The sequence below is a fragment of the Copadichromis virginalis genome, linkage group LG23 (assembly GCF_057382275.1).
Source record: "Copadichromis virginalis isolate Kocher_CV1m ecotype Utaka linkage group LG23, C_Virginalis_male_GT1.1, whole genome shotgun sequence".
Taxonomy (NCBI): domain Eukaryota; kingdom Metazoa; phylum Chordata; class Actinopteri; order Cichliformes; family Cichlidae; genus Copadichromis; species Copadichromis virginalis.
Genome location: NC_140639.1, coordinates 18,165,013 through 18,237,101, shown reverse-complemented (window position 1 = coordinate 18,237,101; position 72,089 = coordinate 18,165,013). Strand labels below are relative to the sequence as shown.

The 72,089-nt window shown below is 40.5% G+C and overlaps 1 protein-coding gene and 1 long non-coding RNA gene across 2 annotated transcripts; one reads left to right on the top strand and one right to left on the bottom strand.

The window, feature by feature from the left end:
- Positions 1-2,712: 2,712 nt before the first annotated feature.
- On the bottom strand, positions 2,713-10,934 carry LOC146680586 (uncharacterized). The gene is made up of 2 exons (XR_014917807.1): positions 9,488-10,934; positions 2,713-4,005 (listed from the first exon to the last, which is right to left on the bottom strand). It is a non-coding gene; the product is annotated as an uncharacterized LOC146680586 (long non-coding RNA).
- A 25,876-nt stretch (positions 10,935-36,810) lies between these two features.
- On the top strand, positions 36,811-63,028 carry LOC146680585 (NLR family CARD domain-containing protein 3-like). The gene is made up of 10 exons (XM_085447195.1): positions 36,811-36,953; positions 37,038-37,136; positions 48,625-48,700; positions 50,045-50,273; positions 50,438-52,232; positions 54,359-54,532; positions 54,777-54,950; positions 58,318-58,491; positions 61,631-61,677; positions 61,853-63,028. Exons 1-10 carry the CDS (start codon positions 36,865-36,867, stop codon positions 62,377-62,379), a joined length of 3,384 nt encoding a protein of 1,127 aa, XP_085303321.1. The 5' UTR covers positions 36,811-36,864; the 3' UTR covers positions 62,380-63,028.
- Positions 63,029-72,089: the final 9,061 nt, after the last annotated feature.

Below are 72,089 nucleotides of genomic sequence, written 5' to 3'. Positions count from 1 at the left end.
GCTAAACCTGGCGATAGACTGGATGAACTGACAGCTCTGGTGAAATCATTGATGCAGTCTCAAGCAACAAGAGACCAGAGAATGGACAGAGAATCAGCCCGACAAGAACAAAGATGGAAAGGTATGCAACACCAGTTTCAGCAAATGCAAGTTCAAGTAAAAGAAATGACAGAACAGCAGCAGGAACAAGAGGGCCACCAAATCGAGGAGGGAGGTGAACCTGATGAGGGGCCTAGTCTGACTGGTCAGCAGATGTGGTCTCTGCCAAGACAGGAACCATTTCACCAGAGAGATCCCAAGTTGTTGCCACTCACTCCAGATGATGATATTGAGCATTTTCTCACTACTTTTGAGAGAATGGCTCAAGTTTGCCGTTGGCCGAGAGAAGAATGGGCTGTTCGACTCGTACCTCTGCTCACTGGAAAAGCACGTAGTGCATATGGACATTGCTGATTCAGAAGTCTATGATAAAGTAAAAGATGCCATTCTTGCTAAATACGAAATAACTGCTGACACATACAGAAGAAGGTTTCGAGCCCTGGATATGCACCCAGGTGAAACTCCAAGAGAACTTTATGTGCGATTAAAAGGTATGTTTTACAAATGGGCGAAACCTGAAAACTCTACAGTGAAAGACATTTCTGAACTGATGATCTTGGAGCAGTTTCTGAGGATGGTCCACCCAGATCTGGAGGTGTGGATCAGGGAACGTGCCCCCAAATCTGCAGAGGAGGCTTCACAGCTAGCGGAAATCTTCATCTCTGCCAGAACAGGAACGAGAGGAACCACCTTTGGCCGGGACAGCTTCATGACTGGACAAAGTAAGTCTGATGGGGGTATAAGGAGTGGTGGTATAGGCCAGAGTAGAAGTTATCCTGGAAGCAGACATTTTGTTTCTGGTAAAAGTAACAACACTAAAAAGTCACATTCAGGTTCAAAATCAGATGTTAGATGTTATCACTGAAGGAAACTGTTTCCAGGGCCTACTCCGTGGATCGGCTTCCTCCGAGGCGTGGACGTCTATCAGCAGAGAATGTACCTTCACCTATCAGCAGAGAATGTCCCTTAGTCTGTAACACAGTCAAATATATTCTCAAGTAATATTCAAGCATGCCATTCAGCGTGTTAGTACGAGCAGCTCGGGAGCAGCTTGGGAGAACAAGAAAACAGAGACTGCTTTAGATTGTCTTCCCAAAGTGACTCAACTTTATTCACAAGTACAACAGTTTATATAGAGGGTAAAATTCATGAGACAGCAGATTTATCAGTTTAAACCAGTACAGACCAAGATAAGGGAGCGTCTTCCTGCCCTTGGGTGAAGAAGCATCCTTTGTGTAGTTTATTAGTTCAGCTACAATTGTGATTATCTCAGCGACATATTTTCAAGGCACAAAACGAAGAGTTCTTACATTAGTGAAATCTGAAACAAACCATTTGGCCTTCAACAGGCGTCTAAAAGATTAAGAAACTAATGTAGCTGAGGGAGTGATCTCTGTGGTATTTCAACCTTGTACCAGCCTGTGATTCTCACACATCAATTCTTGGGTCAAAGAGAAAAATAACTAAAACAAAGGGGCCTTATTGAATGACAGAGTTTTCCTGCATAATGTCACTATAAAACAATATCCAGTAAATGCTCCCATGGTACTAAAATACCTAACAGTTCCACTCTTTTTTATTATTATTTTTAAAAAAAAATAATAACTCAAATAGAAAGGAAAAATCACAAATGTAATAACATAATATAAAAAGCAAATCATAAAATGTAATAGTTCACAACCTAATGTTCAATATACACATCAGGAACATCATTGGTAACATCTGGCACATCCTCAGGATCAATTTGTGCTAATTGCAAATACATTGAAGTAGCTGTACTAGTAGCTATACGGGTTATCATTGAGCGTACACAGGGTATCACACAACAGGCAATAATCATCAAAAACAAAATAATACATGCTACAACTGTTACAAAGGCTACAATGAGTTCCTTCCATTTTCCAAACGTGTCCTGCATCCACTTGTCTAGCCACTGACCGTGACCTGTATTGGCTCTTAGTTCTATCTGCAATGCTTCAAGTTTATTCATAGCTTGTGTAAATGAACCGTTAGGGGCGGTATTATTGGGAATAAAAGTACAACAAACATCTTCAAACATAGCACAAACACCTCCTTTCTCAGCTAACAGCATATCTAAGGCCATTCTATTTTGCATGGTCATTAAGGAGGCAGCAGACATCTGTTCTCCTAGGGCTTTAAGGGCCGTATTGGTCAGATTGGTAAGTCTTTGCTGATTGTAATAAACATAATTGATCCAGCCTACATTTTTGTTTACCTGTATCCACGGTAGTATTGAGACAAACCCTGCTGATATTTCTCCTTGTGCCTTTAATTCATTTGGTATCCCGCGTGGAACTCCTATAGCATCTATGTAAACGTTATGTGAATAAGCGGAGCGTTCCGTCCGTCTGCTGGATACAGGCAGATCCGAGGTTTGTTGTATCAGTAGTTCTTGAGCTAAAGTTACTAGACCGCAGGTACCGGTCCAATTAACAGGTAAGGCTAATCTAAGAGTATTATTGCACATCCAGTAAGCATGTGGGATTGGTCTGGTCAGGCGCGAAGCTGTAAAGCCTTTTAATATGCCTCCCCAGTACGAGTCGTTTAGTGTGTTGGGCGAATGCAGGATTGAGTTATCTGAATGCGTACTTATATATGCATATATATAAGAAAACATATGTTTATATTGTGTCCTGTCAACACTCGCTGCTAGCCATGTTTCGTTACAGCGTGCTCCTGGAGTGTCAGAAAAGAACGTATAGTTTTGTGTCATAATTTATGTTTTCAAGTTTTGGTCGGTGTATGCATGTCATCAAGATATTTGGGTGATGGCGCACCTGTGTTGGGGGCGAAAGAGGTTCAGTGCGGTCTTCGGGGCGCTTCATTTGGTTGCAGGGGTGGGTAGAATCATTAATCATGCTAACATCCTTACTAGAGACTTGTCCTGTGTATATGAATAAACAATCTAAAGGACTTAGTTCTACTCGCACCGCTTCAATCAGGGTTACTGTTAAGGGCCCCTTTTTATCATTTTTGAATAGCATCTTTGTTAAGGGAAAACCTGAAATTGGATATCCCACTATGACCTGTTCTGGATTACCCTTTGAACAGACATAACAGTTACTGTTTCCTAAGTCACGAGCGGCTATTCTGGCATTGTCATACCAGGCGTTAGTTCCTGTTCTAGGGGGTGCATAAGATGGTTTATTAGTGGTGTCTGTGTTGCTTTCTACTGATTTTAGAGAACGTGACGAGTGTACTAGGTGGGTGTCTTGCCAAGTGGAGCATGAGGTATTGTCAGCAAAATGTGGCTTGCAGAAATGTGAACAGGGTTGCACTTTACAATACGAAATAGTAAATAAAAATCCTAAGATTAATGCAGTAGATATGATTAATAACCTAAATATATAAAAAAGACAGTTCTTTAGTCGTCTCCTGGCCTGGTCCCAGGTTCGAGAGACACCGTATAAGCGTCGTGTGATGACAATGGGCATTTCATTTTCTCCATTATCAGGATGAAACGAATCTCTTTATCAGGTTAGACATTGTGTGGTACTCTAGGCTTTCTGTTCCTGCTGGATGTTCGAGTACCTTGTTGTTGTTCAGGCGGGGGATCAAAGGGCTTTCTGAGTCTTGGCTCTTTCAGGCGTTGTGTGTTAATCAGTGATTGTGTGTGTGTGTAGGTGGATTGGATCCGGGCGCTGGCTCGCCGGAGACGTCATCTACTTGATCCGACGCCTTAGGTGGTTTGGTGGGGCTGGTCTTAACCCTGCTGGCATGAATCCACTGAGGTTGTCCGTCTGTTAGGATGCTGGTTCTCGTCACTGCAAGTACAGTCTGGGGGCTGGAACACGCGGCCTCCCCGAGTGCCCTTGGTTTTAGCAACTTTACCAATACCGCATCTCCTGGTTTCCACGGATGGGTTGGATCTATGGAAGGGAGAGGCTGAGAGAGACAAACTTTCTGATAGTTATTATTCAGTGTTTCTACCAGGTTATGAACATAGTCAGACAATGCAGTGTCTATGTCCCCTTCCAATAGCGGTGCCCCTCTGGAGGCTGACCATGGTGTTGGAAACGGTCTTCCCATGATTATTTCAAATGGAGATAATTTGGTTGCTGCGGATGGAGTCATTCTAATCTCGCAGAGGATTTGAGGAAGTAGTTTGATCCAGGTCATTCCTGTTTCTATCATTGCTTTAGTCAGGCGATTTTTTTTTTTTTTTTTTTTTTTTTTTTTTTTTTTTTTTTTTTTTTTTTTTATGGTCCTATTCATTCTTTCTACAACTCCTGAACTCTGAGGATGGTATGGCACATGATATTTCCAGTCTATTGCTAGAGTTTTAGCACACTTTTGAATTACTTCTGATGTGAATGAAGGTCCTCTATCACTGTTAATTTGGTGAGGTATCCCGAATCTGGGTATTATTTCATTGCACAACTTTTGACAGACTACTTCTGCAGTTTCTTTTGATGTTGGGTAAGCTTCTACCCATTTACTAAATTGGTCCACTATTACCAGTAAGTACTTGATGCTTCCTTGTGCTGGCATGTGTGTAAAATCAATTTGTAATGTATGAAATGGGAAATCTGGTTGTGGTAAATGCTGATGTTTTGCTTTTGGTTTTCCTACATTAGTTCGTGCACATGTTAGACAGGTTGCTAATATGCGTTTTACTGCGTGTGATGTTTTCTCGATTACAAATCTTGATTTTATTGCTCCTATTACCCCTCTTTGTCCGACATGACTCACACCGTGAAAATGGCAGACAAGGATTGGCAGTAGTGAAGATGGGAGGGCAATCAAACCCTCAAGGTTTTTGTATAAGCCGTCTCTGTTATCTAAGGTACAATCATTACTTTCCCAGTAAGTGTAATCTAAGGCAGAGGCTTGCTCTTGTATGAATTTTAGGTCAACATTTGTTTCTAAATAGTCTGGGAGCGTGACAAGTGGCAGCTGTAAAGGCAAAGATAATACTTCCCTTCTGGGTGGTTGCTGTGAGGCAGCAGCTGCTTTCGCGGTTACGTCTGCAAGAGCATTTCCCACTGCTTCGTCTGTGTCAGCCGTGCTGTGCCCCTTCGTTTTAACAACTGCAATTGCCGATGGCAGCTGTATAGCCTGCAAAAGTCTTTGAACAAGGTCAGAATTAGCGATCGATTTTCCATCAGCAGATCTAAATCCTCTTTGTCTCCACAATGTGCCAAAGTCATGCACCACACCGAATGCATAACGGCTATCAGTGTAAATTGTTACCCGCTTATCCACATGTAACTCACAGGCGCGTATTAAAGCCATGAGCTCTGCTTTTTGTGCTGAGTGAAATGGTAATGAGTGAGCCTCTAGTATGATGTCAGGCAATGTCACCACCGAATAGCCACAAAGAAATAAGTTGTCATTTGGTTTTGAACAGGACCCGTCCACATAAACAATGACTGAGTCTGGGATTGGTGTCTGCTCTAAGTCTGGGCGTGGTGCTGTGGATTCCTGTATACGTGTCATACAATCATGATTGTCAGGGTCGTCTGAACCATCCTGTCGGTCAGAGGAACACAGCATACGAATGAGTAAGTGTGCTGGCGAATTGGGTGTGCTGCTTGCTTTTATAGTGAGATTTGCTGTTGAAGTCAGTGTAGCTTCATAACCTGAGCGACGTTGTGCGGTCATGTGTTGTGTAGTTATGTTTGCTAGAATGGTCGTGACCTGGTGATTGGTGTGTAGAATAGTGTCATGTGAGAGTGTGAGCTTCTCGCAGTCCCTTATCATGATAGAGCAAGCTGCTACTGCTCTCAGGCAGGCCGGCATCCCCTGAACTACTGCTGGCAGCACCTTTGAGTAGAAGGCTACTGGACGGTAGCCACAGCCATGCTCTTGGGCCAATACACCTGCACAGGTTGTGCCGTTCTCTGTGACGTACAGGTGGAACGGTAAGTGGTAGTCAGGCAGACCCAAACAAGGGGCGGAGGTCAGCGCTCCCTGTAATGCATTGAAAGAGGCAGTCATTTCTGTGGACCACAGTATTCGAGGAGGCTTGTCTTTTTTGCAGCATTCACGCAGAATGTGGTCATGAAAAGAACAGTCTGGTATCCACTGTCTGCAATAGTTCACCATGCCTAGGAAAGACAGCATTTCCTTCTGTGTAGTGGGCTTAGGGACAGAGGTCACAGCTTTGACCCTGTCTGCAGTCATGGAACGTTTTCCGTGAGACAGTGTAAATCCCAAATATTGAACAGAAGTCTGACAGTACTGCATTTTCTTTGCTGATGCTTTGTGGCCAGTCTGTTGGAGGTGCTGGAGTAGCATGTGTGTGGCAGTTTGACATAGTTTTTCACTTTCAGCACAGAGGAGGAGATCATCTACATACTGGATCAGAGTACAGCCTTCTGGAGGAGTGAAGCCGTCCAGGGTAGCACGTACCACCATTGAGAAAGCCGCAGGGCTGTCTACCATGCCTTGGGGTAAGCGAGTCCATGTGTACTGCTTATCTCTATGTGTAAAAGCAAATATCGGCTGTGTGTCCTCATGCACAGGTACTGAGAAAAAGGCGGAGCACAAATCCACCACAGTAAAATGTGTAGCTGTTGCTGGAATACCTGTCAGTATGCTGGGAACATCTGGGACAAGAGGAGGTAGAGGCATAATGACTGCATTAATTTGCCTTAAGTCTTGTGTGAAACGCCATACGCCAGGTTTGTTAGGCTTTGGCACAGGATTGACAGGAGTGTTATATGGAGATACTGTGGGCTTTATTACTCCAACTGTCAATAAATCTCCTATGATGATGTCTAAGGCTGCGGCTTTTTCAGCGGAAATGGGATATTGCTTGACATATACCGGCTTGTTGTTTTTCAGCTGAGCATGATAAGGTGTACAGTCAATAAATCCTACATCATTCTCACCTCTTGACCATAATGTCATGTTTTGATATTCAGCTGGCAATGTGACAGCAGAGATAGTACAGTGTATGGGGTAGGTTAGATCTATGTGTCGACATGGTGCAGTAATGTCATAGCCTATGTCTGAGTTATGTGACAAAACCACTGTTCGGCCTTCTCTGGTGTGTGCAGTTATCATGTTGTTGAACAGTGTGAGAGAAACAAATATGTGGCTTCCAGGCATGGGGCTACCTGGTAACGGTGTTTGCACATGTTTTTGACACAGAGTGTGACGTGGGATACCAGTCAGATGGATATTGAGTTCATTCTCTGCTGAGGCGTCCAGCTGACACAGAGGCTGTTCCTTCTCCATGGTGTCGGTGCATAGGGCAGAGAAAACATAGCTGTTATCAGTATCTGCAAACATTTCACCCTTTGTGTTAAATGAAATACACAAGTTCATTTTTGCCATTAAATCTCTGCCTAATAGATTCACAGGCGAGTTTGGAATAATTATGAATGGATGATATGTAATTTCATCTGGTTTTGGGCCCCAGCGTGTTTTTAGAGAATGAGTTTTGGGGCATTGCACTAGAGTTCCGTTTATTCCCATGGTGTTGATGCACACAGAGGAAACAGGCCCACTATAGAATTTTCCAGACAGTGAACTTTTAGTGGCTCCACTGTCAACTAAAAAGGAATAAGTCTTTTCACCTATCTCTATATCTAACATGGGCAAGCTTTCTGTGTTACGGGACAATTGCAAATGCAGCATCGTGTGTAGTGCTTCACACTGTCCCTCATCTTCACCTGGGCCTCCCTATTGTCGGTCCAGTCTTTCGTTATCATATGGGTGGGGATTAAAATGTGGATTATAAGGTTGCTGCCTAAGTGCAAAGGGGCCATTATTTTGATGTGATTCCTGTCTGCGTTGCCAGTTACCTTGTCTGTAAGAGCTCTGCTGACGCCTAGTGGCAGGAGCTGGTCCTGTGTTTTGTGGTTGAGACCTATGTGCTGCTGATTTGCATTCCCTCCTCCAGTGTCCTATTTTTCCACAATAAAAACATACGTCTCCACTCCTATCTTTCCTTCTGAAATCTCCCTGCTGCGCTTGTTGAGGGGACAGGGCCCCTGCATACATCATTTTTTCACTTTCCTCTGAGCCTTCAACATCAAAGTTCAACAACATCTTAACAGTTTTAGCCTTCGTGCTGTTGGGGAAAAGATCTGCACCAGCTTTTGTTTTGACAAGTGTGATAAAGTTCTTTATTTTCATGTCATAGAGATTATCAGTGGCAGTCAGCTTCAATAGTTGTGAACATTCTGGATGAATATTGTTTAAGAATGTTGTTATGAAAATCTGATCATTTCCTCCTTCAGGCATGCATGCCTCATTAGTCCAGCAGTGTGTGAAACGTTTCATAAACACTAGAATGGATTCATCTGGCTTTTGCTTACACATGGTTACTGCATTTAAATCAATTTTATCTCTAGACATTGTGAGCAGAAATTTCTTTAGATTTTGAAAAAAGGCTGTGATTTTGTCATCATTTATCCACAAAAACGAGGTGGTGTTGGCTGCTTGGTCATTTTTAGGGTCTAGTTCCTCTACTTCTTCAATAAGCTGAGATTCAGTCACACCTGGGATTCGTTGACATAATATATATCTATAGTCAGGCCCACCCAAGTGGTGGTATCTGGTACTTCTCTGTAATGCAGAAACAAAGGCTGTAGGATTTTGTAGAGGATCGGGAAGTTCTTTAATGGTTGCTGCTAACTCTGAAATTTTAGGGGGTTGAATGCAACACATGTCCCCTATTATCATGAACGGGAGGGAGGTGCTGACGTCATTAAATTGTGATCCCTGCTTTTCTTTATAACGGGTGTTTTTGTGGGGGCCCTCTTGAGTTTTTTCCTCTTTTTTCTGCTTTAAGTAGTTCCTTATTAAATTTCTGGTGTTAGTTATTGCTTTTGGCACAGTCAAACCATTCGCTACTCTAGTGTGGCGCTGAACATGATTATCTATGACGGAAACGGCTTGCTGCAGTTCAGCTTCCGTACATTCAGTTAAAGGATCTTTCATGATTTCCTCACACTCTGTCATTAACTGTTTTGTTTGCTTTTTATGTTCCTGTAACTCTCTTTCTCGTTCAGTGTATTCTCGTTCCTGTCTTTGATCTAGGTTAAACCAGTCATCTTCTGATTTAGGTGTCATTTCAGTGCCTTCCTCACTCCTTTGGGATTCTGCTGTTATATCAGGATATACGCGCTGATGACGTGCAGCCGCCGCAGCAGCTATTAATTCTGTTTTTTCATCATAAGGCGGCGGAGCCGTAGGTTGAACGGATGGGCATATAAGGCTAGTTTTTTCTGCAGTGGATTTACTAGAGCCTACACTGACTTGATTTAAAGCATTTACGTCTGGCTGGGGTCCTTTTTTCCATAGTGGTAGCATGCGATTGGTCACATCACGACATTCTATCATATATTTTTTACAGGACTTTTTAATCAGCCTACTTTCCTTATCACAAATAGTATTTAACATTTCTACTGACCTGTTTTCTGGCGATAATCGTTCGGTATAGGGCTCCGGAAATACATTAGGATGCATTAAAGTTATAGTTCTTAAGTTCGAGACGAAATCAGTCACGTAAGCACTTCTGCATGTTCTGGATACGTAATCATGGAAGTCTTCATTGATTCGCGAGCGTGGGTTAAACGTAACCGGAAGTGGGAGTCGTACTGAGCCGCTATTTGTGATTTTATATTTTATTTTTTTCGGTTTTACAGTTAATTTTGATTTTTTATCGGACCCGTCTAAGGTCTTTGAATTATTCTGACCCATGGTCAGTGATTTCCAGAGGGGTTTAGACGCTTTGAAGGATTTAAGTTAGTTTTTATTTTTGCTGTGGCACACCTGAGGTTACTTGATTTTTTTGCTAGCAATTTTATCTTTTTAGTGAGCAACTTCTCACTTTTTAACGAGCAACTTCTCGTTTTATGACCCCAGGCAACTTCCTGTGTCCTTTCTGCTGGTGAGCAACTTCTTAGTTTATGACAGCAGGCAACTTCCTGTGTCCTTTCTGCTTTTATTTACAAAACAACAGGCAACTTCCTGTGTTTCTATGTGGGCCACTAAAGAAGGCTCCTCAGTGTATCCCACTTGTTACTATGTGGGCCACTGAAGAAGGCCTCGTCAGCGTATCCCGTTTCTATGTGGATCACTGAGAAAGGCATAACACAGTCTTATAAAATAAAAGACGAGTGCCTACCTTCGTCAGGATCCCACTTCTGACACCAAAATTGAAGGAAACTGTTTCCAGGGCCTACTCCGTGGATCGGCTTCCTCCGAGGCGTGGACGTCTATCAGCAGAGAATGTACCTTCACCTATCAGCAGAGAATGTCCCTTAGTCTGTAACACAGTCAAATATATTCTCAAGTAATATTCAAGCATGCCATTCAGCGTGTTAGTACGAGCAGCTCGGGAGCAGCTTGGGAGAACAAGAAAACAGACTGCTTTAGATTGTCTTCCCAAAGTGACTCAACTTTATTCACAAGTACAACAGTTTATATAGAGGGTAAAATTCATGAGACAGCAGATTTATCAGTTTAAACCAGTACAGACCAAGATAAGGGAGCGTCTTCCTGCCCTTGGGTGAAGAAGCATCCTTTGTGTAGTTTATTAGTTCAGCTACAATTGTGATTATCTCAGCGACATATTTTCAAGGCACAAAACGAAGAGTTCTTACATTAGTGAAATCTGAAACAAACCATTTGGCCTTCAACAGGCGTCTAAAAGATTAAGAAACTAATGTAGCTGAGGGAGTGATCTCTGTGGTATTTCAACCTTGTACCAGCCTGTGATTCTCACACATCAATTCTTGGGTCAAAGAGAAAAATAACTAAAACAAAGGGGCCTTATTGAATGACAGAGTTTTCCTGCATAATGTCACTATAAAACAATATCCAGTAAATGCTCCCATGGTACTAAAATACCTAACAATCACTGTAACCAGATAGGCCACACTCAGTATACCTGCCCAGCAACAACACAAAGTAGGCCATCCCTTTTGTGCTCAGCCCCCCAGACCCACATTGCCAGGTCCTGATCATGAAGCAGTAAGAACAACACCTGTACTTGTTAATGGTCAGCGTGAAGAAGCACTCTTAGATACAGGGAGCTTTCAGTCAGTGGTTTTGGCTAGTTTAGTACCAAGAGAGCTATGGAGTGACACAAGGACTAAAATAAGCTGTGTACATGGTGATGAGAAGGATTATCCCATGGCTGAGGTGTATTTGACTGTAGGTGGCCAGACATTTCTCCTGCCAGTGGCTTTAGCACCCAGACTACCATATGCAGTGATATTGGGCTTAGATATACCTACACTGCTAGATTTGGTGTCTAATGAAGTTCTGGGACATTTGCATACAGTTCATGTAAATCAAGACCACAACGTACAGAAGCAAGACATTATTCTGCAGGCACAGCCAGAAAGTGCAATCCCCAGTTTGATCACCACAAGAGCTCAGAGTGCAAATGACCCATTAAAAGAGCTACCTTTCTATGATGAAGAATTAGAAGTAAGCCCAGCAAAACCAGCTAAATCTCGAGCGCAAAGACGAAGAGAAAAATTTAGGGGTTCATCCAGGTTAGAGGGTGTAGACCAGAGCCCCAACCTCCCTCTGGAACTTGATATCCCACCAGATATCTCTTCACTTCAATGGGCAGATCCATCATTAAAATCCTGGTTTGATAAGGTGTCGGAGGTTGATGGACAGGTGCGAGGGACAGTAGATGTGTTGGCAGATGCAACCTGTGTTGAGAAATGGTGTCCTTTATGAGTGTAAAGGCAAGACTGAAGCCATAGCATTACCACAGGCACTAAGAAACAAAGTCATGGAACTTGGTCATTCTGTACCTTGGGCAGGCCATCTTGGTTTTCAGAAATCTCTACATAGGATTGCAAGCCATTTTGTCTGGCCTGGCATGTACACTCAACTACAGCAGTTTTGTAAGTCATGTCAGATATGTCAGCTCACCCTAAATAAAGGAGTGGCCTGTGCCCATCTTCAGCCATTGCCTGTCATAGATACACCTTTTGAAAGAATAGGAATGGATGTAGTGGGGCCCCTTGAAAGAAGCTCATCAGGTAATAGTTACATCTTGGTCATTTGTGATTATGCCACTCGTTATCCTGAGGCTTTCCCCCTAAGATCAGTGAAAGCGAGACAGGTTTCCAATTGTCTCCTGCAGTTGTTTTCTAGAGTGGGTATAGCTAAAGAGGTCCTGACAGACTGTGGGACAAATTTCCAGTCTAAATTTCTACAGCAGGTATATAGATTACTTGGTATAAAAGGTATTAAAACCACCCCTTACCACCCCCAGTCAGATGGACTAGTAGAGCGTTTTAACCAGACAATAAAGAACATGCTGCGCAAATTTGTAACAGAGACTGGCTCAGACTGGGATCAGTGGCTGCCTTACTTGTTTGCCTATCGCGAAATGCCACAGGCCTCTACAGGATTTTCACCATTTGAACTGCTTTATGGCCGTCAAGTGAGAGGTCCACTCGACCTGCTGAAAGAACAATGGGAGAATCCAGAGCCTGATGGAGATAATGTAATAGCTTATGTGCTGAAAATGAGAGAGAGAGAGACTAGAACAAATGACAATACTGGCACAGCAAAACATGAAAGTGGCTCAAAACAAGCAGAAAACCTGGTATGATAAGAAGGCCAGGGAAAGGACATTTCAACCAGGACAGCATGTGTTGCTGTTGCTTCCTACGACAGATAGCAAACTGCTAGCCAGGTGGCAAGGCCCCTACAAAATTACAAAACGTCTTGGCAATGTTAACTATGAGCTGTACATGCCTGACAGGAGGAAGAAACATCAGGTCTTCCATATTAACCTGTTAAAAGAATTCACGCAGCAGCAGCAACCCATCACGCAGCAGCAGCAACTGCCAATGCAGTCCACGCAGCAGGTAAAACAGCATTGTCTTGTTCAGGTAGTCAAGGACGAAGAGGAGGGAGAATAGTTTTTTCCCACAGGCAAATCAGGGCCAAGTTTAGTGTCACTGACCCATCTTAAGCCCTCCCAGCAGGGAGATTTAAGGGCTCTTCTGGATCCAAATTTGTTCCTGGAAAAGCCTGGTTTTACAAAACTGGTACAACACAGAGTCCACTTGAGGGATAATGCTCCACCCCGTAGAAAATTCTATAGGATTCCTGAACGCCTGGTTTCACAGCTGAAGAAAGAAATCGACCTAATGTGGTCACTTGGGATAATTGAAACATCAGCAAGTGAATGGTGCAGCCCAATTGTTCTGGTCCCAAAAACGGATGGAACATTGAGGTTTTGCATTGACTTGAGATATCTCAACTCTGTCTCAAAGTTTGACCCCTATCCAATGCCTCGTATTGATGAGCTCTTGGAAAGGGTGGGGAGAAGTAAGTTCATTACCACTCTTGACCTAAGCAAGGGCTACTGGCAGGTGGCCCTAGCTCCAGAGGCAAAGGAACTGACGGCCTTCAAAACCCTGTTTGGGCTGTTTCAGTTCAAGGTGATGCCGTTTGGTCTCCAAGGGGCACCAGCAACGTTTCAGCGGCTGATGGACCAGGTCTTGAGGGATGTGTCAGACTTTGTTGCAGCATACCTAGATGATGTTGTGATATTTAGTCAGACCTGGGAGCAGCATGTGGCTCACCTGCGACGCGTTCTACACAGCAAATTCAAAAGTGTTAAATGTTTTGGTGTTAATAGTCTTCCTGCAAAAGTAGAGTTAATTTTACTCTAAGCAGAGTCACATTCTTTTAATGTAACTCTGAGGTGTAAAATGATAGTTAAAATTGAGTGTTAAAAATGAGTTTCTCTGTCAAATCTGGAGGTGTTACAATGGAAACATTAACTCTTGACCTCTTAACTCTGAACTCCTAGAGGGGCTATGACACCAATAGAGTAAATTCACAGACTCCGCCCCCAGCACGGCTCCAATCGAAGCTGAAGTAAACCCGTTTCAGAACATTTTGCTCTACATATTTGAGTTGTTTGCCATGCTTGGTAAGTCATTTTTTCAAAGATTGTTTCAATTATTATTATGAGCTTTTACTTCTGTGGCTCTTTGGAGTTGAGACAAAGCTGTGTGAAAGGCGTTAGCCATGTTGCTCGCTGATAGCATAATATTCTGTTTTAGCTAGCTGAAAGGTATTGTTTGCGGGCAAATACCACAGCCTTGAAAAAAGCTTGCATGTGAATATTCAGTCAAACTTTTGGTCAAATACACCTAAAACAATGTCTAGAATGTGAAATGTTGGTATAATGGTGCTACTTGAAGCCTGAAAACGATCGCCCATAAAAAAATAAATAAAAAAAAAAACCGAGCAAACAGCAGTAGCTGACGTCCTGACTGGATTCTACGTTAGCATAGATACCTCCAGAGTTTTGTGCACACGGTTTAGGTAAAAATGAAAAAGGTTGAGGTTTTACATTTAGTTCAGTATTACCTGTTGCCCGTGTCCTTGTCTTTTGGGAAAATACTTTACACAAGTAATGGCTCAAAGAGGATTCCTTTTTTTTTCTGTGCTGCAATTGTTTACTGGATTATTTGTGCCATTAATTAGTGTCAACTAATTTTTATTCGATCTCCGCACAGGATATGCTTGTGAAGATGGAATATGGGGGAGAGCAGAAGTGTGAAGTTCCACAAAGGGATGAATGAAGGACATGCATATTGTATTGAAGAAATAAGTGATGAGGATGCTGTTATTTGCATTTACCATGTCAGACCTTTTGATAAACAAAATTCTAATGAAAGTGAGAACATGTACACTGTTACATCTTTCAGAAAATGTTTTGAAATTGTGCTGCACAGTTCAGAATAAATGTTTTTCAAAAACATTGCATCTTTTTAGTAAATGTTTATTTCCAAAAGAAATTTCTAGAAGTTCAGAACAGTAAAATTCCCACTTTTTAGAATGAATTAGAAGATAACTCTTACGTAGTTAAACTAAAATACTCTTTGAGAGTTACTATATAAACTCTTAACACCAAGTGTTAAATTATCAACTCCAGACAGATTTGGTGTTTAACACTAAATCAGAGTTAACGTACCAACTCTCCAACAAGAGTTAAATTAACACTCTCTGGTGTGGACCCACCAGAGAGTGTTAATAGTGTTGAAATCAAATCCGACAGTGTTAATTTGGACATGCTGGATTTGCTATGTACAGTTTATCAAATCTGCTGGTCTTACTATCAATCCTCACAAGTGTAAGATCACACAGGGGCAGGTGGAGTACCTTGGATATGTGGTTGGACATGGACAGGTGAAGCCTCAGGTGGGGAAAATGGAGGCAATCCATGCATATCCAGTTCCTACAACCAAGAAGGTGCGGGCATTTATAGGCTTAGTGGGCTGGTACAGTAAATTCATCCCCCACTTTGCAGAGAGGGCAGCACCTCTCACGGATTTGACAAAAGCGTCGGCGCCGAATAAGGTCAAGTGGACAAAAGACTGTGACAGAGCTTTCATTGACCTTAAGTCAGCCATCACAAGTGATTCTGTTCTACACAGCCCGGATTTTGCTCAGCCTTTCACACTGCAGACAGATGCTTCTGGAGTAGGCTTGGGAGCCGTGCTGCTGCAGGAGGTGGAGGGAGTGAGGTGCCCGGTTGTTTTCCTCAGCAGAAAGATTCAGGACAGAGTCTAGATACTCCACCGTGGAAAAGGAGTGTCTTGCTATGAAGTGAGCGGTGGAGTCACTGAGGTACTATCTTCTAGGCAGACATTTCACCCTGGAGACAGACCACCGTGCCCTTCAGTGGCTGCACAAGATGAAGGAGACCAACATGCGTGTTGCGAGATGGTATTTGTCATTGCAACCCTATGATTTCACAGTGCGGTATCGTCCAGGCAAATCTAACTGTGTTGCAGGGGTTCCATTACCTGGTTGGTATTGTTAATAATAAATTGTTGGATTGGGAATTTAAAATAGGGTAATAAAGAAAACACATTAGTTCTTATGGAGTCTTTTATTAGGTTATTTGACATACGATTAAATTGACAGCTTGTAACAGAAAACAGACAGTGGGACTGGCCATCCTACCTGTGTCGGAGAAGAGCCAAAGTTAGAGCTGCTTGCAGTTAATCATTTATCAATAACCTAAACATATGTGAAATGAGAACTTGTAAAGGTACTCACCTGTCCTGGTTGCTTCTTGCAGGATGTGGAGCAAAAGAGTGAAAGCGGCTCAATCACCTGTTTAAGAGCTCTTGGAGCAGACCAGTGTGCCGGGTTAGGGAGTATGGTTAAAGAAGGTTTTAATTTAGATAGAAATGGGTGAAGCTTATGTTATTGGTTTGTTTATAGTATGTGTTGGAAATATGTATATGTTTGCGATGTGCTTTAATGTTATTGTATGTTTGTTTGTGTGGAGGGTTATGTGTTCATTTTGATTAGTTAACCCCCATACTTGGGCTATTCCAGATGCTCACCTGAAAAGGTAGAGTATAAAAGGAAGCCATTTTGTTTAGTTGTAGTTAGTGTTTGTGCTGTTATCATGCTCCTTCTTTAATAAAGTGCCAATCCATGGATGTCTTTTACTCCAGTCTCGCGTCATATTATTGGACAGAACCTATGACCGCCGGCCAAAACTGACAATCAACCTCTACAAGAATGATGGCAAGGAAAACGTGTGGAGAAAGTGTGGAACAGCTATGATCTGAAGCATAATCTGTCATCTGTAAAACACGGCGGAGGCAGTGTAATGGCTTGGCCGTGCATGGCTGCCAGTGGCCCTGGGAAACTAGTGTTTATTGACGATGTGACACAGAATAGAAGCAGCCGAGTCATAGACCTTGTTGTAGTTAATCCAGGCAGTGCACAGGTTGGCCAGCCTAGTCTTGCAGTCTTAGGTGACTGCTTGGTTTACCAGAAGGTGGTGTTTTGGGCCTCTGGTATTCTTGCCAGTTCCTTTATGTGCCATGCTCATGTACTGAGCCATGTGCCTGTTCATTTTGCCCACTATGATGCTGGACAGGATCTTCCATGTGGTACTGAGGCAGGTTATTGGCCAGTAGTTGGATTGGGGGGGGGGGGGGATCAGGACCGCCTGGCCCTCAGTTAGCCATTCTGGATGTATCTTGTTGACTAGCACCTGGTTCGTTTGTACTGCTAGACACTTGTGGACTGCAGTCAGCTGAACAGACCGTGTGAACCATGTCAGGGCCTGGTTCAATTCAATTCAATTTTATTTATATAGCGCCAAATCACAACAAAAGTCGCCTCAAGGCGCTTCATAGATACAGAGAAAAACCCAACAGTCATATGACCCCCTATGAGCAAGCACTTTGGCAACAGTGGGAAGGAAAAACTCCCTTTTAACAGGAAGAAACCTCCGGCAGAACCAGGCTCAGGGAGGGGCGGCCATCTGCTGCGACCGGTTGGAGTGAGAGAAGGAAGACAGGATAAAAGACATGCTGTGGAAGAGAGACAGAGGTTAATAACAGATATGATTCAATGCAGAGAGGTCTGTTAATACATAGTGAGTGAGAAAGGTGACTGGAAAGGAAAAACTCAATGCATCATGGGAATCCCCCGGCAGCCTATGCAGCATAACTAAGGGAGGATTCAGGATCACCTGGTCCAGCCCTAACTATATGCTTTAGCAAAAAGGAAAGTTTTAAGCCTAATCTTGAAAGTAGAGATAGTGTCTGTCTCCCGAATCCAAACTGGAAGCTGGTTCCACAGAAGAGGGGCCTGAAAACTGAAGGCTCTGCCTCCCATTCTACTTTTAAATACTCTAGGAACAACAAGTAGGCCTGCAGAGCGAGAGCGAAGTGCTCTAATAGGGTGATATGGTACTACAAGGTCATTAAGATAAGATGGGGCCTGATTATTTAAGACCTTGTATGTGAGGAGCAGGATTTTGAATTCAATTCTGGATTTAACAGGAAGCCAATGAAGGGAAGCCAAAACAGGAGAAATATGCTCTCTCTTTCTAGTCCCTGTCAGTACTCTTGCTGCAGCATTTTGGATTAGCTGAAGGCTTTTCAGTGAGTTTTTTGGACATCCTGATAATAATGAATTACAGTAGTCCAGCCTGGAAGTAATAAATGCATGAACTAGTTTTTCAGCGTCACTCTGAGACAGGATATTTCTAATTTTAGAGATGTTGCGCAAATGGAAGAAAGCAGTCTTACATATTTGTTTGATATGTGCTTTGAAGGACATGTCCTGGTCAAAAATGACTCCAAGGTTCCTCACAGTGTTACTGGAGGCCAAGGTAATGCCATCCAGAGTAAGAATCTGGTTAGATACCATATTTCTAAGATTTTCAGGGCCGAGTACAATAACCTCAGTTTTACCTGGTGCTGTCCAACTCTTCATACTGGAGAACTTTTCTTCGATATCTGCCACTGCGATGGTTACTGGACCCTGTTCAGGGAGGTTTCTGTTTTTAGAGTAGACCACTGAGCATTAAAGTTATGGGTTGCATCCTTCTCCCATATGCTCTTCCAGTAGTGCTCAGTCTCCAGTCTTTGTCATGGTCCGGGTGGGTACAGGGTTTTTCCACTCCGCTGGGCTCCACCTTCAGGCAGAGACTCCAATCAGCTTCCACACCTGGTTCCAATCAAGTCACCAGCATATAGGGCTTTGGAGTTGATGTCACGCCGCAGTGCATTGTGGGATCGCGGCACCATGTCAGTAGGCTAGAAAGCAAAACAAGTGCACAGTGTTGGAATCGGGACTGCCAGAACCATGCTCAAAATCAGCGCAAAAGCCAAAGGGCTGTATCGCGACCGATTGCGCCCAGACGCCAAGAGACGGTACTTTGAAAAAATTCCGTGCATCGGCTGCGAGTACGTTGTTGATAAGACATAGGTAAGTCGGTTTGAACTTGATAACTTTATAAACAACTTCCTTGTTACAGTTTTTGATTTACAGCCAACCCATCTATATTAGCCTTGGTTCATTACAGACCTTTTATCAAAAGTGTTTATGTGTTTCAGGTACTGCACTCACAACGACTGAATGAAACTGCATTACAGCCATGGGTCGTGAGCACCAATGGGAGGGTTGAGGCTGCTCACTGCACATGTATGGCTGCAGAGACCTGCACCTATGTCGCTGCTCTTTTGTTTAAAGTCGAGGCTACAGTGCGTTTCAGAGGCACCAGAACTGTAACAGATGAGCCAGCATATTGGGTATTGCCCGGAAATATGACAAAGATACAGCCCAAGGTTGCACATAACATTGACTTCTCCTCAGCAGCTGCCCAAAAACGTGGTCTTGATTAAAATATAAACACACCCTCCTTTTGCCTTTGAGAGGCAAAAGGAAGCGATCGCAAAAAAGGCAGATTCCTATTGCAAAGCTGGAGGATTTGTCACCATTACTGGATACACTACTGTCAGGTACAAATACAAATCTTTGTTACCAGCGCCAACCACTGTGACCTTGTTGTGTGGACAGAGAGACCTTGCTGTGATACGCATCTTCCCTGATGTGGATTTCTGGGAACCACGTTTAAAGCCAGCACAAGATTTCTTTCTTTAAGTGTCTTCCTGAACTTGTTGGGAAATACTTCTCCAAACAACGTGCTGCTCTAAATAGCCTGTAATGTTTAATTTTGTGGTTCAAGATTGATGCCAGCTGTGTGTTGCCATGTAAATAGTTTGCATTTCATTTTTATGTACTTGCTAAGTACATGTGAACAGATCAAGAATAAAAAACAAACAAATATACTTTTCTTTTCTGTTTTATTGAAACTACTTCACAAAGTACAATTATTTACAATGAACTACACATGCAACACAACAGCTTTATGAATACTCAACAAGAGAAAGTTTCATTTGGCGCTGGTTTGACAACCACACTGGGGCACATATTCACCAAAACACAACAAACCTTAACAATCTTATCAAGCAGTGTTGTTTATTTCTGCTCTGCCCTGTTCATTGCACACAATACTTCGTCTGCCCTTTAGCTTCCGTGATGCTGTCTGTCCGATCGCCACTGTCCACATTTGCAGCTGGTACCTCATATCTTCCACTTGTCCAACACAACTGCTGTCCACTGCCTCCATGACATGGTGATTTTGTTGTTGGTCTTCTGTCAGATCTTCATCGATCACTTCTGCACGGGGCACACCTTCAGACTCTGCAGCTGCATAACAAAAGCCTGTAAGATAAAATTAGTGACAGGTGTGCAATTCAACTGGAAGTTATGTGCGGATTAGTGTACAATGAGAGCAATTTGGTATGTTTTTAGAGGCCCATGTGCAGTGTTGGTGCTGTTGTAATCTCCCAATTCTTTGAATCTTTGGGCTGAAGGAAGGACAATACTCGGTGTATAAATGCTCAATCAACAATCATTTATTTCCATACAATTCAACACAAAGAGCATTTAGAATCATCATGATGGGGAGACATGCCTGAAGAGGCTCGCAGCAGTCTCGAAATGGTGATGTGTTACTCAGCTTCTTATAGCCGCTAGTGGCCCCCACCTAGTCGTAAAAGCCTAAACATTCACATTCTTTCTCTGTTACGGCGCCCAAGTTACGACCTCGGCTCCCTGTCTTTCTCTGCTCTCTGTAAAGGTGGGGGTATGGAATGTGGTCTATCTCCCCTGTCTTAGACACAGAGTCTCCTGCTTACAACCTTCTTTTTATGATTCAACAATAGAGCATGTCAAGAAAACAGTGTAACACATTCCCAGCAGATCAAGGATACAGAGTGATGCACATTTATCTAATGAACTAATATGTGAATATGTTCTGTTAACTCAAAAGTATAATGAGAACTAAACTACATACAGATCACACGCTCTATATTAAAGGGTATAATATGATCTACAGCAGTATTCTAATTCAACTACTTTGATTACATATATAAGGTAACATATAATAACAGAATAATCTAATAGTGCCCAGTCTGGATTTGTTACATCCATGCTGCTTTGCCTGCAATAATGCTAAATCATAAGCTACTCAGTCGACATGACATGGTTCTGCAGCATCAGACATTAGCATGTTTTATCTCATTATCTATGACCTCAGCACATTGAAAATAACACTAAAAGCCTTTTAAGAGTGATATGAATTAATTTAGAACTCACCGGAAAGAAAATGCGGAGAGCAAACCAACAAAAAGCTGGGGACTGCACAGAACTCGATCCGCTCGTCTCACCGCTGCAATGCAAGCCTGACGTCTTTGTTTAGTAATATTGGATACATGGGATCCCTCACGTTGCCTCCAGGATGGAAAACGATGAAAAGAGAGCCCGTTATCCAGTTTCTTGCCTTCACGATCGTGAGATCTCAACACAACACATACGAACCACAGCTGAAGCTGTATCCTGTGTCTGGCCTACTGTCATGGCGAAAGGGAGGGTGGCCCACCTCCCGTGACATCACGCTCCAAAGCCCTATAAGACCAGCATTCACAACAGACCTCTGCCAGATCTTCTGCTAACTCATGTTAGTGCTAGGCCGCCAAGCCCTTGTGAGAGCCCTTAACTACTGCTTTTCTCCTCACCGTGTTTTCTTTGTCATAGGACCCACCTGGCAGTCGCTCTTCCCAAGCTAAACTACTCACATCTCTGCCTGGACGCTGGTTCTGTCATCTGGTTGCTTCCTTTCCATCATTGGACTACATTTGCCTGCCTCCCAGCCAAGTACCTCACTCCAAGTATATTCTGGATCCTCTCTGGACACTCCTCACCCAGAACCCCTTGGACACCCCCTCCTCGCATGACACTTTAACCTGCAACACGTAAGCCCTAACCACCATAGTCTAATCCTTCAGCTGTGATTCACTAGACTGCCACTAACTACTTGTCTCCTCTCATTATAGTGACTGCGTACCTCCATCCAAGCCGCTGCCCCTTTTTCCATTCCCAGGATCTATCCATGAAATCTAGCACCTAGTCATAGCACTCAGAGTTTCATGTTCATAGTTTGGCCCATAGTTCTCAGTTCATAGCTTCCACAGTTCATAGCATTCTCCATTCATAGCATTCATAGTTTCCTGCTTTGTAAGTTAACTAGGCACTGTAAATAAAGCACTGTGTTCACGCCCGTTTTGCCTCCCTCTGTGTCTGCATTTGAGTCCACACCCACAGCCTGGCCCTCTCGGCCGTAACAGTCTTGGTGGTTCTGTTCTCATGTTGTTCGCCTGCCACTTAGAGTACACCTAGTACACCATGGCTGGTTCTGTGGAGAACAGCTGGTTTATTCCCCCCTTCTAGCTTTCTGGTGTGTCTGTTCAAAGGGCTGGTCAAGGCTGTGAGTCTTTGCTTGCAATTTCCAAAGCCTCAGGTATGGAGAGCTTGCTGTACTTCTTCATCACACCATTCTGCAGCTCTAATAGTTTGCTAAACCTCTGTGCTATCTTGATCAAGCCCTCTGGTCTCCTTCTCCATACTGGTACTGCTTCTTGTGGCTCTTCATCTTCTGAGGGTATTTCATGTAGTTTTGGTAACTGACAACGGATGATCCAGGTTTCAAGCTTCTCCATGATCCTTTCTCTCAGGTCAGTCATCTCGCACTCAACGATTCTTCTTCCATCATGCTTGCCCTGTTAACACCTGTTAAATCTTGTTAATCTGGGCGATGTCCGAGCCGGTATGGCTTCATCTTTATGTCTGTGTCTGTGTCTGTGTGTGTGTGTCTGTGTGTGTGTGTGTGTGTGTGTTAAAGAAATCAAAAAGCTTTCACCACCAGAGGGTGACAAATGACTTTCAACACACTGTAAAAAAAAATTGTTGCGAAAACTTAAAAACTCAAGGCAACCTACTGCATTTACATTTTTAGGTTCTAATGGATAACTTTCAAGTTTAGGAGAAAAGTTGCTTCAACTAATGTTTTTGTGTTTACAAGATTAATAACTGTGCTTTTTCTTAATTCATATTTTATTGTTTCAGCAATTATTATTGTTTTAACAACACACACTGGCACACAAATTATTTGTGCCAGTCAAAAAAAATTGCTTGTGTTCAATATAAGACAGAAGAGAACAGCACAATCCTAAACCCTGCAGGTCTGACAACAGGAGGTGTATCAGTCCTGTTTGCATGTGGGAACAGCGTTTACACTGGAATCTGCCTTTGATGGCTTTTTTAGAGCATATGTGACATTCAGCAGTATAACTGACACACAATACAAAACAATAACTACACAAGCACAGCACACTAACTCTTGCCTCCAAACACACTAAACGTCACTAATGTCTTACATATGAAAACTCACGCTCTCTTTCTTTTGCTCGCCCGCTTTCCATCGCGGGTGTCACTCCTAAAATGTCCCCTTCTCCCTAAACAACCAAGTGCCACATGTTGCCATATCATTTTTGATAGGCTGACATGGGAAACTTTAACACCAATAGGGAAGGGGTGTTTTTTGTTTTTCTTTTTCTTTTTTCCTCGCAAGTGGAGAGTGTTTGCTAGCGTGGTCCGCTAGCAAAACTACGGAGCCCCGCAAGGGACATGGGAGAAAAAAAAAATTAAGATGAACTTTTGCGAGATCTTGCAAAACTAATTAAAAACCGATAATTACTAGTAGAGCTAGGATCTAGATTCTGTTTTTTTGAGAGTGGAGTTACCTCAGAATGTTTAAAATAAGATGGAACACAACCTTGCCTCAGTGAACTGTTGATGATGGATAACAATGTGGGACCAATGATGATGAGTGTAACAGACAGTACATGATGCTATATATCTAAAGAACACGATGAGAATTTCATTTTACCTATTACTGTAATTAAGTCATACAGTGTGATTGGAGAAAAAGAAGTAAATGACCCATGCCCAAAGATTTCTTACTTTTTTTGACAATATTTGCTGTTTGTGTGACACACTACTAAAAATATGAAAAGCATACAGTACTTGGTTGAGACATAATATTTTAACAACAAAAGTATAGATATCCCCCCCCCCCCCCTCCCCCCAAAAAATGGCTTGTTCCAGCTCCCCCTCTGGCTCTAGCGCTCTTTCTGGCAGAACGATGGTGGCTGAGACGCAGCGGAGCGGAGGTGTGCGTTTCTGGCAGAGGTGGGACCAAGTCATTGTTTTGCAAGTCTCAAGTAAGTCTCAAGTCTTTATCCTCAAGTCTCAAGTCAAGTCTCAAGTAATGTCAGGCAAGTCAGAGTCGAGTCTCAAGTCACTGGTGTAAAAGTCCGAGTAAAGTCACAAGTCTGAAATTTTGAATTTCAAGTCCTTTCGAGTCTTTAAAAAAAAAACGAAAAAAGAATGTTGCAGTTATATGCTAAATGTAAATATTAGACCATGTAATTTTTAAATCTGTGTTTTTCTCAACACATACAAAATAGTGAACTTAGAAAATATACACAAATTGTGAAATTGCACCTCTTTAAAATGCAGCTCAATTAAACCTAGCTCCAAGAATAATTTTCACCGACAGTTCTGAGATAAGCTGCATGTTATTCTTAGATGCGGTTGTAGGACCGGCTTTAAAATCGCATGACAAAAATATCATACATATTAAAAAAAACTGCATCACCAACGTAGCCTGGAAAACATTTGCTAGTTAGATGAAGTCAGCTATCTCATTGTAGCATATTTATATGTATATTTATAATCATATGGTTCTTGGAGTGAGTGCATACACTCATGAAGTTTAGTAACTTCAGGTCACTGCAACAAGCCCAGGTACAGTTTACTGACGGATGGGTGCACGACCTTGAAATGCACCGTGTAGAACGAAAGACCATCGTACGTATCATAAGTTTACCAGTCTCACAAATTGTCTTCATAAATACACATTCGTTAACCGTTTATTAATAGGACCTTTGAGCTCAACGGTAATTAATTAGTAGTGGAAATAATTTCTGGTACGCGTTACAGAAATGTAGCAGTGACAATAATACTGTATGCTGTAATCGTACTGGGCAATTAGTGATACAAAACAACTGTTTTATCCTGTGAATAAAAGTATATGTTTTTGTCAATGTACCATAATAACAGAGGCGAAACGCAATATTGTGTCAGGACAATTCACTATTTATGCACAATAAATAAAGGAGCATAGCGCGACAATTTCTGTTCAGCGCCAGACTTGCTTGTAACCTATATCACCAATTATGTTATGAAAATGACGTATTAACTACTAAAAAACACTGACCTTTGTGTAAATGCTTGAGCAGACTAACCTGTGAGCTGGAGGGTTCTGGGACGTTATATTTGGTCTTTGAATGGCTGCAATCCAGGCCATCCGTCGCGTCTTTGTTACTTCGGAAACATGACTTGAACAATTTCTCTTCAACGACGTAATCCGATAACAACCGATCTCTTTACCCGTCGGCTTCCCGTGGCTGTCATGCGACCAGCTATTGCAGTTAATAATACAACGGCTTCTTGACATTTTTGTGTTTCTTTTTATCGCTGTGTGACTGATTTCAATTGAAAGCCTGCGTGCGCTAGTACCTCTTGCCACGAGTTCCCAGAATCCTTTGCGGTTTTACCCCTGAATGACGTCACATTTTCAATCTCTATATAATATGCATGTTAAATTTTATATTTGGGGTGAAATATCAAGTCTTTTCAAGTAAACCGGTTCAAGTCCAATTCAAGTCCCAGGTCATTGGTGTAAAAGTCCAAGTCAAGTCACAAGTCTTAGAACATTTTTTCAAGTCAAGTCTAAAGTCATAAAATTAATGACTCGAGTCTGACTCGAGTCCAAGTCATGTGACTCGAGTCCACACCTCTGGTTTCTGGCTTAAAACAGGACATGTTAGCTGCATTTAACCTTCAGTTACTCTTTATATAGTTAGGTAGGAGTCAGACCATGTTTCTTTTTAGCTGAAAAACATTACACCCAGGTAACCTGCAGCGTTGAAAATGTGTTTTCCGACGATGTTTGCTACCCAACAATCCATCCTACTCTGTAGTAAAATCAACAGCCATTGAGTAAAAGCAGCAACATCTGACTGTCCTGTTGCTCCCGTTTAAATTTTTATAGCCTATTTAAAATCTAAAACTTAAAATTGTCCATAGCCTACTGTTGTTACCACTGTCCTGTTTGAAATGGAATGAGAGAAGTTGCTTATTTTGTCATATATACATGTGCCGATATTAAACCCAAGGTACTAACTAGCTAACTGACTGGATGCCCAGGTTCATAATGGATTTAAGGAGGTTTTTTCAAAAAAAGGAGCCACATTCAGGTAAAAGTGTAAGATCAAATGATCCATCAGTCAAGAATAATGTTGGATCAGTGTTTCAATATTTATATATTTTATTAGATGTACATGTGGTTTGGTTATTTGCCTTTTGGTTGAAAGTACACTGAGAGAGGACTTTTTCATTAGTGATCTTAATAGTATTTTTTTTCATATTAATGTAATTTTTTCATCTAATTGAATACAATTTATTTGTGTATGATTGTCAGTCCAAAGAGGGAGAGAGGAAAGAGGGGAACGTGAGTAGAAAGTACAAGGTCAGGAAGAATCAGGTAAGAAAACAGACAGGGAACAGTGACAGCCAAAAAAGAAACTGTTAAACTGCTTGAGAGAGTTGACCACCAAAAAGTGATAGACAGATTTGCCAACCTCAAGGTGAGGCGACATAAGTTAAAATAAAATAAAAAATCTGCAGAGCCATAGTAGTATCTGCAGTAAAGATCTTGTCATATATAGTATAAATTGTACCATAGGCAAATTTGCCTCCATTTGAATTGTTTTTTAATTAATACATTATACATTTGTACTTTTCAAGGGCTCTTCTATTTTTAGAGTGTATTTTTTATGTATCTGTATTATATTATACATACACATTAAAAATTAATCTCTGTCCAAAAAATACACTGTTTACTTTTTACTCACTATGAGCATAATTTAGTAATTTCCCCTATTAATTAAGGTTAAGATAGGTATTTTTTTTATTCCAATCCATTCTTCTTTTTCAGTAGTAGTCTTTTGCGGCATTTAAATAACCTTTATCAGATTTGATGGTTTTGTTACAGACTTAAAAAAAGTGTTTTGCTTTTCTTTCACAAATGTGGGGATTAAATTGTGTTAAAATGTACAAAACAGTGATGTCATGTTTTGGGACGAGGACCCAGGCACAGATAGACTTGATGAATTTAAGAATCTTATGATTTAATGAAGAAATTTGCAGACTTGCACAGAGATGGTAAAGTTATGATGACTGATAATGGAAACGAAGACAACAGACGACGAGGACAGCCAGGAACAGGGATTTAAATGCACCAAGGAGACAGAGAGAATGGAAATGGAGACATTTAGGGATGCAAGGACTCACAGAGACAAGGAAGAAGTCCAATCGTGACGAGTAAAGTTTATCTTGCCTGGCTGGGAAGCTCTCTGGGTGCTCAGCACCCCCAAAGCTCTGATGCTAGAATCACCTCTGGACACATGACACTGAGGGGAGGCACTTGAAGAGATTTTGGATCTCAGGTACATCACCTTATTTACAACGTGATTGAGGAGAGTATTACAGTCTTCATCAGAAAGCAACACAGCATGCTGTGTTGGGGGTGAAACAATACTGTTAATGGTATCAAATGGAATTCTTGGGTTATTTTTATGACAGTTTATAAGATTATTGAAAAAAGAGGATTTAGCCTCTTTCACTGACTCATTGTATAAGTGAAGTAGTTCTTTGAAGTGTTCAAAATGGACAACCAGACCAGTGGACTTCCAGAGACGCTCTGCTTTTTGACAAGAGCATCGGAGGCTACACGTATGATTGTTTAACCAGGGTATGCAGGAACTAACAGAGCAATGCCTAGTTTTGAAAGGAGCAACCTGTTTAAGAATGGCAAGACAGTGTTCATTGAAAGAATTAGTAAGGAGGTCAACATTGTCAGAGGTTGTGGGGATTAATCCAGTAATGACAAGTCTCAGGCATATCCTACCGGCAGCATCCCAGGAATAAAGCCCCCAAAGATCCACTTCTCTCCAAAGCCAGCGAAGCCACTCAAGAAAGCCTGCTCTCTTGCCCGCTTCCTCCGATGAGGCCTCTGAAGCAAAAGTGAACTGATAGGCAAGAAAGAAGGTAAACCAGGGGCAGCGAAAAGACCGCAGGGGGGTTCAAAACGATCCACTGTTCTTGCCGGCTCTAGTGATCCTCGACCTCGCTGTCTGCTATGGAGCTGGCGGGTCACAGATGTCTCCGAAAACATCAAAGCACGTTTGGAAATATATGATATCTTGATAAATTGAGCAGATATTTGAAGCTTACACAGCTACATTCTCCCTTGAAAATAACTTAAGTTTCTTTTGTGACCCAGAAAGAGTAATATTTAAAAGTTTTTAGCCGCGCTTGTCCACCATTGCCGCGTTTGAGTTTTGGACGAAATGTATTCTGGGATATTTAGCTGTACCAAGTCAACACAAGTCATCGCCGCTGCATGCTCGATAAAACAGGTGGAGCAAGAACACATCCAGGAATTTTTTGTGTTTTTTTTTTTTATTTTACCTATGAGAAAACAGTATGTTCCATTACTGCTGTTGTTGTAGGAGGGGGTCAAAGTGAATGTGGTTCGATGGAGTTTTGAATTTTGGTGGTTCTGGTATTAAAGTCCTATACACCATGAGGGCAGCTACACAAACACTCCTGTACACAACTTTCTGCACAGAGCCTCATCACTAAATCCAGTAGGTTTATAACATTTAAAGGTGACTTTGTGCTGCTGCAGACATTAGTATATCTGACCTTAAATGTTTTCTTTTCTTTAAAATTCAAACTTCATGTTCACAGGCTGTTCTCATTTAAATTGCCTGCATAAAACAACAGGTTTAAAACATGCTGTGGTAAATTAAAATATGCATTCTGCACTCCATTTTCTGCACATTATACTTTCAAAATGGCAGAAATCTGGCGTCACATCGCTAAGGAGAGACGAGTGTGAGGTTGTTCAGATTCTCAGAGCTCAGATGTTTTCCCAAGTCCTTACCAACTCTCCTACCCACCTCTCCTTGACATTGGTGATGTAAGAAAATAGTTTAGGAAAAGGAGATAGGAGGGACTTTTGAACCCATGTCAAAGCAGAAGAGCCGCTGCAAATGTCACATGATTTCTTTTGGATGATGGGACTGGCTGCTGCTGCTCTGAGTGGATTTAGTAGACTGTAATCAAAGAAACAGACTGAGGAACATTTGCTGCAGGTTAATTATTGATATAAAGTCATATGAGGATGCAGCAGCTTACCTTTGATCCATGTGCTGCAGATTAAGTCTCGTTTATGGTCTGAATTGTTTAATGTTTATAGTGTTTAAGATTACAGACACACCCGTAGTGACACTATTGTTGAAAATTATTTGCGTGTTGCTATCTACAGTGTGGATTTTATATGAGTCTGTTAGCTGATCTTTGACCCGCGAGCCACATCTTAAGACTCTTTTATGGTGTGGAGTGCTTAATGTGAGAGCAGCCTGCAGATACAGAGGAGTGACGACGGAGAAGAAGCAGAGGATTTTCTGTTTCTACACAGACCTGGTGCAGACAGCAGAGCTACAGAGTGAAGAAGTTCATGGAAAGAAGCTGAGTAAGTGAAACTTTAATTCATTCCAGTCTCTGAGGTTACCTCCTCATCACAAAGCAGCTGCTCTTTGTTAGAGTGTTTCTGCGGAGAAGACTCGTTTCATCTCTGATGTCTGGTGCTGGATAAAGACTCCAAAGCAACAACAAAGTCTCCAACATCCAGCTTAGAGCCTTTCAATCAGAGTGTGCCGGTAGAGATTTGTTTTCCTCACATCACATCAGACTTACAGTCTGTGTGGGCATCTTCATGAGGAACGTTGTTGGATCAAACATATCTGCCACTGTTTGATCCTCTTTAACAGGGGAAGTGTGACTGTGCTGTGATGTTTAGTCACACTCAGTGTTCATGTGGACTCTGAACAGGCTCACAGTCAAACTATCAAACTGGAGTCCTGATATGAGAACCTGCTTCAGATGCTGGACTCCAGCTTGACTATGATGTTCAAGTTTTTTTGTTTTTGTTTAACGAAGGATCAGAGTTCACGTTTATCTGTTAAATATGCTCCAGAATTCATGGAGAATATTTAAAAGCACTAAGTGAGTGCCCCCTGCTGGTTCCTTCTGAGTGCTGCTGTTATTCTCCAATGATCCTGTAGGACAGATTTATGGATGCTTTGAGGGATTCGCTGCAGTCCTGCTGTAGTTACCCCGCCCCCACAGCTACACCTAAATGAAAATGGAAGCCATCAACAGTAATGACATCACAGCAATAAAATTATTTAAAACTCACAAACCTCTGAAAATCTGTATCTGCTGTTGAAGTGTTGCTGACTGTGTGTAGAGTGAATAGAGGACTCAAATACAGACCAAAGATGAAATGTGAACATAACTTGAATAATAAATTTCTTTTTAAAAAAAAACAAGAAAAAAGCGACACTTTTGACACCCTTTTAAGAAGCTCTCTTCTTCTGTTATCTGATCATGAACATCCTGTACAAAAAAAACTGTTGCTCTGCAAGTGCAAAGTTTCCAAGCAAACTGTGTCTTAACTTCCTGTTATCTGTCTCTGCAAGCATTTTTTTTTACATTGACCTTTTACTACCCTCTGTCACCTTTCACAACAGATCATCTCTTCATGTAAGAAAATCATTTTAAAAGATCAAAGAGAAAACAAATATTTTCAATCAATTACGTTTAAGCATAAAAGCAATTACTTATGAGTAAGTTTTATCATAGCTAAATTATCAAACACCCAGAAAGTCATAAAATGATCCTAAAGCCCCTTATTTCAAATTAAACCCAAAATCACCCCTTCTTGACACATTCTATGTGTCAAATAAGCTAAAGACCCGCTACTGAAACTGAAAATGCTTCACCACCTCTTAAGAAACTTAACCCTTGTATGGTGTTCGGGTCTGTGAGACCCGTGTTCAGTTTTTTTCAAAAGAAAAATTAAACAATTAATTATTTTTTCACGTGTAAATGTGTTGTCTTTCCACTCACTCCACTTGATTATAACTGATTTATTTATAACATTTTATATAAAAGAAAAACAAGAAGCACATTAATTCATAAATGTGATCTAACAAAGGTAAAGGGAAAAAATTAACCATGTTTGCTGTTCATATGTCTTGTAATTGGGATGAAGTAAACATCTGTTGAGTAATTTAACATAAAATTGTTTGATAGTGTTAATTTGGAAAGCCAAAACTCTAGCGGGTCCACCAGACCCATGAACACTGGCTGAGTAACAAAAATACGAACACCACACAAGGGTTAAAAGAAAAAGTCTTGATGCATTCTCAATCATCCAGGAAAATAAATCTCCAAATGTTGATTCTGTTCATCTGGATGTAGCGTTTTCTGGGAGAAACGTTTCGTCACTCATCCAAGTGACTTCTTCAGTCTCAGCTGACTGCAGGTTTCCCCAATCTTATAAACAGTACACTTGCATAATGACTTGCCCATATGGAAAAGAAATAGTAAAAACTTATATGACTTAACTCATGAAAGTGGCCACTTTCTCATTACTTTCATATATTGTTTTAGTAAGTATCCAAAACATACAAGTTTCATTATATAATTTTTCAAGGGATCTTATATCTGTTTTCACTCTTGTATGCTTTTCATACAAGTTTCACACAAGACAGATACAAACTTTATAAGATTTATATATATATATCTTTTCCATATGGGTGAAACCAGTCCACTGAAGTAACTGACCTCACAGCCCATTGTTCCTTCAGTGGGCTGGTTTCAGTCATTATGCAAATGTATAACTGCATTTTATATGAAAAGTCTAGCGATCCCCTATGTGACTCATAAATATTGCTTCTCCCCCTTTAGCATTTGGCATTTTCCCCACTATATAATTTACTACCATAATCTAAACCCAGTCAATAAAACAAAATTTTCTTAAAGCAAACATCAGCAATCCAAAAAAGTCTGCAACTCCAAACTTATGTAAACCTCCAGTCTCCCTCTCTCTCCCTTACGTGATTAATTGTTTGTCAACCTTCATTCCTCCTGACCTTGGTCCAGTCTTTGTTTCAGTGTCAAGTCAGTCAAACCTTTAGTCCATATCGTCAGTCCAGTCACACACATTCACTTACTCACACGCATTCACTCAAAAGAAAAAACTATTGTTCATCATTTTTGGTCTGGATTGACACATGGCAATCCTTTTAGACAGGAACCGGGTTCCCACAGATGGCTTCTCCCCAGCCCATTGTAATCTGGAAAAGCTCACCTTATATTTGCTCTCCCGAAATTTTTTTCTTTACAGCGCTGTTAATTCAATCGTGCAGGCCTGCTTAGAACAAAAATGAGAAAAAGAGAGCTGATTAGTAGCTCATCAAAACACAAAACATAATCACCTGACAGGATTTCTCTAAGTGCACTGTTACAATTTTAAAGGGCCAAGTTCTAACCATGTCCATGATTAGTAAAACTCCCTCTATTAAAATAAGAAAACAACCCTAACCTAACCGACAGAATCGACCCATCACTAAAACAACAACCCCAAAAATCTTAATCACAGAAAAGTTTTGCTTACTCATCTAACAACATGTTGGCCTCAGGTTCTTCAGCATCCTGACAATCTGAGGTCAACTGACATAATTTCACCTGCTAAATACAAAGAAAATCGTGTTAAAAGCAGCACCATTTGCACAACAGTAATATTCCCCATTAAGCACTCTAAACACGTTATAACAATGTGTCCTCACTAAATTATACATTTCCTGTCCAAATCTGCACTTCTGGACAGACCTGACCACCTTATTTAATTATTTTACCATTATATATTATACCAAGTAATTCTTCTCAGTCACTGCTATGTTTCCTTCATTGAAAGCCTCAGACACATAGCCAGACAGGAAGCTTCTTTGACACCACTAATTTCAGCTAATTTCCATATTGAGTCACATCTTAAGAAGTTGCCTTGACAACAGAAATGCATATTTAAACATTACCACATGAAATTATTTTTATTTTTACCGTAGTCACTTCTTTTGCTCAATCGGCACAAGAGCACTACCAATTCACTATTTTTAAAACTACTGTAAGCTTTTAGTCACTGGTTTATCCTTTTTCCTTTTCACAAAAATCACTTTATTGTCATGGGACTTTCGTGAGTTATTCCTCCAGCTCTAGCTTTAAGTATGTTAAATCTAGCATTTATGTCATGTAGTCACATTCATTCACATTCACATTCTCCAAAAATAATTTCACATGTAACAATTTGCACGTGTCTTTTCTATTCATTCAGGTACTTGTTAGTTTATTTCTCTCTTTAGCTCTCTCTCTTTTTTCTTTTTTCTTTTTTTACCTTTCTGTTATGATCCTCTGGACATTTCTAAACCTCCATGAGTTCAGTCTCAATCTTCAATCCAATTTTCCCATATGCTTTCACTGTATCACATCTAGGTTCACCTCTCACTACTGATCCTCGTCCCTGTTCTAACAGTTTCCTGTGTGGGCTCGCAGATCAACACAGGCCCAAATCAGTGGTTTCTTCTCTCCATTGCTTCTCTCTTGATCTTTTCAGTGTTTTCTTGGAGGTTCACTCCCAGCATGGCAAATCTGAAACTCAGTGTCCAGTGCTGTCCAGTGCTTTCACACAGTCAACCCACTGTTCAACTTCCCACCTTGTAATTCAGAGTGCATGTTCCATCAAGTGTTTTCTTACATGCTGCTGCTGGAGTCTTCAGTGCTATAGTTCAGTTGCACTGTCTTTTTGCCTGCTGTTAATTCTTCAAGTACACGGTGTTCTGTCTGTCTTCTGTCTTCATCAGGAGATTTACTGTCTTTTAAGCTTCTTCTCAGGATAAGGACAGAATGAGAGGTGAAGCTGTCAAATTTTAAGCCAAAGCCTGGCCTGTTTTCATCCCAATTCTGTTAATCTATCATTTTGCTGCTGTACTCATGTTTTCAATATGAGAAGAGTCCACCTGTATTGACACACTAAAACATTTAATTAATATAATTTCCATTGCTATGTCTTAATACATTCAGTCTCTAATTCCTCTGTTTTCACATATCACACCGTCACAAGCTCAGTTTTCTGCTTCACTTCCTGCCAGACACACACTCCCACAGCCACACAAACTCATGTTTTCATCTGTTTCTACAGCCTAATTGAACTCTTATTTTATATTTACAGTCTATAAACCCTCTGTAACTCTACTAAATGTTGATATAAAAGAATGCTCTCAGTACACACACACTTAAATATACTAAGCTCTTTGCATTTGCAAGCATTCACATCAAAATCTTCAGCGTGCTTAGCAGAGCTCTTTCAGACCTCAGGACAATTAATAGTTTTGGGTTTTTTTGGTTTTTTTTCCCCACACATATCACCATTCTTTAGCTCAGCTTTGTAGCCTCATTCACACAATACTTTCATCAGCATTTTACACACTTCCCTGGACTTCGTTGTCTCTCACACACACACACACACTTTTCTCTCAAAACAATGTGCACCTTTAATCATTCATCCAAATAACAATTTCACACATTTATATATATAACAAAAACTGCCACTGACTGCCAATAAATTATTTCCATTACCATGTCACATCTTCACTTCATCTTCCAAACCTTAGTACTGGTACACCTAACTTTACGACTAATTTAAAAGCCTCTAAGCCCAGCTTCGCCCACCTTGCTGGTCAATTGTAGCTGTTATCTGTCCAGGATAGCGGCCCGATTTCTAAGCCCTATGATAATTTATAAGCGCTTCCCGCAGCTCGACAGAAGGTAGTGTGCGTTAAAATGATTTAGGAACCAACAGCTGAGGTTTGGCCAGCTTATAAAATAAATGAAAAACAAAAAGCAAAACAAAAAAGTTCTTCCTGCTCTGGTAATTAGACTGTAGCCAGTAGACCGAGAAAGGCTCTTAAAAGTCAAAGCTTATAAATAGCAGTTTTTCCAGGAGCCCTCCACAGAGTGGATTCTTCAATTAATGGTGAATAACTCTAACCTGGAGATGATTTATCAAACGGCCTCTTGATACACTGTCTTCAACTGCTGGACTTGAATTGAGCTCTCAGCAAACTGCTAAGCGTGGAGAGAGAGAGGGGTTAACATGTTCCATCCATCCATCCATTCGCTTCCGCTTATCCTTTTCAGGGTCGCGGGGGGCGCTGGAGCCTATCCCAGCTGTCATAGGGCGAGAGGCGGGGTACACCCTGGACAGGTCGCCAATCTGTCGCAGGGCCAACACACAGGGACAAACAACCATTCGCACTCACATTCACTCACACATTCACACCTAGTGACAATTTGGATTATCCAATTAACCTATCCCCTCAAGCTGCATGTCTTTGGACGGTGGGAGGAAGCCGGAGTACCCGGAGGGAACCCACGCAAACACGGGGAGAACATGCAAACTCCACACAGAAAGACCCCGGCCTGATGTTGGAATTGAACTCAGGACCTTCTTGCTGTGCGGCAACAGTGCTAACCACCGTGCCACCGTGCTGCCGTTAACATGTTCCATGCAGTGTAAACGCACACATTCATATTTTAAACAGTCAAAAAAAAAAAAAAGACAGGTTCGGGCCACAAGAAAATGTGAAGATGGTGGTAGGATGGCAGTCAAAACTTATCAAAAAAGATCAAAGCTTATTACAAATCATTTTGAAAGATTAAAGCCAACCTCATTCAATAAAATAATTAGGTCACAAAGGTCACAAATAATCACATTTTGATACTTAATCCCACTTTGCAGACAGGTTTGGCCCAATTTCTGGTGTCAAGCCAGCACTGCTGGCTGACTTCTGGCATGGTAAGTGGTATGTCATCCAGATATGGGCCAGGCCTGGAGTTGATGGCACTGTTTATATGATGGCATGCCACATCTGACCCGATTGTGGTTTGGTTTATGTGGCCCAGGCTCATAGAAAAGAGGCCCAGATCCGGCATCAAGCTGGCACTTCTAACTGACTGGTGTCATGGCAGAGTGTATGTCAACCAGATGTGGGCCAGGTCTAGCAATTATAGTACTATTTATGTTCGTATTTTCCTATTTTAGTTAGAAGACCCAAATGCCTTGTTGCAATACTATACTGCTGTGGTAGCCAACGTTTCAAATGCAGGTTTGACAGGTTTGTCAGTGTACACTTTATCTAAAACCTAGTGAGGGTTTGCACATCTTTTCTGCTGGGTAGCTGTAGCTCAGGAGGTAGAGCAGGTCACTTACTGACCGGAAGGCTAGTGGTTCGATCCCTGGCTCTTCCAGTCTGTATGTCAAGAGAATTAATGTAGTTAGGAAGCAGCTTAGACAAATTGGGTAAATGTGGTATGTTGTATAGAGCACTGTGAGTAATCCAGTGCTATATATCAGTCCATTCATTGTCTGAACAGAGTTTTGTCATGTTACTTTTGTACTATTATGTTCCAGCACATGTTGTTATTGCGTGGCTTGATTAATGTATATATTAGGCTGAAAACTGGGGCCAGAGTTGAAACTGTTCTGGGCCACCACAGGGCCCGCAGTGTGTCTGCAACTGGCCCGTGGCTGCATAGAACTTACACATGGCCCACATATCGCAAAGAATGATGGCCTTTTGGTGGCCCAGACCAGGTTTGCCAGAGGTAATCCACACATGGGCCAGCACAGGATATCTAGTGTGTCTGCAACTGGGCTTGTTCTGGCCCATGTGTGGGACACCTCGGGCAAACCAGATCTGGGCCACCAGAGGGCCGTCATTCTTTGCGGTATATGGACCATGTTTAAGCACACTGTGTGGGCCAGATCCAGGCCATGCCAATTTTGCTATCTGGGATGTGTCTCTTATTTTCTCTTCTGACACTGAGATGAAGCAGAAAAGAACAGCTGATATTTGGACAGCACACATGATGGAAAGGAGGATTTGAGTTGATGTGCACATGAATGATTTGTGTTTCCTCTGCAGGTGAAGGTAGAAAGTGTGTGTGAGCTGATGTGGATGTGAATTCAGCAGCATGGATCAGTGTGAGGACAGAGAGGAGGGAGTCCCTCCCTCTAAAACCACTCTGTGTGGGGAACATGAGAGCCAGACCAAAGCTCAGAGGTGAGATGACCATCTCTAACTGTCCATGACTCTTTAACATGTCGCAGCTCAGCTCTCACATCACTGCTCCATTATTATTCACAGGAACCAACCTGAACCTCAACCCAGCTGTGTGTCCTTAAAGAGTGACCAGTCTAAAAAACGCTTGATTGAATTTAAGGAACAACCCTCTGCTGCAGAGAGGTGAGCTGATGGGAACATTAACTTTTTGATTGCTGATAATTTGTGTCTGATTTAAATGAACTACTTGATGGTGTTTAATGGTTGCCAAAGTGCTTCCTCATAGGGGGCCATATGATATGTTGGGGTTTCTTTGTGTTATTTGACACTATATAAATAAAACTGAATGGTCTCCTCTTCAGCAGATACAAGTTCATAAAGTATTTCTGGTCTGTATATGAAGTATAATTAATTTGATGTTGCTGTAATTGCATAATGAGACGGGGGGTAATTGGGGGTTGTTTCCTATTTTCTTTTTCCTCCTTTAGCTGATGATACAGTGGGGCAAAAAAGTATTTAGTCAGCCACCGATTGTGCAAGTTCCCCCACTTAAAATGATGACAGAGGTCAGTAATTTGCACCAGAGGTACACTTCAACTGTGAGAGACAGAATGTGAAAAAAAAATCCATGAATTCACATGGTAGGATTTGTAAAGAATTTATTCGTAAATTAGGGTGGAAAATAAGTATTTGGTCACCTCAAACATGGAAAATCTCTGGCTCTCACAGACCTGTAACGTCTTCTGTAAGAAGCTTTTCTGTCCCCCACTCGTTACCTGTATGAATGGCACCTGTTTGAACTCATCATCTGTATAAAAGACACCTGTCCACAGCCTCAAACAGTCAGACTCCAAACTCCGCCATGGCCAAGACCAAAGAGCTTTCGAGGGACACCAGGAAAAGTATTGTAGACCTGCACCAGATTGGGAAGCGTGAATCTACAATAGGCAAGGAGCTTGGTGTGAAAAAATCAACTGTGGGAGCAATCATCAGAAAATGGAAGACATACAAGACCACTGATAATCTCCCACGATCTAGGGCTCCACGCAAGATCTCATCCCGTGGGGTCAAAATGATCATGAGAACGGTGAGCAAAGATCCCAGAACCACACGGGGGGACCTGGTGAATGACCTGCAGAGAGCTGGGACCAAAGTAACAAAGGTCACCATCAGTAACACACTACAACGGCAGGGAATCAAATCCCGCAGTGCCAGACGTGTTCCGCTGCTGAAGCCAGTGCATGTCCAGGCCCGTCTGAAGTTTGCCAGAGAGCACATGGATGATACAGCAGAGGATTGGGAGAATGTCATGTGGTCAGATGAAACCAAAGTAGAACTTTTTGGTATAAACTCAACTCGTCGTGTTTGGAGGAAGAAGAATACTGAGTTGCATCCCAAGAACACCATACCTACTGTGAAGCATGGGGGTGGAAACATCATGCTATGGGGCTGTTTTTCTGCCAAGGGGACAGGACGACTGATCCGTGTTAAGGACAGAATGAATGGGGCCATGTATCGTGAGATTTTGAGCCAAAACCTCCTTCCATCAGTGAGAACTTTGAAGATGAAACGAGGCTGGGTCTTCCAACATGACAATGATCCAAAACACACCGCCCGGGCAACAAAGGAGTGGCTCCGTAAGAAGCATTTGAAAGTCCTGGAGTGGCCTAGCCAGTCTCCAGACCTCAACCCCATAGAAAATCTGTGGCGGGAGTTGAAAGTCCGTGTTGCTCGGCTACAGCCCCAAAACATCACTGCTCTCGAGAAGATCTACATGGAGGAATGGGCCAAAATACCAGCTACTGTGTGTGCAAACCTGGTAAAGACCTATAGTAAACGTTTGACCTCTGTTATTGCCAACAAAGGTTATGTTACAAAGTATTGAGTTGTATTTTTGTTATTGACCAAATACTTATTTTCCACCCTGATTTATGAATAAATTCTTTACAAATCCTACCATGTGGATTCATGGATTTTTTTTTTTCACATTCTGTCTCTCACAGTTGAAGTGTACCTCTGGTGCAAATTACTGACCTCTGTCATCATTTTAGGTGAGGGAACTTGCACAATCGGTGGCTGACTAAATACTTTTTTGCCCCACTGTAAGTTCCCTAGTTTTTTTTTTTTTTTTTTTAAATTTGCTGGAAATACTTGCATTGATTTATTTAAACATGTAAAAATAATGTAAATACAGTATGCAAGGCAAAACAGAGTTTGTACACAGCAAAATCTCCAGTGTTAAATTTACACTGGAGAGTGTCTATATGGGTCAACACTTCTGAGTGTTAAATACAACACTGAGTGTTAAATTAACACTTTTGACAGTGTTATGTTTAAAAGTAACCTAGTCAGTTTTGAAGATTAACAATGGCTAACACTGAGCAGTGCTGATTTTCTAACACTGGAATATTTCTAACATTTTGAGTTATTTTCCAATGTTAGAAAATCAGCACTGCTCAGTGTTAGCCATTGTTAATCTTCAAAACTGACTAGGTTACTTTTAAACATATAACACTGTCAAAAGTGTTAATTTAACACTCAGTGTTGTATTTAACACTCAGAAGTGTTGACCCATATAGACACTCTCCAGTGTTAATTTAACACTGGAGATTTTGCTGTGTAGAATTGTTCTGACCATTTCCATGATGTGCTCACACAACTCTTGGTGGCGCTGTCACTTGGTGTTCACTCGCTCTGCGGTAGAGTATCACTTCCTGTTCCTGCTCAAACACAGTGGTGTTTCTGAGTAGCTTATTTGCTTAGCAATTTAATTAACAACTTTTAAATACATTCTTCTTTCATAGTATAATCTTCACGTGCTTCATCCGAAGCACACTTTCTCTGTACTCACTACCTAATTTATAGCCAAAGTATTCACTCACTGTCTCTGTACTGTTTCGCTAGCTTAGCTCGTAGCCGACTCATTAGCACCATGGCTACTTCACCTGTCCCTCCAGCACTTTCTTGCTCATTGTGTCAGATGTTTAGTTACTCCTCGGCCTCCTTTAGCAGTAATGATATCTGTAACAAATGTAGCATATTTGCAGCTCTGGAGGCCAGGATTACTGAATTGGAGACTCGGCTTCGCACCCTTCATTCACCCATAGCTAGCCAGGCCCCTGTAGCTGGTGCAGCCGAAGACAGCGTAGGCCCCGCTAGCTGTTCCCCGGCAGATCCCAAGCAGCTGGGGAAAGAGGGCGGCTGGGTGACGGTGAGGAGGAAGCATAGTCCTAAACAGAAGCCCCAGGTACACCACCAACCCGTTCATGTGTCTAACCGTTTTTCCCCACTCGGCGACACACCCGCCGGGGGTCAAACTCTGTTAATTGGTGATTCTGTTCTCAGACATGTGAAGCTAGAGACACCGGCAACCATAGTCAATTGTCTTCCAGGGGCCAGAGCAGGCGACATTGAAGGAATGACAGACTTTTAATTCATTTGAAAGCCTGATGCTTGAAGGATTGAAGGACATTTAAAACTGCTGGCTAAGGGTAAACGTAAATTCAGTAAGATCATAATTCATGTCGGCAGTAATGACACCCGGTTACGCCAATTGGAGGTCACTAAAATCAATATTGAATCGGTGTGCAACTTTGCCAAAACAATGTCGGACTCTGTAGTTTTCTCTGGTCCCCTCCCCAATCAGACCAGGAGTGACATGTTTAGCCGCATGTTCTCCTTAAATTGCTGGCTGTCTGAGTGGTGTCCCAGAAACGATGTGGGCTTCATAGATAATTGGCAAACCTTCTGGAGGAAACCTGGTCTTGTTAAGAGAGATGGCATCCATCCCACTTTGGATGGAGAAGCTGTCATTTCTAGAAATATGGACAAATTTAGTAAACCCCCCAAAATATGACTATCCAGAGTTGGGACCAGGAAGCAGAGTTGCAGTCTTACACGCCTCTCTGCAGCTTCTCTCCTTCTGCTACCCCCCCAAAAACCCATCTCCATAGAGACTGTGTCAGCTCCCAAAAAGACAAAAAACAAACTAAAAACCAGCAACAAACAACTTAAACATAAACAATTACAAAGAAAGAACAATACAGTATCCATATCTGAACCAAAGAGTAAAACAGTGAAATGTGGATTATTAAATATTAGGTCTCTCTCCTCCAAGTCTCTGTTAGTACATGACTTAATAATTGATCAACAAATTGATTTACTCTGCCTTACAGAAACCTGGTTGCAGCAGGATGATTATGTTAGTTTAAATGAATCAACACCCCCGAGTCATTCTAACTACCAGAAATCTCGAAGCACAGGCCGGGGGGGGGGGGGCGCGGTGTGGCAGCAATTTTTCACACCAGCCTATTAATTAATGAAAGACCAAGACAGACTTTTAATTCATTTGAAAGCCTGATGCTTAGCCTCGTCCACCCCAGCTGTAAAACTCAGAAACCAGTCTTACTTGTTATCATCTATCGTCCACCTGGGCCTTACACAGAGTTTCTGTCTGATTTCTCAGACTTTTTATCTGATTTAGTTCTCAGCTCAGATAAAATAATTATTGTGGGTGATTTTAACATCCATGTAGATGCTAAAAATGACAGCCTCAACATGGCATTTAATCTGTTATTAGACTCAATTGGTTTCTCTCAAAATGTAAAAGAACCCACCCACCACTTTAATCACACTCTAGATCTTGTTTTAACATATGGCATAGAAACTGAACATTTAACAGTGTTTCCTGAAAACCCTCTCCTGTCTGATCATTTCCTGATAACATTTACATTTACAATAATTGATTACACAGCGGTGGAGAGTAGACTTTATCACAGTAGATGTCTTTCTGAAAGCGCTGTAACTAAGTTTAAGAATATAATCCACCCACTGTTATCATCTTCAATGCCCTGTACCAACATAGAGCAGAGCAGCTATCTGAACGCTACCCCAACAGAAGTCGATTATCTTGTTAATAATTTCACCTCGTCACTACGTACGACTCTGGATACTGTAGCTCCTGTGAAAACTAAGGTCTCTAATCAGAAGTACCTGACTCCGTGGTATAATTCTCAAACACGTACCCTAAAGCAGATGACTCGTAATCTGGAGAGGAAATGGCGTGTCACAAATTTAGAGGATCATCATTTAGCCTGGAGAAATAGTTTGCTGCTTTATAAGAAAGCCCTCCGCAAAGCCAGAACATCTTACTATTCATCACTGATTGAAGTAAATAAGAACAACCCCAGGTTTCTCTTCAGCACTGTAGCCAGGCTGAAAAAAAGTCAGAGCTCTTTTGAGCCAACAATCCCTTTAACGTTAACTAGTAATGACTTCATGAACTTCTTCACAAATAAAATTTTTATCATTAGAGAAAAAATTACCAGTAATCATCCCACAGATGTAATATTATCTACAGCTACTCTTGGTACCATTGATGTTAAGTTAGACTCTTTTTCTCTAATTGATCTTTCTGAGTTAACTTCAATAATTATTTCCTCCAAACCATCAACGTGTCTTTTAGACCCCATTCCTACAAAACTGCTCAAAGAAGTCCTTTGAGCAGTTTAATTAATTCTTCGATCTTAAATATGATTAACCTATCTCTAATGATCGGCTATGTACCACAGGCCTTCAAGCTAGCTGTAGTTAAACCTTTACTCAAAAAGCCATCTCTAGACCCAGCAGTCTTAGCTAATTATAGGCCAATCTCCAACCTTCCTTTCATATCAAAAATCCTTGAAAGAGTAGTTGTCAAACAGCTAACAGATCATCTGCAGAGGAATGGGTTATTTGAAGAGTTTCAGTCAGGTTTCAGAGCTCAGCACAGCACAGAAACAGCTTTAGTGAAGGTTACAAATGATCTTCTTATGGCCTCTGACAGTGGACTCATCTCTGTGCTTGTCTTGTTAGACCTTAGTGCAGCATTTGATACTGTCGACCATAATATCCTATTAGAGCGATTAGAACATTCTGTAGGTATTACAGGTACTGCACTGCAGTGGTTTGTATCATATCTATCTAATAGACTCCAGTTTGTTCATGTAAATGGAGAGTCCTCTTCACACACTGAGGTTAATTATGGAGTTCCACAGGGTTCGGTGCTAGGACCAATTCTGTTTACATTATACATGCTTCCCTTAGGCAGCATCATTAGAAGACATAGCATACATTTTCACTGCTATGCAGATGACACCCAGCTCTATCTGTCCATGAAGCCAGACAACACACACCAATTAGTTAAACTGCAGGAATGTCTTAAAGACATAAAGACCTGGATGGCCGCTAACTTTCTGCTTCTTAATTCAGATAAAACTGAGGTTATTGTACTCGGCCCTGAAAAGCCTAGAAATATGGTATCTAACCAGATTCTTACTCTGGATGGCATTACCTTGGCCTCCAGTAACACTGTGAGGAACCTTGGAGTCATTTTTGACCAGGACATGTCCTTCAATGCACATATTAAACAAATATGTAAGACTGCGTTCTTCCATTTGCACAACATCTCTAAAATTAGAAATATCCTGTCTCAGAGTGACGCTGAAAAACTAGTTCATGCATTTATTACTTCCAGGCTGGACTACTGTAATTCATTATTATCAGTATGTCCAAAAAACTCACTGAAAAGCCTTCAGCTAATCCAAAATGCTGCAGCAAGAGTACTGACAGGGACTAGAAAGAGAGAGCATATTTCTCCTGTTTTGGCTTCCCTTCATTGGCTTCCTGTTAAATCCAGAATTGAATTCAAAATCCTGCTCCTCACATACAAGGTCTTAAATAATTAGGCCCCATCTTATCTCAATGACCTTGTAGTACCATATCACCCTATTAGAGCACTTCGCTCTCGCTCTGCAGGCCTACTTGTTGTTCCTAGAGTATTTAAAAGTAGAATGGGAGGGAGAGCCTTCAGTTTTCAGGCCCCTCTTCTGTGGAACCAGCTTCCAGTTTGGATTCAGGAGACAGACACTATCTCTACTTTTAAGATTAGGCTTAAAACTTTCCTTTTTGCTAAAGCATATAGTTAGGGCTGGACCAGGTGACCCTGAATCCTCCCTTAGTTATCAAATCAAATCAAATCACTTTTATTGTCACATCACATGTGCAGGTACATTGGTACAGCACATGTGAGTGAAATTCTTGTGTGCGAGCTTCACAAGCAACAGAGTTGTGCAAATACAATAATGTAAACAAGCAAAATACAAGAATGGCTACATCTGAAACTAATAAATATATGTACAGTATATAATAGTATATGCATTATGCTGCAATATACATAGGCTGCCGGGGGATTCCCATGATGCATTGAGTTTTTCCTTTCCAGTCACCTTTCTCACTCACTATGTATTAACAGACCTCTCTGCATTGAATCATATCTGTTATTAACCTCTGTCTCTCTTCCACAGCATGTCTTTTATCCTGTCTTCCTTCTCTCACCCCAACCGGTCGCAGCAGATGGCCGCCCCTCCGTGAGCCTAGTTCTGCCGGAGGTTTCTTTCTGTTAAAAGGGAGTTTTTCCTTCCCACTGTTGCCAAAGTGCTTGCTCATAGGGGGTCATATGATTGTTGGGTTTTTTTCTCTGTATCTATGAAGCGCCTTGAGGCGACTTTTGTTGTGATTTGGCGCTATATAAATAAAATTGAATTGAATTGAATTGAATTTCTAATGAGACTTCGGCAAAACTAGTTGTATCAACTGAAACGCCAGTGACATCTCTCTGGTTCTTACTCAGATCTATGTTGGAGTTTTTGCTATTAAGAACACGACTTTCAGATTCTGATAATTTGCTGTAGATTGTGTTTAGACCTGTTGCTTATTGGTTTGTTTTCCATTTTTCAGCTAATAGCTCTTCGAGAATCACTTCGTTGGTACATAAATGCTATTTTATGGCTGTCAAACTGTGTTATCTCTGACATTTCCATAGATTCAACTAAAGAAATGGGAACAAATGTGTTCTTACACCAGGTCACTATGTGTAAACAGAACCCATGCAAACTCCACACAGAAACTCTGCAGCCAGAATGCTACTACTGCTAATATACTCAAATCACTGCTCGATCATTATTCACAGGAAAAAACACGGAATTAAACGCAAACATCATCCTGGATCTGAACCCAGCTTAGTGTCCGTTAAGAGTGACCAGTCTAAAAAACGCTTGATTGAATTTAAGGAGCAACAACCCTCTGCTGCGGAGAGGTAAGCTGATAGTAACATGAACTCTTTGATACCTGTCAGTTTGGTGTCTGATTTAAATTAACTACTTGATGGTGTATTATGGTTACCAAAGTGCTTGCTCATAAGGGGCCATATGATTGTAAAGATTTCTCTGCATTAATGTGGGGTCTTTATCTTATAATACAAAGTGCCTTGAGGCGGCAGTTGTTGTGTTTTGGTGCTTTATAAATTAAACTGATCTCTCTTTAGAAGATCAAAGTTCTTCAAAGTTCTTTCTGGTCTGTATATGAAGTATAATTAATTTGACGTTAAGCTTAATGTTAAGCCTGCTTAATCCATTCCCAAATCATGTTTAATGTGTACTTGTTCCTGGGTTATTTCCAGACATCCTAACCAATTTCCTTCCATCTAAAGTTGACCATCTGGGACTTCTTCCAGACCTTGGCACAGGGCTGACACATCATGATAACTTGTACTTATTTACAATTGCAAGAACTGATGATTTTGGAATCTGCAGTGTTTTGAAATTGTTCCAGGAGACCATCCCAGCTTGTATAAATCTATAGTTCCTCTTAGATCTTCACTGAGTTCTTTGGACATTCCTATTGTGCAAAGTATTGATTAAAACAAATGCTTTTTATGCTGCCAAAGACAAACTATCACAATTTTTCAGTTGTCCCTGGCTGCAACAATGTGTTTCCTGTTTTAAAATCAAGGATATACTGTTCAGTTTCATACCTGTCTGTTCGGTAGTAAGTGGTTCCTTCTTGTTTGGCTAGATGCACTCTTACAGGAAAATCCAGCTGTTAGCTGTGATATTCCGGTTTGTGAAGCACTTTAAAAATTAGGCCTTGCATTCACTTTGCTTATCCTCACTTCTGATCCAACCTAATATCATGAAAAAGCCATGTAATAGCCATGCACTATGTCCATTTCATGCTTTGCCTCTCAAAACATGAAATGTACAGGCACATAGAAGTTGCAATAAATTGCAGTAATAGCAGAATGAGATATTTTATCTCAAGCCAACATGAAAATTAAATCCAGGAAAGTTTTTAAACAGATATTATTAACACATTTACATATATATACATAATAGCCCGCTAGCTTAATTGATTCTGATGATTAAGGACCCTGCAATGTACTTAATATGTTTTTTGCTGACTACCAACTTCGTGGGTTTAAATATATTATCTCACCATGCTTCTTCATGCATGTCTATTTTACATTTTGGAGAGGCAAAGCCAGAAATGGACATGTTTATAACATGTTTGATACAGTGATACTGGGTTGTCTAATATGAAGTAATCCAGTCAGTGAGATGACATGAAGAAAAAAAAAGGTCTCCAAAAAGTTTAGCACCTTTCATTCTTCTTGTCTTTAATAGTAAGTGGCTAGCTGGACTCAGTCGGAAAAATCCAGCTGTTAGCAGTAATGTTCAGGTTTGTAAAGCACTTTATAAATGAGGACAGTGTGGAGGAGAACCTATTTAAGTCAGGTAAGAGGTGTTTCACCGGAGTCAAAAAGTTGTTTGTTTCTTCCTCTAGTCGGTTGCAGTGCAGTCAGCAGCAATCAGTAGTCTCCCTTTTCCGAAGCACATCCAAACTACAAAACTAGGTTTCTTAGCAAAGCACGAATGGGAATCCCATCAGTAGTATGTCTGCGAAAAAGCTAAAACAATGCAGAGGCTCAGAGGAAGAGATGCCACACTTTTTGGAGACCTTACTTTTCTCCTGTCATCTCACTGGCTGAATTCCGTAATATTATTTCATATTATTTCCAAATGTAAGTGAAGGAGATTTTAATGTGGAGATTTTTTTTTTCTTTTTGGCTGCAGATGTGCTGATCGATGATAGAATTTCCAATTGTCTTCAGTAACAACAGTTATGTTTTTGGTGTGACATGCATGTAGTAACCTCTTATGTAGTAAACTGTTTCATTGTGCTTGGGAAAGGTGAGAATATTTTATTGCATAAAGTAGTGCTGATCGCATCGCAAACGTCTGCTTTGTCAAGTGATTGCATGGCCCAGTACAACTGGCCTGGCAGTCTGATGACTTAAACAGGCCATCCTCCACACAGTCCTCATTTATAAAGTGCTTTATTAATGAGTCAATTTAGCTAAACAACAAAGAAAGATTTACTGCTAAAGAGACAGACAGTGAAAGTGGACTGTATATCCTAGATCTCTTAACATAAAACTCTTGGGAAAGACTGTTGCAGCCAGGAACAGGTCAAAATTGATCTCTTTAAATGTTCTTAAAAATTAAACTTTACTTATCATTTGTTTCTTAAATTGAAAAAAAAAAAATCAAATAGATGTAACAATGTTACATCTATTTGATTTTTTTTTTTAAAGCTGTGCTCCATCATGTAAATGAGCTTTTGTATGTGCATTGTTTTACATCCTCTTTAATTACTAAGCTAATATATTTCAACAAAGTTACCTTGGCACATTTTGCTCAGTGGTTATTAATCCAGCATGGCAGACAGAGAAAAGGAGGGAGAGGCAGGATTTGATCTTCTGCTTTCTGATTGGTTGAGCTCTACCCCTAGTCCCTCCATGCCTCCTCCAACTCTCCTGTCTCACATCATAGCTACAAGTGTACACGTTTTAGTTTTGTAACACATTTGCAACAAGCAAAGCATACAAATTCACAAACTTGTGATTAGAGTGGCTGTAATTGAGCAGTTGTATTAACTGACTTGAGAGTTTGTAATCACAGAATTGTGGTTGTACGAAGTACCAAAATAAAGTAAAATTTGACTTACTAGGTTTTTCTATGTATTCTAATCCTTATTCTATAAGTTCTCACTTATCTAAAAGCTGTCACATTTTGCAACATGTGAATTTGAAGATTCCCAAATGGATTCTAACATCGTGTTCTTACAGTGACAGAGATCATTATAAGGCTCTGGTGGATCTTGAGAATTTGGCTGATAATTCATTCATTTTAATTGTCTCACAGAAACCACTTCAATTGTTCTCAATATGTGAGACATATACACAGGAATGAGCCTATCAAATCATGCTTTAAAAATCAGCAAAATTATTTTAACATTCAAAAAGACCAGTAAAGGGACTGTAAAACGGGCATAATGTATTCTTTCCTTCTGCTCCTAGTTAGCACTCTGAATGCACAGTTATGGATCAGTTGTTGATTCATCACATACTGTAGGCCACATAGCAAAACATTGCTGCAGTCAAGTCTGTACATTAGTTTCTCAGAGAGAAAAGATTTAAGGTGATTACAAATCATATGTAATGACAGACAACAAATTAACCCTGGGCTTAAAATATGAGTCAAGGACCACTCTCAGGTTTGTTGCTTGATGACTTGGGTTCAAAATAGCTGAGCAATGTGATGATATCTCTCTTGTCTGAACAGCTTTTTTTGTCCAGATTTTAATATCTAAACTTGCACTGTGCACCGATTGTTTAGCTGTGCACACATTTTTATTTATAGTATGTTGTTAAAGGTATTTTCATAGACAACAAAAACCTGGCCAAAATGTTTTGTCTATATTATTTTTACTCTTCTTCATGATTCCTCCACAGAGTGGACAAGAGCTCAGAGGTTCCCAGCGGTCAGTCTGCCCAGCAGCAACAAACACATCTGGACTCCATATTTATGGTCTGTACACATACAATATTAGTTTTATATTCATTCTGTTCACAGTCATGTTCATGATGGGTATGGGGGTATGGGAATTGGTTGTCTCTCATGTAGAAGGTTGATGGTCACATCTCCACCTCCTTCCATCTACATGCCATAGTGTGATACATGTAGTTATTCTTATATCCCTTTCTCCCAGTGACAAGGAGGGAGTTCATGCAAGACGTTTACCTAAATAAAACGTAACCTAAACAAGATGCAAAGACCACCAATAAGTTGATGTTCTATTCGATTGCATGAAAGACCTGGGCCACCTTTAATGAGGCTATACTCCAACTCAGTTCAACTTAGATAAGCATTTAGCAAACCACAAGCCAACTTGTAAATCATTAGTGACTTAAAGTTTAATCTTACCAGTGGATCTAAAGATCTCAAACAAGCACCTAAACTCCCTCCTTGTCACCTCAAAGTAGGTGACAAGGAGGGAGTTTACACAAAAAGTTTACATAAATATAAAATCATTTATTAAACATAACCTAACCAAGACACAAAGGTCACCAATAATTTGATGCCAGGTGCAGTGGAAGACCTAGGCCAGCTTTTATAGGCCATTGCTTTCATGAGTGTGAGAAGGTCACAACAGAGAGGAGCTGTTATATAGAAATATATCTCAATTCTTTTAAATAAGCGATGCTTTGAATTTCAAGGAGGGACCTAGTTCTTACTGCAAACAGTTAGAGTGATTTAATAATATTCAACCCAGTGTTGAACATGAACATGGTTGTAGTAAAGAAATACTGCAGTGATGAACCAACATACAAGCTCAACAAAACCTGGATTTTCTGTCATATTTTAAAGAGATTGCGGTATCTTATTTCTTCTTATCTCAAAAAAAGCATGCTTCTCTCAGACTGCAGGCTTACTTCTGGTTCTTAGAGCTTTTAAAAGTGGAATGGCAGGAAGAACCTTCAACTGCAAAGCCCATCTTGGGTAGAACCAGCTCCCAGTTTGGTTTCAGAAAACAGAGATGCTCTCTGGTTTTAGGATTAGACATTTAGTGTTACTTTGTGGTTAAAGTTTTGAGTTAGGGCTTGATTATGTGAGCCTGAACCATCCCATAGTTATTTTGCTATAAGCTCAGGTTTCTGGGGGAATTTCATGATGACTGAGTACTTTTCGACTCCCTGTTTTTACTGCCTTGGTATACATTACTGTATGTCATTAAACGTTGTCTTGTCTCACCTTGGGGTATTGTTCTGTTTGTTGCTTCTGGGTGTGTCTTTTCCTTCTGCTTTCCTCTTTACCCAGCACCCTATAGAGATTGAGGGGTGGTTAGATCATTAATGCAGTAATGTTTTCCAGATGCTGGAAGACGACATCATTATTTTTGTGAAGAATGAATTGAAGACGATCCACAAGGTTTTGCGTCAAGATTACCCAGAATGGGCAGAGAGACAAATGGAAGATGAGGAAGTATTAGCAGGTGAGGATGAAGAGCGGAGGAGAAGCAGCAGAAATGCAGTTTTGAAGATCACATTAGACTTCCTCAGGGGAATGAAGCAGGAGGAGCTGGCTGACCGACTGCAGAGCAGTAAGAGGATTTTTCTAAAGATTTATGCTAGATGAAAAAAAAACATTTACTAATGTGTCAAGAGATCTACAAAAATGCATTCAAAAACCTGTTTGTTGTAGAAATAAGTGGCATCTCTAGTTTATAAATACTTAATTGATATTTTTGCCCTTTTGTGCCTTTAGGAACTCCCATTGTAGTTTGTCAGAAACAAAAATCTGCTTTAAAAAAGAAGTTCCAGTGTGTGTTTGAGGGGATTGCTAAAGCAGGAAATCCAGCACTTCTGAATCAGATCTACACAGAGCTCTACATCACAGAGGGAGGGACTGCAGAGGTCAATGATGAACATGAGGTCAGACAGATTGAAACAGCATCCAGGAAATCAGACAGACCAGAAAAAACAATCAGACAAGAAGACATCTTTAAAGCATCACCTGGAAGAGAACAACCAATCAGAACAGTGCTGACAAAGGGAGTGGCTGGCATTGGGAAAACAGTCTTAACACAGAAATACACGCTCGACTGGGCTGAAGACAAAGCCAACCAGGACATCCAGTTCATATTTCCATTCACTTTCAGAGAGCTGAATGTGCTGAAAGAGGAAAAGTTCAGCTTGGTGGAACTTGTTCATCACTTCTTTACTGAAACCAAAGAAGCAGGAATCGGCAGCTTTGATGACTTCGAGGTTGTGTTCATCTTTGATGGTCTAGATGAGTGTCGACTTCTTCTGGACTTCAACAAAACTGAGAAACTGACTGATGTTACGGTGTCCGCATCAGTGGATGTGCTGCTGATAAACCTCATCAGAGGGAAACTGCTTCCCTCTGCTCACCTCTGGATAACCACACGACCTGCAGCTGCCAATCAGATCCCTGCGGAATGCATTGACAGGGTAACAGAAATTAGAGGGTTCCCTGATACACAGAAGGAGGAGTACTTCAGAAAGAGATTCAGAAGTTGGTGGAAGGCACACAATATCATATCCCACATCAGGACATCACCTAGCCTCCACATCATGTGCCACATCCCAGTCTTCTGCTGGATCACTGCTACAGTTCTGGAGCATGTGCTGAAAACAAGAAAGTGGAATACGATGCCCAAGACCCTGACTGAGATGTACATCCACTTCCTGGTGGTTCAGGCCAAAGTCAAGAAGGTCAAGTATGATGGAGGAGCTGAGACAGATCCACACTGGTGTCCAGAGAGCAGGACGATGATTGAGTCACTGGGAAAACTGGCTTTTGATCAGCTGCAGAAAGGAAACCTGATCTTCTATGAATCAGACCTGACAGAGTGTGGCATCGATATCAAAACAGCCTCAGTCTACTCAGGAGTGCTCACACAGATCTTTAAAGAGGAGAGAGGACTGTACCAGGACAAGGTGTTCTGCTTCATCCATCTGAGTGTTCAGGAGTTTCTGGCTGCTCTTCATGTCCACCTGACCTTCATCGACTCTGGAGTCAATCTGCTGGAAGAAAACCACACAACCTCCAGGAAGTTTGAAAGAAGAGAATCTAACGAGAAATACTTCTATCAGACTGCTGTGGACAAGGCCTTAAATAGTCCAAACGGACACCTGGACTTGTTCCTCCGCTTCCTCGTGGGTCTTTCACTGCAGACCAATCAGAATCTACTACAAGGTCTGCTGACACAGACAGGAAGTAGCTCACAGACCAACCAAGAAACAGTCCAGTACATTAAAGTGAAAATTAGCGAGAGTCTGTCTGCAGAGAAAAGCATCAACCTGTTCCACTGTCTGAATGAACTGAATGATCGTTCTCTAGTGGAGGAGATCCAACAGTTCCTGAGTTCAGGAAGTCTCTTGACAAATAATCTGTCTCCTGCACAGTGGTCAGCTCTGGTCTTCATCTTATTGGCATCGGAAGAAGATCTGGATGTGTTTGACTTGAAGAAATTCTCAGCTTCAGAGGAGGCTCTTCTGAGACTGCTACCAGTGATCAAAGCCTCCAACAAAGCTCTGTATGTAAATGTGTGCTTGCTTCTTTAATTTTAAAATGCTGATTATAGTTAACAAAATAGCAAATGCTCAATTGAAAGAACCCCCCCCCCCCCCACACAATATTTTAATAGGTTCTAGCCTCTAATAGAAACTCTTATAGAAACTCTAAAGCTATTGAATATAATTTTCATCAGCATTCAGCATCCACGGTTAAGTATAATATACTTTCAATATATCACAGCATTAGAAAGTGTCAGAGTCTCTGAAACATTTGTGGTTGTAACCCTTATCAGATGGAAGAAAAATGTCAGAATCAATATAAATTCTTGGCTGTTGTGATTTTCAGTGGTCTTCCCCCTGGTTTACTAGTCTCGGTGGTCTGTGCTCTCCATTTCTAATTCATGTTTTTTTGTCACCAGACTTTAACTACATCATTTTCTTTTGTCAGTAATCATAGCTGAGTTTTTACCTCACCTTCAGTACAGAAACTGTAGCAGAGAAGTATAAATCAAGTCTTATCGGACAAGAGCTCCTATAAATTACATTTTACTCATACCTTTGCATCCAGAGCCCAAAAAATTTCATTTGAAGCCAGCATTTCAGTTCATTTCCATGGCAACGTTTTAACAGGGATACGGTTTTATACTGCACTCTCTGAAAGATAAAATCCAGCGTTATGTTCCACAGGTAAAAGCATATAATAAGAAACCTTCCCCTTCTGTAATCTTTGTGCAGTATGTGATAAAGGTCATTTTAAACTGAAACACAGACTTAAAATGCTATATATTTATTTCTGATATAACTTTTTTAGTTATCCATAAATTTTTGTCAAACACCTAGATATTTCCTTTGTTTTTTGTCTGTTCCAACAAGTAAAATAATTTCTTGTGTGAACTCCATCCTAGTCACTGGGAGAAAGGGATATAAGAATAACTACATGTATCACACTATGGCATGTAGATGGAAGGAGGTGGAGATGTGTCCATCAACCTTCTACATGAGAGACAACCAATTCCCATACCCCCATACCCATCATGAACATGACTGTGAACAGAATGAATATAAAACTAATATTGTATGTGTACAGACCATAAATATGGAGTCCAGATGTGTTTGTTGCTGCTGGGCAGACTGACCGCTGGGAACCTCTGAGCTCTTGTCCACTCTGTGGAGGAATCATGAAAAAGAGTAAAAATAATATAGACAAAACATTTTGGCCAGGTTTTTGTTGTCTGTCATTACATATGATTTGTAATCACTTTAAATCTTTTCTCTCTGAGAAACTAATGTACAGACTTGACTGCAGCAATGTTTTGCTATGTGGACTACAGTATGTGATGAATCAACAACTGATCCATAACTGTGCATTCAGAGTGCTAACTAGGAGCAGAAGGAAAGAACACATTATGCTTCTCCAAAAGTTGATTCTGTTCATCTGGATGTAGAGTTTTCAGTGGGAGAAACGTTTCATCACTCATCCAAGTAACTTCTTCAGTCTCAGCTGACTGCAGGTTTCCCCAATCTTATAAACAGTACACTTGCATAATGACTGAAACCAGCCCACTGAAGGAACAATGGGCTGGGAGATTTACTTACTTGGATGATTGAGCATGCATCAACACATTATGCTTCTTATACAGTCCCTGTACTGGTGTTTTGAATGTTAAAATAATTTTGATGATTTTTAAAGCATGATTTGATCATTCTGGTTCTTTTTCAGTAGAACCAACCACAAAGCAAATAAACAAAAACCTAGCTCTAAGCTGGAAAATCTAAACACAAAACACTACATGAAACAAGAAACTTAAAACATGGGAAAAGAAACCTGAAACCTGGAAACAACAGGAAGAGAAGCAGACAAACTGAAAATAGACACATGTTAATGGGAGGAAGCAAAGCAGAATAGACTAACACAGGACACAGAGATATCAAAGTAAAACAAGAAATAGACAAACATGGAAAAAATGATGACTAGATGTAACACAAGGAACACATGGGAAGCACAGCAACAAAACCTAAAGGCTAGAAACTATCAAATATATAACCAGAAATGAACTACATCAAAGGATATTAATAATCAAAAACATAAACACTGAGTCACTAGACCTGGGACCTTGACAAATAGAACTTGTTTTTTCTTTCCTAGACTAAGTGTCTGTAACCTTTCGGAGAGAAGCTGTCAAGCTCTGTCGTCAGTTCTCACATCGCAGGCCTCTAGTTTGAAAGAGTTGGACCTAAGTAACAACAACCTGGGGGATTCAGGAGTGATACTTCTGTCTGCTGCACTGAAGAGTCCACAATGTGAACTGGATGCTCTCAGGTCAGCTCAAACAATATTGAGTTTCTCTTAAGTGACAGAATAAATTGGTTTAAAATTTTAAGAATAAAAGTCAACTTTTTCCATATGTTACTGTATAATAATGTTTTTCAGTATTTGAGAGTCACATTAAACATTAAGGATTTATTCAAGGCTAAATATTGCTAAATCTAGTATATCTAGTAATTCCATAATGACACATTAATATCAGTATTGTTATTGTCTGTGTTTGTTTCTAATTTTTCAGACTGAGTGTCTGTAACCTCTCAGAGGCGAGCTGTGAAGCTTTATCCTCAGTTCTTGGCTCACAGTCCTCTAGTTTGAAAGAGCTGGACCTGAGTGACAATGATCTAAAGGATTCAGGAGTGAAGCATTTGTCTGTTTGCGTGAAGAGTTCCTATTGTAAACTGGAAACACTCAGGTCAGGATTAAGACTTTTCGCTGACTGCTATTTAAATGTGTAATTATAGTATTGCAGAAACACTTAATCCCAACATTTACCCTTTATTTACATTTGTCCAAAAAAGTATTCAAATCATAATTTATATATAAAATTTATTTTATATTTTTATATGTTTGTTTGTTGTTGTTTTTTTAACACACTGGTCAGTTTAGAGTTTTACAATTTCAACAATAATAATTTCCTGCTGAAAAGAAAATGCCCAAAACACAAGTTTAATATAATTTAATGTATTTAATTAGGTATGGTATCAAGTTATGGTATGGTATCACTTCCATTAAAACCCTTGCAAAACATCTTATTTCATCATGTAATCTGCAGCTCTCTTTTGGATCACCTGCTGATAGTGTTTATTCATTTGTCTTTAGGGATTTGCTAGCTTAGCTTAGCTCATAGCCTACTATCTAGCAAACTAGCATGGACTTCACCTATCTCTCCTGAACTTTCCTGCTCAGTATGTCAGATGTTTAGTTATACCTCAGCCTCCTGGCTAATACAATTATTAGTAATAATTGTAGTTATAATAAATGTAGCCCCTTTGCAGCTATAGAAGCTGTGTGTAAGGAGAAGGATTTTAAATTCAATTCTAAATTTTTTCTAGAGCATGTGCACCAAAAAAAAAACAACCTATTTCTGACAGTGCAATTTAAGTTCCCATGAACTACACAGAAAGTCATAAAGTCAAACCTGACTTTTAATAGCACCAGCAAACCTTTGCAAGTGCCTGTAGGAAAAAAGATCTACATTTCCCACTTCTGATTCTCGGAGGTAATGGTAGACATGTGGTAGTTCTTGCTGACAACATGATGACTTGTATTCCAACGTAGGAAGTGCTATGAACAGCTATGATCAGATTGGCAAAGTATGTTCCTGGATTATAATGTTTTGTTGTTGTGTGCACTTTTTTATGCAGTTTTTGCAAAGTCATTAGTGGAAGGAAACTGCAGCATAGAACAGGCTGAATGCATGATGTATGCAAGTATGAATCCTCCAGTTTCATAGTCAGAAAAAAAAATATTGCTGTAGTTTATTTGGTTGCAATTATTCTGGGATTTAAAAAATAATTACGTAAATGGGATAGCAGACACTCCCGTGGGTTTAGAAGGGAGAAAGCCCACACTGACCTTTGGATTCCAGTCAAAAACCTACAATTTCAAGAGAACGTGCAGCTAAACGTATCACTCTTGGTCCAGAGAAAACTACAGGGAGTGCAGAATTATTAGGCAAGTTGTATTTTTGAGGAATAATTTTATTATCGAACAACAACCATGTTCTCAATGAACCCAAAATACTCATTAATATCAAAGCTGAATGTTTTTGGAAGTAGTTTTTAGTTTGTTTTTAGTTTTAGCTATTTTAGGGGGATATCTGTGTGTGCAGGTGACTATTACTGTGCATAATTATTAGGCAACTTAACAAAAAACAAATATATACCCATTTCAATTATTTATTTTTACCAGTGAAACCAATATAACATCTCCACATTCACAAATATACATTTCTGACATTCAAAAACAAAACAAAAACAAATCAGCGACCAATATAGCCACCTTTCTTTGCAAGGACACTCAAAAGCCTGCCATCCATGGATTCTGTCAGTGTTTTGATCTGTTCACCATCAACATTGCGTGCAGCAGCAACCACAGCCTCCCAGACACTGTTCAGAGAGGTGTACTGTTTTCCCTCCTTGTAAATCTCACATTTGATGATGGACCACAGGTTCTCAATGGGGTTCAGATCAGGTGAACAAGGTGGCCATGTCATTAGTTTTTCTTCTTTTATACCCTTTCTTGCAAGCCACGCTGTGGAGTACTTGGACGCGTGTGATGGAGCATTGTCCTGCATGAAAATCATGTTTTTCTTGAAGGATGCAGACTTCTTCCTGTACCACTGCTTGAAGAAGGTGTCTTCCAGAAACTGGCAGTAGGACTGGGAGTTGAGCTTGATGATACCAACCCAAACCAGTACTCCACCTCCACCTTGCTGGCATCTGAGTCGGACTAGAGCTCTCTGCCCTTTACCAATCCAGCCACGGGCCCATCCATCTGGCCCATCAAGACTCACTCTCATTTCATCAGTCCATAAAACCTTAGAAAAACCAGTCTTGAGATATTTCTTGGCCCAGTCTTGACGTTTCAGCTTGTGTGTCTTGTTTAGTGGTGGTCGTCTTTCAGCCTTTCTTACCTTGGCCATGTCTCTGAGTATTGCACACCTTTTCTTTTGGGCACTCCAGTGATGTTGCAGCTCTGAAACATGGCCAAACTGGTGGCAAGTGGCATCTTGGCAGCTGCACGCTTGACTTTTCTCAGTTCATGGTCAGTTATTTTGCGCCTCGGTTTTTCCACACACTTCTTGCGACCCTGTTGACTATTTTGGATGAAACGCTTGATTGTTCGATGATCACGCTTCAGAAGCTTTGCAATTTTGAGACTGCTGCATCCCTCTGCAAGATATCTCACTATTTTTGACTTTTCTGTGCCTGTCAAGTCCTTCTTTTGACCCATTTTGCCAAAGGAAAGGACGTTGCCTAATAATTATGCACACCTGATATAGGGTGTTGATGTCATTAGACCACACCCCTTCTCATTACAGAGATGCACATCACCTAATATGCTTATTTGGTAGTAGGCTTTCGAGCCTATACAGCTTGGAGTAGGACAACATGCATGAAGAGGATGATGTGGACAAAATACTCATTTGCCTTATAATTCTGCACTCTCTGTATAGAATCTGACATTGTTTTGGGAAATGTAAAGACTGATTCGATATTAATTTTAGCCATCTCCAATCTACATAACCTGTTGTCTTTACTGATGATATGAATTATAATTTTACCAAATCTAAATGTATCCTTAGCCGGTAGTTTCAGGTTTCCTTCAATATTGCCTGCTCTGACAATAAAAGACAATTGACGATGGATGCTGGTGTGTCTACCTGAAAATGTTTAAAAACATAATCATCAGTAACCAGAGTTGGTTCCTTGACAGTTGTTGTTTGAGTAGGGAGAATGTTCTTTTCCTTCCGTGCATCCCCCAATCAGCTGTCTTGGATGGCCCTGCTTTAAGCAGTTTCCATTGGAAGTATCTTTTTGGGATAAAGTAATTGTTCGTAGGACATAATCTGATTTCTGGGGTATTTGAGGAGGTCTTGTGTTACTGGAGGTCCTTTTGTCTGTTTGAAATAATCTCTTTATGAATAAAAAGGAAACTGAATTTAATAGATGAAAAGTATAGATGTAATTGTATCTGAAATAAGAAAAAGAAAGAAAGAAAGAAAGAAAGAAAGAGACCTCCAGTAACGTATGAATTGTTGTTTTGTGTGTCTGCAGTCTGTCAGGCTGTCTGATCACACAGGAAGGCTGTACTTCTCTTGCCTCAGCTCTGAGTTTCAACTCCTCCCATCTGAGAGAGCTGGACATCAGCTACAACCATCCAGGAGACTCAGGAATAAAGCTGCTTTCAGCTGGAGTGAAGGATGAAGGTTGGAAATTGGACACTCTCAGGTATGGAGAAAATGTCTTATAGAAAATATATTAAAAGTGGACCAAATATCCATTTCACCTTAATCAAAATAGATGTGTCATTAACAGACTAAAAGCACCAAATAATCTACATATTAAAATTTGCTATAAATTAGATGTAAAACTATATCTTTAGTACTGTTACATCTGGGATAATAAAATCCAGCTCTAGTTGGGTTGTAAAACATTTAAAGTTCCAGAATAAGGATTTCTGATTTTGTTAAACACTTTAGAACAAAAATAATTTTATAAAACTAAAAACAGAATTTAATTATGTGCAAATCTCATAATCCCACATTTTATTCACAGTGGAACATAGAAAACAGAGGTGAGAGAAGTAACAAAGAACAAATACTTTGTTGTACCTAAGTAGAATTTTCAGGTATCTGTACTTTACTTCGAATCTTTTACTTTTACTCCCTACATTTTTAAGCAAATATTGCACTTTCTACTCCTCGCATTTTTAAAACTGACTTGTTACTTTTGGTTTAACTTTTTTTTTGAGGAATTATTGTTTCGTCATTGCAAGACTCCAAACATCAAATGGGTTTGAGCCTAAACAGAAACACATGAAAGGCAATCCTGTCCTATTAATCACCAGCAGATGTCACATGTGGCAGAGTCTGGGGTTAAAGTGGGTGGGTGGTTTTTTGGCACAACACCAGAATTGTATTGAGGTGCATAAACAATCTGAAACTCATCTCCAAAGTGACATCTGCTGGCCAATTTGGCTATCACCGCATCTTGATAATTCTTTTCTTTGAAACAATGATGGAGACAAGCCCTGCACAATTCCAAATAAAACTACTTATTATACCAGACCGTTTGTAATAGGGATCAGCACATCTTTTAGCGAAATCTCTATTCAAACAAGAAAAGAAAGTATTGAGACTGTACTGTAATAACTACACAGGTTTATTGCTCTTTTGGGGCTTAGTCAACTTTTTTTTTTTGAGGTTTGGATGTGTTTGGTTGTTTTTTGGGAGCTTCTGTAATCAGGTTTGCTTTATGCACTGTTCAGCAATGCTAGAAGCTGGTATAGCATTAGCTTTGATTTTTAATCAGTTTAAAAATATATATTCAAATGAAAAAAAAGACTAAAGGTGTTTTCCTTGTTTATTAAAAAAAAAGGGTAACATTTATTATATTTATATGGACTAATTTTGACCAATCGTAACAGTCAGTTTCACGCACTTTGACCTGTACACTTTATAATCATCATCTGAACCATAAAGAAACTTTCCTGAACTTTAAACTGCTGTAAATGGTTTATCATGTAACATGTTGTTTTACTGAGTTTGGAGTTTTGGTTTTGAACTTTCAGATATTTTAATGAGTTTGAAACAAGAGAGTGAGGATAGACAGGACAACCTTTTACCTCAAAAAGAAATGGGAAGCTGAACTGGCCATAACTATAACAGAAGGAATGGGTCAGTATGTGTGAAATACAACACAGCACAACAAATTCGCTGTTGTGGAGGGAATTTTGATGGAAAAAATTGACACGTTTTTTTCATTACACCCAATATTAAAAGTAAACAGATCTCAAGTCCACAGGAATGTTGGAGACTATGTGGAGAAACAGAAGCAGACCATTCACATGTATTCTGGAAGTGCATAAAAATTAAAAAGTATTGGGAAGACCTTAAAATGACCATGGATAATATTCTGGGATATGCACTCCCAAACACCTGCCAAGTGATGTATCTTGGAAACATAAAGGAACAGATACAAAAGGAGGACTTATATTTAGTAAAAATTATTCTAGCCGCAACTAAAAAAGCAATTACAAAGAAGTGGTTACATCCAGACCCTCCCACTCAACGAGATTGGATTAGTATTGTAGAGGATATCTCAGAGATGGAAAAAATAACATTCAATATCAGATTGATGGGATGTAAATACAATGGACAATGGAGGAAGTGGAAAGCATTCCGAAGTGGCACCAAGAAAACAACACAAGAAATGCGAATGGAATAGATGGAAAATAAATGTAAACTCCAGCCTGTTTGTATGTTTGTTGGTTTGTAATTTTCTTTACTGTGTTTTTTTTTTTCTTTTAATGTTACCTAAAATTAATTTTAAAAAAATTAAAGTTGAAAAAGAAACAAGAGAGTGAATGGAGCTCACAGAGCAGTATCTCTCTTATCTATATGGCAGTAATCATTCGAATACGATATTTATACATTTATACAATATTGATTTGATTACACTTTTGAGTCCAGTTTTAAGTGGTTGCATAGTCTATGTTGGTTACACATGCACATGTAATTATCTCAGTAGTGTTTGATAAACACCACCTTTTTATTGTGGTACCACTTACTTTTTGAGGTCATTTTTATTCCTAACCCAGCTTTTTTGAGGTATGTTGCTATCAAAGTAAAAATGAGCTAAATTTATTTTTCCTAAATTAGAGCACTTTTTTAGACTATAAATTTGATATGTTTTCTATGTTCCATTGTGATTAAAATATAGATCTATGAAAGTTAATAATTATTGCATCACTTTATGTTTTAAAAAATTTTAAAACTTTTTGGACAATCCAGTGTTTACTGCCAATTTACCATATAATTTCACACTGGCCTGTTATAAGCACACATCTATCCCACGTGAATGTTTACATTTTCTATCGGTAAGCTTTTTTTTTTTTTTAGAGGAACCCAGTAAATATGTTTACTATTTGCCATTTCCATTGTAAATCCCAGTTAAAATAAGGGGGGGGGGGGGGGGCAGGTAGTAATGTGCAGATTGGAATTAAGTCGTAACATCATCAAGTACTTTTTCTTCCTCATTTTGTGTTGTCCAGTCAGGGGAAAGAATCATGATGATGACACAATATTTTCCCAATTTAAAGTGTTCTTCTATGAATGCACCAGTTATTACAACGGTGGACCAATGATTTGACTTTACAGATTTATCCAACAGCTGCTTCAAAAGACTGACAGATCCAGGATCAGTCCAAATCATCACCACTTTGATCCACATATGGATTGAAGTGTATTTGAGAAAATGTTGGACTGTTCCTTTATCAGTGTTTAACAGTATGTGCATGAGGGGGATGTAATGTCCATGTGTACATGCTGAAAGAGACTGTGCTGGTCTGACCCCCTCTTCTTTTCAGGGTGGAGCCTGCTGGAGTCCAATGGTTGACACCAGGTCTGAGGAAGTGTAAGTGTGTTTTTAATGTGATTCAAGTAAAAAAAGCCGTACACATTCAACTATCTTCAAATTGTCAAATCATTCATTCACATCTCTCATGTCAGGAGTCATCATCAAAGTGTCAATCAATGAACAGATGATGGATCAATAACTGCAGCTGGATTGTGTTTGTTCTCTCCATCAGATTCCTGTCAACTCACAATCGACACGAACACCGTAAACAGAAAACTCCAACTGTCTGACAACAACAGGAAGGTGACACATGTGGAGCAGGTTCAGTCATATCCTGATCATCCAGACAGATTTGATGTTTGGTTTCAGCTGCTGTGTAGAGATGGTCTGACTGGTCGCTGTTACTGGGAGGTCGAGTGGAGTGGAGAGGTTTGGGTAACAGTGAGTTACAGACAAATCAGCAGGAAAGGAGGCAGTTATGACTCTGCATTTGGACACAACACTCAGTCCTGGAGTCTGCAGTGCACTAACAACGGTCCTCATTTTGCCTGGCACAATGACAAAACAATATCCTCCTACTCAACCTCCTCTGTCTCTAACAGAGTAGCAGTGTATGTGGACTGTCCTGCTGGCACTCTGTCCTTCTACAGAGTCTCCTCTGATACTCTGATCCACCTCCACACCTTCAACACCACATTCACTGACCGTCTCTATCCTGGATTTGGAATCTGTGCTGCTTCCTCAGTCTCCCTGTGTTGATTTTAGCATTGAGGTTTTACAGACACAACATTAACCAAAAGATCTAAGGAAAAGGTCGATAAGGCCCCAGTCACAAGGCTTAGAAATTGGTTTGTGACCATCTGGCAGCTACCAATCAAGAACAAATTATTATTTGAGTTAGGAGTAGTTTCTGGAGGTTTACAGTTGCTGGGAAAATTATTGCTTGTGCCCCAGTCACACGAGCTTAGAGACCAGTCTTTGATCCCCCTGTCAGTAGGCAAAAACGTGTATTGCCTAACCGGTTGCTTTAATAACACATTGCTGTGGTTGTGGTTTTGAATGTGTCAGGTGTGGTGAATCTGTACACAATTATTTTCTGAGTTATACTTAGAGTACTAATGTGGGAACTTCAACATTTTGTGCTATTTGGATTAGACTGCCTACTGACATTTTTGTTTTTGTGGTGCATCCTGTCATATTTGTGCATTCCAACGTGAAAGTTGAATGAAAATGGCATTTTAATAATTTTTGTGACTAAAACTGTTTGTTAAAAAGCATTCTATGTAACAGGAGTGCTCTGCTTTTTTAAAATTCTTTTTAAATTGTATTTTTAACTAGCTGATATTTAGACCATTTTTGATGCGTTTGTTCCAAATTTCAGATTCAGATTCATCTTGATTGTAAGAAAAAAAAAAAAAACAGGTTGTTTTTTTTAAATATATATATTAATGTTCAAACATTGCTTCATGTTTCAATGTGTGGGAAAAAAGGCCTTACTATGGCTAGTTGACCATTTTAAAAATATGTATAAATCTTCAAAGAAATCTTCAAAAGTACTTGATATATGTAGCTGAAAATGTAAGCAATGACTGTAAATGTTAAAACCCTGCAGAATAAAATTTGTATACAAATAAGATAGTTGAGCAGGATATGTTGTAAAAATTGGCTGATTTCAGATGAAGTTACACTAAAAGATTCTACAACAGGACACCTAAACTGCTGACGTGTCAAATCTGCATATAGACTAAGCCTTTAAATTCGTTTTGTACATTTAATAGTTACTAACAGTCACCGCTGTGGCTGTAGCTAAGAGAAGAAGAGATAAAACCTGCACTTTATGCATTAACGAAGTACTCAATTGTAATCCATAGATTATCTCTTGTTGCAATGATAGTTATGTCTAACTGACTAAAGACCTTAAATCACACACTTCTAACACTATATTACTCTACAGTGCTTTACCTTTCACACACACTCATACCTCTGCTTCACCTGTAGGAGATGTGTTGATGAAGCTTGCATGTAAGTTCAGTGAGGAAGCTCTGTACTCACACATCTGGTCCCCTTGTGTTTGGTGGCTAATCTAAGATTTATATAATTTCCCCTTTCCCATGCTAGTGACTAGCCTCGAGGGCCGATGTCCTGCAGGTTTTAGATCTCACCTTGGATCAACACACCTGAATCACATGATTAGTTCGTTACCAGGCCTCTGGAGAACTTCAGGACATGTTGAGGAGCTAATTTAGCCATTTAAATCAGCTGTGTTGGTTCAAGGACACATCTAAAACCTGCAGGGACACCGGCCCTCAAGGCCTGGAGTTGCCCACCCCCTGGGCTAGTCCAATCATCTTTATGCCGGCTTTCTTCAGTTAACCTAAATTGCTCTCTGATGCATCCATCAGAATATGAATATGTGTGAATGTTAGTAAGTACTTAAAAATCACTTAAAGCACTTAACTGATTGGATCAGTTAAGTGCTTTAAGTTCTCTGGGAGAATAGAAAAGCACTATAAAAGAATCAGTCCATTTAGTTGGTGCTCCCTTCCTTGGCCTAAGAAAAAGCATGGGATTAGTATGAATTATATTTATCTGGCAGTTTCCAATTTGGTTAAAAGCCTTCAGGTATCAGGCTGTTCTCCTTTGTCACCACTTCCCAGTTAATGAGGCGAGCCTGAACCATCCCTTAGATAGGCTGCCATTGATTTGGGCTTTCTCATGCCCTGAGCATTTTTTTTACTTCACTTACTTCTTCTCACTTTCCATGCATTTACACACTACTACTGCATATCACTCCTGATCTTCATTCATCTTTCTCTGTATTCGTCTCACTTTTCTCCCATTTGTTGTTCCTGCACAGCAAATTCAAAAGTGTTAAATGTTTTGGTGTTAATAGTCTTCTTGCAAAAGTAGAGTTAATTTTACTCTAAGTAGAGTCACATTCTTTTAATGTAACTCTGAGGTGTAAAGTGATAGTAGTTAAAATCAAGTGTTAAAAATGAGTGTTTCTATGTCAAATCTGGAGGTGTTACAATGGAAACATTAACTCTTGACCTCTTAACTCTGAACTCCTAGAGGGGCTATGACACCAACAGAGTAAATTCACAGACTCCGCCCCCAGCACCATAGGCTCCAATCGAAGCTGAAGTGAAGCCGTTTCAGAACATTTTGCTCTACATATTTGAGTTGTTTGCCATGCTTGGTAAGTCATTTTTTTCAAAGATTGTTTCAATTATTATTAATAGCTTTTACTTCTGTGGCTCTTTGGAGTTGAGACAAAGCTGTGTGAAAGGCATTAGCCATGCTGCTCGGCGATAGCATAATATTCTGTTTTAGCTAGCTGAAAGGTATTGTTTGCAGCCTTGAAAAAAAGCTTGCATGTGAATTTTCAGTCAAACTTTTGGTCAAATACACCTAAAACAATGTCTAGAATGTGAAATGTTGGTATAATGGTTCTACTTGAAGCCTGAAAATGATCTCCTATAAAACAAAACGAGCAAACAGCAGTAGCAGGCGTACTGACTGGATTCGACGTTAGCATAGATCCCTCCAGAGTTTTGTGCACACGGTTTAGGTAAAAATTAAAAAGGTTGAGGTTTTACATTTAGTTCAGTATTACCTGTTGCCTGTGTTCTTGTCTTTTGGGAAAATACTTTACACAAGTAATGGCTCAAAGAGGATTCCTTTTTTTTTTCTGTGCTGCAATTGTTTACTGGATTATTTGTGCCATTAATTAGTGTCAACTAAGTTGTTTTCAATCTCCACATAGGATATGCTTGTGAAGATGGAATATGGGGGAGAGCAGAAGTGCGTTGAAGTTCCACAAAGTGATGAATAAAGGACATGCATATTGTATTGAAGAAATAAGTGATGAGAATGCTGTTATTTGCATTTACCAGCTCACCTATGTCAGACCTTTTGATAAACAAAATTCTAATGAAAGTGAGAACATGTACACTGTTACATCTTTCAGAAAATGTTTTGAAATTGTGCTGCACAGTTCAGAATAAATGTTTTTCAAAAACCATTGCGTCTTTTTAGTAAATGTTTATTTCCAAAAGAAATTTCTAGAAGTTCAGAACAGTAAAATTCCCGCTTTTTAGAATGAATTAGAAGATAACTCTTACGCAGTTAAACTAAAATACTCTTTGAGAGTTAATATATAAACTCTTAACACCAAGTGTTAAATTATCAACTCCAGACAGATTTGGTGTTTAACACTAAATCAGAGTTAACGTACCAACTCTCCAACAAGAGTTAAATTAACACTCTCTGGTGTGGACCCATATAGACACTTTAATAGTGTTGAAATCAAATCCGACAGTGTTAATTTGGACGTGCTGGATTTGCTGTGTGGTCTCTCCACTTTTGTCTCTTCTTTTTTCTCACCCTTTAACCATTCAAGGCAGATGTCTGCCCTTCCTTTAGCTTCTTTCTGTTGGAGATGTCTTGCTGTTCATAGTATAGTGCTTTGTCTTAAGAACTTTAAAAAAGAAGGGGACGTCTGCCGGAGCTCACAGTGAGCATTCACTGTGAGTAACAGGGTAAAGATGGCGCCAATGTGTATGGCTTGCCGTCTGTTCCGCCACGTTTCTGTTTTAATGTTTTTATTTTGTTATGATGTCGACTCCCTGCTGGTCTATGATCGCCAAGTTTTACTTGATCTCCAACTATCTCCCAATACGCCGGTGTGTAGACTGGGAAATGCACACAAAATACCGCCTCCACTCCTGTCGTTGCTTCCTACTCACCTGCTCCGTGTACCTGTGCCGTCTCCGCGGAAGCGGGGCCGCCGTCGCGGCAAAAGGAGTGGGAGATTGGTGAAACTGAAGGCCTGTCTGGCGTTTGGTTGTGCTGTGCCTGGCGTTGCCTGTCGCGCCCCTTTTCCCTGGCATCTTCGTAGGCCATCCTATGCGTGTCTGGTGCCGCTCGCTGGCTCTGGGCTGTTCCCGCCCGGCCGCTCCCTGCCTCCCTGTCCACGGCGGCGCGGAGTGAGTATGCAAAACCTGCGTTACGTTGCGCGAGCTTCAAAGTCTAGTGACTATTCAACTCCGGCCAAATTTGGCCTGGTAAACGCCAGATCGGTATCAAATAAGACTTTTATCCTTAAGGAATATTTTTTGTCACACTACTTGGACTTTCTCTGCTTAACTGAGACGTGGATAACTGCTGGTGATTCCAGCGCCTTTGCAGAACTTTTGCCTTCGGACTGCTGCTATTTTAATGTCCCACGCAGATCTGGTCGAGGTGGAGGAGTAGCTACTATCTTCAGAGATTGCTACAAGTGCAAGCAGGTTTCATTGGAATTTTATTTTTCCAGTTTTGAACTGTTACTGTTTGAAATAGCCTGTTCTCCCCCTGTACTGTGCACAATGATATACAGGGCCCCAAAATACAGTAAAGACTTTATAAAGGAATTTGCTGCATTTCTAACTGAAGTCACGATAAAATAGGACTCCTTTCTTATTGTTGGGGATTTTAATATTCATGTGTGCTGTCCAGATAAGCCCATGGTTAAAGACTTTTTGAATCTTACTGATTCTTTTAATTTAGTTCGATGTGTGTCTGCACCCACGCAACAGTGTGGCCACACTCTCGATCTGGTTTTAGCCCACTTATTGCCTGTTTTTAATCTGAAAGTCTCCGATCCTGTTTTCTCCGATCATATGCCGGTTCTGTTTGACATCTCTTTATCTAGAAATGAATTCAGAGGGCTTGGCCCTGCAAAGACATCTCGTTTGTTAAATTCTTCCACGGCAGCACGGTTCTCCACCTACTATAATCAGTTCTCCATTCCTGAGACACTCCAATACGTAGAGGAACTCAGTTTTTGGTTTCATACCACTTGTCAGACTGTCTTGGATATTGTTGCCCCTCTAAAAATTAAGCATCCTAAGACAAAGCTTGAACCCTGGTTGAACGATGAAACCCGTGCTGCGAGGCGTGAATGTCGTAGGGCTGAGCGGAGATGGAAAAAAGATAACTTACAGGTCTCTTTACAAAGTTTAAGAGAGTGCTGGGCCTTATATCAGCTTACAATAAAAGAAGCAAAGCGGAAACACTTTGCAAACATTATTATGGTGAATTATCAGAAACCACACATATTGTTTAAGTCAATTGAGACTATTTTAAGCCCTCCCTCTGCTCTTAGTTTTGAGCCTTCACTTGAAATGTGTGAAAGGTTTCTGCACTTCTTTATAAACAAGGTAGCCTCGGCTAGGGCGCAGATTATTTTGCCCACATTTGACCCCTCTGATCTTCCAATTTGCTCAGCTGTCTTTCAACAGTTTGAGTCGGTTACTCTTGCTCAGCTACAGGAGGTGGTGGATCATTTAAAGCCTTTAGGCTCACCATATGATCCTATCCCTCCCCTTTTTCTGAAAGAAGTTTTTTCTACCATATGTCCAACTATTTTAACCATTTTAAATAGCAGCCTTACTTCAGGTGTGGTTCCAAAGAATTTCAAAGATGCAATTGTGCAACCACTTCTTAAGAAACCTGGGCTAGATACAAACGCTGTTGAGAACTTTAGACCAATATCTAAGCTGCCCTTTTTATCTAAAGTCTTGGAAAAAATTGTACATGACCAATTGATCTCATACTTGAATGCACAAGATGTTCAGGAAATTTTTCAATCTGGTTTTAAAGCAATGCATAGCACTGAATCAGCACTTTTAAGAATTTTTAATGATATATTTTTATCATGTGATTCTGGTGAAAGTGTCATTCTTATTTTACTCGATTTAACTGCTGTATTTGACACTGTAAACCATGAAATTTTAATCTCACGTTTGGAGCAGTGTGTCGGTATAACAGGTGTGGCTCTGAAATGGTTCAGGTCTTACTTAACAAACCGAACCTTTTCAGTTCGCTTAGGAAACTGTGAGTCCTCCTGTGCTCCGTTGTCTCATGGAGTACCACAGGGTTCCATTCTGGGCCCTATCCTGTTTTCACTTTATTTACTTCCATTGGGCTCAATTTTTAGAAAACACAGACTCTCGTTTCACTGTTATGCAGATGACTGCCAGATTTATGTTCCTCTTAAAAAGAAAGATGGGTCGTCTGTAAATCGTTTACAAACATGTCTGGAGGACGTCAAGTCGTGGTTGGCGCTAAACTTTCTTTGTTTTAATGATTCTAAAACTGAAGTAATGGTGTTCAGACTTGCCTCCACTGCTGTTCCGTGTGTTGATTTGCAATCCCTGAAATCATTCTGTAAACCAGAGATTGTTAATCTGGGTTTTAAAATGGATCCTGAGCTTAAGCTTGAAAGCCAGATCGGGTTGGTTGTAAGGTCTAGTTTCTTTCATCTGAGGCAACTGGCCAAAATTAAGCACTTTCTTACGAGACAGCAATTTGAAACAGTAATCCACGCTTTTGTAACCGTTCGGCTGGATTACTGTAATTCTCTTTATTTTGGGGTGAGTCGATCTTCTGTTTTTCGACTGCAGTTAGTCCAGAATGCTACTGCACACCTTTTAACTGGCACTCATAGATACGAGCATATCACCCCAGTTTTATATTCACTTCATTGGCTGTCCATGCATTTTAGGATCCATTTTAAGCTGCTTTTATTTGTTTTTAAATGTTTGTCCAATGCTGCCCCTGTGTACCTCTCTGAGCTTCTTCATCCATACATACCTTCCCGGTCCCTCGGGTCGGCAGACCAGCTCCTCCTGAGCGTGCCCAGGACTAATCATAAGCTCAGAGGGGATCGGGCGTTTGCTTTGGCAGCACCAAAATTGTGGAATGAGTTGCCTTTACATGTTAGACAGGCACCTTCCTTATCTGTTTTTAAATCACGTCTTAAAACATATTTATTTACCTTGGCTTTTAGCACAGCAGGACTTGTTGATGTCTCTTAATACGTTTATTATTAATTATATTATTTTTAATTTTAAGATTTTATATGTAATTTAAACTGTTTCCTCTCTGTTTTATATTTGTAGCACTTTGGTCAACATTGTTGGATGTAAAGTGCATTATAAATAAAGATGCTATGCTATGCCTTGTGGATGAGAGGTGAAACGTCATTACAAACTTAAAGTCCAGCTCTTAAGATTGTTATGACCTTTATAATTGAGAACCTGAACAGATCTAATGCTACATATTTAAATTTGTATTGCACCAAGCATGCCTGTTTACATGCACTAGGCTATTTGCATCAAGGTGCAAGAGTTTTCTGTTATATTAGGGGTTTATTTAAAATCAATCTAAAGGTAAAACATCAAAGAAATTAAAATTAAAACTTGGTGAACAAAGGCAGAACAGAATCTCAGCAGTGACAGGATTTAGGACAGGACCCTCCGGAGTCTGGACACTGGTGGTGGTGAACATGAAGACTGAACCTTGAATATAGCTCTGGCTGAGTTGGAGATGGGGAGGAGGTGGGATGCATAAAGAAGAGTCTTTGTGATGGCATGCCACACATGGTAAGCTCCACACCTCACCACCTGTTGATTCACTTTAGTTTAATTTACAGTCACTACTTTAAAATATTCTATTTATTGTTCAATATCGTTTCTTTATTAAATGTATTCATTTTTCCATCACACCTTCCAATGTTTATATGGCGTGCACACATATTAACCTTGCAAGGTCAAAGTTCTGTTTTATATTAATACATCTTTCTTTGTTTGAGTTACCTGGGGGTTGGTGTCTCCTCCTGTCTGGCAAAAGGTGTGGCAAAGGGCTGGGAGACCTGAAGTACTACTGACAGCCTAATTGGATTGCACCACATGCTTCATTGCCTGGGGGGTGTTTCATGTTTGTTTAAATGTTTTGGATTAGTTGGTTATATGGCAGCCATCTTGTTTTCCCCCGTGTGTGTCATTTGGTTTAGCTAAACCAGTATTTAAGTCCCCCTGTGTGTCATTTCAGGAGGTCAGTTTACCATATGTTTGTTTGAGGTTTTGTTAATTATTATCTTGAGTTTAGTCTATTGAGTTGACCTCTTTTATTGGTCTGCCTGTTTAAGTTTGGCTTTGTTAAATATATTTTCATATTTTTGGGTCAATAAAACCCTTTTTTTGAATTAAAACCACCTGTGTCCTTTATGCTTTACTGCTTGGTCCCTGACAATTGGTGGCAGCAGTGGGATTCGAACCCACGCCTCCGAAGAGACTGGAGGAGCTTTATGGGAAATGGATCCAGCCAAAGGGTAAAACTATTCATGACATTGGTGAAACTATAATCTTGGAGCAGTTTCTCAGAATGTTATCTCCTGAGCTTCAGGTTTGGATCAAAGAACACAACCCTGGTTCAGCAATGGAAGCGGCTCGGTTAGCTGATGTTTTTGTTGCTGCCAGAAAGAAGGGGCAAGCATGGAGCCATAATGCATGGAACGCATCGAGGGACACCCGGAAGATACCTCAGCAAAACCATCTGGATTCAGCAAATACAAGCACCAGTAAGACCTCTCAGTCTACCACTAGACCACCAAAGGTCTCTGGTAAGAAGCTCATTTGTTATCTTTGTGGATTAGAGGGCCATACAAAACCCATGTGCCCAAGAAATTCTGCTAAAATGGTGCAAATGTGCTTTGCCCCTCGTTCTAATGCTGATCCTGAGCAGGAGAGTGACAAATCCATCAAAATGAGTCAGATTGAAGTGAATGGGGTTCTACTCAATGCCCTTCTTGACTCTGGCAGTTCTCAGTCTCTTATTCACTCAGATTTTGCCCCACCTAATATTGTTCGCACCAGTGATACAATTTCAATCTGTTGTGTCCATGGAGATGAGAAAAGATATCCGACAGCTGACATCTACATTAAAGTTCAGGACCAGATGTATCTGCTGAATGTGGGTGTCGTGAACAGTTTGCCTTACTCTGCCGTGTTAGTGCGTGACCTTCCTGTGCTTTTTGATTTGTTGGAGTCTGAGCAGACTGAGGAGTGCAATGTAGCTGTTACCAGAGCTCAGGCTAAGCAAGTCCCACTCTGAGACCCTGAGTGCCCTGCCTTTTTTTTTAATGAGGAGTTTGAGACAACTGTGGCGAAGCCACGGAAGACCCGCAGACAAAGAAGGCAGGAGAAATTCAAATTTTCACCTGTGGATACACTAACAGACGCTGAGCCAACACCGTCACCCCTAGGGTTTAATATTCCAACTGAAATTGCTGAACTCCAAAAATCTGATCAATCTTTAATATTTCTTTTTCGGAAGGCCAAAGAAAAGGAACCTGGAGTAGAGCAGGTTCTTAACAGTGAGTACATCTTGCAAAATGACATTCTCTATCGTCAGCAGGGGTCGGTGCTGCAGCTGGTGGTTCCCCAGAAGGTTAGAAACGCCATTCTCACCTTAGGGCATTCTATTCCGTGGGCTGGCCACCTTGGTAAACACAAGACCACAGCTCGCATCAAACATCATTTCTACTGGCCCGGTCTTAGCAAAGATGTGGCTCAGTTTTGTAAAAGTTGCCCACAGTGTCAGATAACATCTGCTAAAATCCCCCATAGAGCTCCACTCCAACC

What these genes read in the sequence shown, in the direction of transcription:
- LOC146680585 (XM_085447195.1), top strand. Translation starts at nt 36,865, where the DNA reads ATGGATCAGTGTGAGGACAGAGAGGAGGGAGTCCCTCCCTCTAAAACC. An exon ending in AAAGCCTCCAACAAAGCTCT is followed by an intron (nt 52,233 to 54,358) that starts GTATGTAAATGT and finishes TTTCTTTCCTAG; the next exon opens with ACTAAGTGTCTGTAACCTTT. An exon ending in TGTAAACTGGAAACACTCAG is followed by an intron (nt 54,951 to 58,317) that starts GTCAGGATTAAG and finishes GTGTGTCTGCAG; the next exon opens with TCTGTCAGGCTGTCTGATCA.